Below are 72,089 nucleotides of genomic sequence, written 5' to 3'. Positions count from 1 at the left end.
AACCAAGGGTGACTTTGCATGACCATAGTCAAATTAAGCCGGGACATTCTGTTCCACTAATTAGTCTAAAGCTCTCTCACTGGTAATTAATGGTGCTCCGCTGATGTCTATTTAAAGGAATCATCTGAAGTGTATATCCAGTGAGATCAGTTCTACTTGCATAAGGATAGTGTTACTCATCCCAGTATATGGACAGAAAGATTCTAGTACCAGTTCCACACCCAACTAACTAAGTTGCTTTGAGCAAGTTGCTCCAGTCTTTTCGTCTGTAAAATGGAGTAAGATGGCATCTAAATTCAATGATCCTAAGAAGCAGCCAGATCTGATTTTATCCTCATTATGTAACTTGAAATGTATGGGCATGGTATAAAAGACTTAGAGGTCACATATCAAAGTAAGATATATACGCAAGGTATAGTATCTCCTCAGACACTTTACTAATTGAAGAAATCTATATATTCTCAGTTTCAGAGTATGCATAGTTTCTGGGATCATAGTTACAGCCTTTCCGTTTGTATTTTTCTTAAAAAAAAAACCACAAAACATTTAGCTAGACTTTTATTCCTCTTGTCCCCTGAGATTTGGATGCTATAGAAAACACCTGCCACACTGCAGACCAGTCTTCTCACTGCCTTGGGAACTCCATACTCCGAGGGTATTCTTTCCAGGCAATGTATGCTGAGGTTACTGCCTTTGATGGTGCTCATCAAATCCAGTTTGGATGAAAAAAAAAAAGAAAGGAAAAGTGAAGGGAAAGGAGAGAAAAGAAAGAGAAAAAGAGAAAGGGAAAAATGAAAGAAAGAAAGAAAGAAAGAAAGAAAGAAAGAAAGAAAGAAAGAAAGAAAGAAAGAAAGAAAGGAAGGAAGAAAGAAAAAAAGGAAAGAAAGAAAAAAGGAAAGAATGCTAGAAAGATGGGGGCAAAGAAAGGGAAAAATACTTACCTCTGGGACTTTGGGGTGTATGAGTTAACAATTTATACAAACAAATTACAGCAAGATTATCTCTTTCCATCTTATAAATAGAATAAAATGATTTTTGACACTCTCTAAATTTCTTCCTCTATTTCTCACCATTGCCCCAATTTCCTGTTAGTTATGATTATTACTAAGTAGGAGAGAGATTTCAGATTCATTGTGATCTACCAAATAGTCCTTAGAAATGACTAAGTCTGTCCCTGCAATGGACATATTAGAGTAGGTAGCTAGATAGACATGAGCCCAAATACTAGTATATTGAAGTACATGCCCTTATGGTAGCAGTCATCTCAGGTAGAAACTGTAGTTTTACTCTAACCCTGCTGTTTGGCTTAACAATAGAAAAGTTATTTTGATTTTCTGAATTATATAAATCATCCCATTCAATTGAATGCCTTATTGATTGTAAAGTGAATATCCCATTGATTGTGATCTTACTGGTTTTAAAAAGCAAATTCCTCTGTACCTGGGAACCAGGACAGCACAATTATTCCAAGGCCTGAGGGTTCCAGATAATGTTTCCCTATCAACTCAGTGATCCAAAGACCCCAAACTTGTAGATAACTAATCGACTCAATCTCGCTTCTGTAACTGCTTTGTGCAAACCAGGGACCTCATTCCAAACCCTGGGATGTAATCAATACCTTTGTGATTTCTGCCTATATAAATCTGGTGTTTCGGCCATCTTATCACTGTGAGATTTGGGAGAGCGAAATGCCCCCTCGTAGTCCCAGATTGCAATAACTGTGACTCTTTAATTCGACTTCTTGAGGCATCCTTCTGTGATTCGCGGGGTACATTACAACAGTATGGCTAAGATCAAGGGGAAGATTTGGGAGACATGACAAACAAGAATTAACCAAGAATTAGTAGACTCAGGAGTGAGGAAGGGGGAGACTTGAAACCTCCTCCAGAATGTGGTCTAACACATAGCTTAACATCAGGAAGGGGCAGCCTTGAAACCTGAGGAGGAATTTTTTTTTTTTTTTGTACAACACAATTCTGGGGTAAAAAATTTCAATTGCCCAAATGAGCTGGGCACTTGGTTTAGCTTCAGTCTGCTAAGCTGCCCAATTGGACTATATCTGCATGTAAATAAACTCTTGCCTGATTTGCTGCTATTTGATATATCCCTTGTTTGAATTCATTCCTCTGAGAAAACAACTCTAAGAAACAGATGAGGAAATGGAAGTAGTTGGTATCTGGCAGAGTCAGGACTCATATGCTCTCCCCAACCCACATCCATTACCCTTAGCCCACACCATTGAACCATCTTCCCATTTTCAAATGCTTTCTGTTTCCAATAAAATTCAAGGAAAAGTCAAGTCATAGGAGATGTTCAGAAATTAAGAATTGTGTTCAGGTGAAAGGAAGCAATCAATCCTATATTAACATGGAATCAGAAGAAAAGAATGAGAATCATTAAAAAGTTGAAGCAGAGGCAAAAGAATGGACAAAGGATAGACAGACTTTAAACCTACAGGAAGTAAATATTGAGATTTTTACTTAAATTTACAACAAACACAATGCTTTTAAGGTTAGCTGACTATAGAAACTGTGTATTAAATGTAGAGATTTTTGGATGAAGCTGTCCTGTCTCTAGAAAATTCCATTTCTGCTTTGAAATGTGTGTGTGTGTGTGTGTGTGTGTGTGTGTGTGTACGTGTGTGCATGCCTGGCACTTCTCTCTCAGTCTCTTTCTCCCTCTCCGTCATATTTCAGAGAGAACAATTACCCCAACTACTCTGGTTTTATTAAAATCATGACAATGAAGGGCAAATCCTCATACTGTTAACTTTAAAATGTTACAAACATTGGTTTCTTGTTTTCCTCTGCATTTCTGTTTGATTAACCCCCTCCCAGAGATAAGTATTATGAATAAATACAGATTTAATCTGTGGAATTCACCGCCAAGGGAGCATGTGAAGCTCGGTGAATGGAAGAAAAGAACGACATAAGAAGAAAGACCTCTCTGCCGATCAAACCTTTCATTTCCAAGCAGAAATAATTACAGTGATGGTCAGTGGGGAGATTTGAGCAATTTACAGAAGTATAACTGGTTCCTATCAACACGGTTTTATATTCAGGGCCAGGCATAGAACTGCAGGTCCTGAAGCATTGCCTATAATCTTTATTTCATTTTTAGATGTTATGCTGTAATAAAATGTAAAAAGGGAATACATAAAAAGTTATAGAGGTGGAAAAAAACATGGTTTGAAGTTGTATGGCATTTCTTGACAGGGCATGTTCCTAAGGATATGCAGAGAATAACAAATGCCATTTGAAATAAGTACACTAGAGATCTGAAACTAGATTGAAAACCCAAGTCAATTTTCCTGAGTGTCATTTGATTAGCTTTCTTATATAGAATGGAGGTTTAAACAATGCTGGGATTCTGAGTGCAGAGGTGCTTGGGAACACAGTGAGAAATGGGTTCCTCCCACCAATTTCATTGTGAAGGCTTTACAACATTATCTTTTCACATTCTTCCTGTGTTTTTCAATAATCCATAAATGAAGCAATGTCAGAGAAAATGTGATTGATTGTGGGGAAGCATGCATGCACACTCACGTGCAGTAAGTTATTTTTCTATTCCCTTTCCAATTTGTCCCAGAGTTGCTTGAGGCAAATACCTGTAGCCTATTGCAGGTATTTGGTAGGAAGATAGAAACAAAGTTCTCATGCTTGAGGGGGAATCTGTGCACAGGTAACACACAACTCAATTGTGCCTAGTGGCTATTTTCATCTAGGGAAAAATTTCTGCTGTTTTGCCATGATGTTTATTCTGGTTTCTTTCTTTTTTTTCTTTCTTTTTTTTTTAGGCAATTTATTTTCTATTTTTATTTTTTTTAAATAAATCTTTATTATTCAGATTATTACAGATGTTCCTCTTTTTCCCCCCATAGCTACCCTCCACCTGGTTCCCACCCCACCCCATGCCCTTACCCCCCGCCACTGTCCTCATCCATAGTTGTAAGATTTTTGTCCAATCTCTTCCTGCACCCCCCACACCTGCTTCCCCCTGAGAATTGTCAGTCCACTCCCTTTCTATGCCTGTGCTTCTATTATATTCTCCAGTTTATTCTGACTTATTTTTTAGAGTCACTTGTTGAAAGATATTTGTTGTCACTTTGTTGTTCATAATTTTTATCTTTACATTTTTCTTCTTCTTCCTCTTCTTAAAGAATATCCTTCAGCATTTCATATAATCCTGGTTTGGTGATGATGAACTCCTTTAGCTTTTTCTTGTCTGTGAAGCTCTTTATTTGACCTTCAATTCTACATGATAGCTTTGCTGGGTAGAGTAATCTTGGTTGTAGGTTCTTGCTATTCATCACTTTGAATATTTGTTATCACATCCTTCTGGCCTGCATGGTTTCTGTTGAGAAATCAGCTGACAGTCATATGGGTAATTCCTTGTAGGTAACTAACTGTTTTTCTCTTGCTGCTTTTAAGATTCTCTCAGTGTCTTTAGCAATTGGCATTTTATTTATTTATTTTTTTAATTGTCATATATTATCTTTATTTGTGAATTTTCATAATACATCAAAAGAAGTTTTAGAAATTGAACACCAGTAATAGACCTCTAGGAAAAAGCACATATCTTTTAACAAGAGATGTGTAATGCTGTTTTATCTAAATTGATTCTATGTGATGTTTTAGAAACTGAATTGAGAATTCATATATTCACAATGGACTTTGTTTTATGGTTATTTTGTGAAGAAAATTGTTTTTTTTTTTTTCCATTGCATTCAAGTATTTATTTATTTTAATTAAATCTTTATTGTTCAGATTATTACATTAGTTAATCTTTTTTCCCACCATAACTCCCCTCCACCCAGTTCCCACCCCACCCTACGCCCTCACTCCCCACCCACTGTCCTCATCCATAGGTGCATGATTATTGTCCAATCTCTTCCCTCACCCCCCCCCCTCAAGAGTAGTCCATTCCCTTTCTATGTCCCTCATTCTATTACAATCGCCAGTTCATACTGTTCATCAGATTATTTATTCCCTTGATTTTTAGATTCACTTGTTAATAGATATGTATTTGTTGTTCATAATTTGTATCTTTACCTTTTTCTTCTTCTTCCTCTTCTTAAAGGATACCTTTCAGCATTTCATATAATACTGGTTTGGTGGTGATGAACTCCTTTAGCTTTTTCTTATCTGTGAAGCTCTTTATCTGGCCTTCACTTCTGAATGATAGTTTTGCTGGATAAAGTAGTCTTGGTTGTAGGTTCTTGGTATTCATCACTTTGAATATTTCTTGCCACTCCCTTCTGGCCTGCAAAGTTTCTGTTGAGAAATCAGCTGACAGTCGTATGGGTACTCCCTTGTAGGTAACTGATTTTCTTTCTCTTGCTGCTTTTAGGATTCTCTCTTTGTCTTTTGCTCTTGGCATCTTAATTATGATGTGTCTTGGTGTGGTCCTCTTTGGATTCCTTTTGTTTGGGGTTCTCTGCGCTTCCTGGACTTGTAAGTCTATTTCTTTGACCAGGTAGGGGAAGTTTTCTGACATTATTTCTTCAAATAGGTTTTCAATATCTTGCTCTCTCTCTTCTTCTGGCACCCCTATAATTCGGATGTTGGAACGCTTGAAGCTGTCCCAGAGGCTCCTTACACTATCTTCGTATTTTTGGATTCTTTTTTCATTTTGCTTTTACGGTTGGGTGTTTTTTGTTTCTTCGTATTTCAAATCTTTGACTTGATTCTTGCGATCCTCTGGTCTGTTGTTGGGAGTCTGTATAATGTTCTTTATTTCAGTCAGTGTATGCTTAATTTCTAGTTGGTCCTTTATCACAACATCGAGGGTCTCATTAGATTTCTTGAGGATCTCACTACATTTATCGACGGTCTCACCAGTCTTTTCGAGGGCCTTATTAAGTTTACCGGCGGCTTCTAGACAGTTCTTTAAAGACCTTAAAAGTGTGCTTTTGAACTCTATATTCAGCAGTTTGCTTTCCTCCCATTCTGTCGTTTGTGTCCTGTTTCTTTGTCTTGGCATTTTTTATGCTTCGCTGTGTCGATAGAGTTCCTTTCTGTGCTAAGTGTCCCAATTACCTGAGGTAGACACTCTTGGTGCACCACCTTGTGGGCTTTGTGCACAGTCTTGTTGTAATTAAGCCTTGATTGTTGTAGCTATCACTGTGAGGAATTGACCTCCAGGTCAATTGGCAGTGAGAATCAGCTGTGTCTGCAGTAGGAGAACTTCTGTGCTGGAGACACCCCTCTGGGGCTAGACTTGCTTCAATGGGGCTTTGGTGCTCACTGAGTCTTCCCCCTGAGTGTGTCTTTTACGGTTCCACAGAGCTGCAAACTGGATGGTCCCACTCTGACCTCTGGGCTTCCTGGCTCCTGGATCTCTAGGGAGGTGCTAATCTAGCCTTTGCCTGAGGCTATCCAGCAAAAGTCTCCCTGCAGGGCTTGGGCGGGGCAGGTCCCACGGGATCAACATGGCGGGGTTAGCAATCATGGCTGCTCTCAGTCTTGCCCTCAGAGGCTCTGCTTCTCAGTGTCCCCGTAATTGCTGCAACCCCCACGGAGAGAAAGCTGCCCTAGGGTTCTGAGCGATGCCAGACAGTCCCGCTTCTCCCGTATGAGTCTGGGTCCCTAGAGACTCGCCCGGAGCTGGAGCTCAGAGTCTGAGACTCCCTCCCGATTGAAAACGACAACCGCACCCTCAGCCACCAGCCCGCTCCGCATGCACCTCCGCACCTTAGTATTTTACTACCACACTGCGCCTCCTCTGAGTCTCGGTATGTTTTACTCTTTTCTCCTAGTTGTAGAACTTCCACTCAGCCAGCCTTCCTGTGGTTCTGGATGATGTCCGTTCCGTCTTTTAGTTGTATTTTTGAAGTGGTTGTTCGAGGCAGCAAACTCCAGTGTTTACCTATGTCGCCATCTTGGTTTCTCCAACCCCTTGGCATTTTAATTATAATGTGTCTTGGTGTGGTCCTCTTTGGATTCCTCTTACTTGGAGTTCTCTTTGCTTCCTGGACTTGTAAGTCTATTTCTTTCACCAGGAAGAGGAAGTTTTCTGTCATTATTTCTTCAAATAGGTTTTCAATATCTTGCTCTTTCTCTTCTTCTGGCACCCCTATAATTTGGATGTTGGTACACTTGAAGTTGTCCCAGAGGCTCCTTACACTATCTTCCTATTTTTGGATTCTTTTTTCTTTTTTCTTTTCAGGATGGGTGTTTTTGTTTTCTCGTATTTCAAATCTTTGACTTGATTCTTGGGGTCCTCTAGAATGCTGTTGGATCTCTGTATATTATTCTTAATTTCAGTCAGTGTAGGTTTAATTTCTGACTGGTCCTTTTCCACTTTTTGGCATTCACATTAAGATCTTTGAAGGTCTCACTACGTTCCTCGGAGGTTTGTAGAAGATTCTTGAGTAACCTTATAACTGTGGTTTTGAACTCTAGGTCCAGTAGTTTGCTTTCCTCCATTTCTATCATTTGTGACATGTTTCTTTGTCTCCGCATTTTGGCTGACTGCAAGGACCCGCTGTGTCTATAGTGGAAGAACTGCTGTGCTGGAGACACCCTTATGGGGTAGGACTTGCTTCAGTGGCTTTTTGGTTCTGAGTCTGCCTCTTAAGTGTGTCCCTTATGGATGTGAGGAGTTGAAATCTTGTATCTGACCACTGGGTACCCTGGCTCTTGGATCTCCAAGTCAACCACTGTGTGAGTCCACCCAGCAGAAGCTACAGCGATATCAGCAGATTTCTCCTCTTTATTTGGGGTTTGGAAGTTTTGGAGCTCTATGACCCAGCTGCAGTTTGTTAGGTTAGGCTGCAAAAGGGCAGGTGGTTCCTTTGCCCTGCTTGGGTGGGGATGTAAATTGAGTGGGGCGGGGTCTCAGAGAATCACCAGGGCAGAGCAAACAGCAATGGCTGTCGTCAACCATCTCTGCTACTCTTCGCAACTCTGCGTCTCCATGTCCCTGAGTCCCCAAGTCCCACGCCCCCACAGTAATCGTGATCCTTGTGAGCAGCTCTGCGAGAAAGCCACCCTCCCTTTCCAACCCATTGCAAGACAGTCCAGTTTCTCCCCGTAGGAGTCTGGGTCCCCAGAGTCTTGCTGTAAATGAGTTCAGTGTATTCAAGAGCTTGTATCTCCTTCCGATTGAAAAAAACTGCACACCCAGTTGCAGCGTGCCTCGCGCGCATTTTGTACCTCTGCTCTTGGTGCCTCTGCACTTCCTACCTAGTCTCAATGTGCTTTTTTCTTTACTTCTAGTTATAGAACTTCCACTTGGCCAGCTTTCCCATGGTTCTGGATAATAGCTGTTTTGTCTTTTAGTTGTAGTTTTAATGTGGTTGTGGGGGGCAGCATGTACAGGTTTATACCTTATGCCTCCATCTTCATTGTCTATTCTGGTTTCTTGAGACAGATTAGAAAGGAGGCTTAGATAGTATGGAACAATTAAGTTTAGGATAGAAATCCTATATCATTCCCTAACCCTTTTGGTCCCATTTGTTTTGTCTACAAACAGAACAGAAAATTTGTACATTATAATGACCACACTAGCCCCTAATCCAGGTGTAAAATGTTGATGTTATCATTAATTTAATAGGTTCTAACGTTGATAATATATACTCAGAAAATATCATTCCCATTACTTTTGTTTCTTCCATACATAAGAAAAATCTATCTCTATTTACATGTAACCTCCTGCACCCTACAACAATATGTGAATCCCTGTCTTGAAACAATTACATTTCTTTTTTTTTTTTTTAATGTATTTTATTGATTTTTTACAGAGAGGAAGGGAGAGGGATATAGAGTTAGAAACATCGATGAGAGAGAAACATCGATCAGCTGCCTCCTGCACACCCCCTACTGGGGATGTGCCTGCAACGAAGGTACATGCCTTTGACTGGAATCATACCTGATACCCTTCAGTCCTCAGGTTGATGCTCTATCCACTGAGCAAAACCAGTCAGGGACATTTCTTTTTTTGTTAATTGATTTCAGAGAGGAAGGGGGAGAGGGAGAGGGAGAGAGAGGGAGAGAGAGAGAGAGAGAGAGATAGAGAGAGAGAGAGAGAGAGATATCAATGATGAGAGAATCATTGATTAGCTGCCTCCTGCAAGCCACCAGGGGGAATCAAGACTGCAACCAGGGTATGTGCCCTGATCTGAATGGGACAATGACCTCCTGGTTCATAGGTCAAATGCCCAACTAGTGATCCACACTGCCCATTCCTCTCCTGCCTTCAAAAGCTCCTGTACCTTTTGTAAATTTTGTCAGTTTGATTAATTTGTTTCTGTCCCTAGTAATTCATTTGAAGGGACTGCCTTCAGTTTCTTAATCTCACAGAATGCAAACACTTGATGGGTTGTGTCCAAATCTCAATACTTGAGTTCTGACAGTCTAGGGATATGAAATGAAGATCAACTTTAACTCTTTTAATGACCAACAGTCTATTTTCTGTCTTAATCTTCTATAAAGCATTTCAACTGCCCACAATTGTGAGGACATAGTCTTTAATGGACAAGATATTTTCTGAAGCATCTAGTTTTAATCCAATGAATGGCTGGATTTGTTTTCCAGGCTAAGGGACATGCATCTAATAAGGGTTGAATATGGTGCATATGTATTTAGAACATCCAAGTTTATCTTAGAACTAGAGGACCGGTGCATGAAATTCTTGCACTGGGGGGGGGTGTCCCTCAGCCCAGCCTGCACCCTCTCCAATCTGGGACCCCTCGGGGGATGTCTGACTGTCGGTTTGGGACATCCCTCTTACAATCCGGGACTGCTGGCTCCCAACTGCTTGCCTGCCTGCCTGCCTCATTGTCCCTAACTACTTCTGCCTGCCAGCCTGATCACTCCCTAATGAATCCCCTGGCAGCATGATCGACACCTAACTGCTCCCCTGCCAGCCTGATTGCCCCCAACTGCCCCCCACCCCCCCGCACTGGCCTGGTCACCCCCACCTTCCCTGCAGGCCTGGTCCCCCACAACTGCCCTCCCTCCCCTGCAGGCCCAGTTGCTCCCAACTTCCCTCCCCTGCCAGCCATCTTTTGGTGGCCAACTTTGTCCACATGGGGGTGGTCATTTGTGTGAGGGTGTGATGGTCAATTTGCATATTATGTCTTTATTATATAGGATATGTCAGATCTTAGGCACTCCCTAGCCTTTCCTCCCCCTTTCGCACTAGGTATGGAAGATGCTCTTGAACTCTGACTAGTAATAGTACTCTTGACCAAAATGCTATTACTTCCCTAGCACTGAATAAAAATTTCAAAGGTATGAGAGATGGCGACTTTAGTCCAAAATATGAAGGGGAAACCAATGATATAATATTAAATTAGATGGGTCTATTTGAAAATGATTTGAATTGTGAGCTCAAATGCAGTCTTTGAAGGGAGGGTAGATTTCTAATGTGGCAAGTTGAAGTAACTGAATAATAGAGTATTTGGATTCTCCTGGAGAAAAACATACAAAGCAAAATAATTTATTTGACAAGTTTGACTACTGAATAGATTCCAAAATATTTTTTTAATTTTCCATTTTATTTTGATTATGTACAAAACCAAACTGTAATGAGCGGGCATTTTCTAGCTATCCAATAGAGTTGCCATAACTATTCTTCATAAGAGTACAACTGACCTTATTCATGCAGACCATGTCATAATTCCCAATCAAATACTAAAGATACAGAAGTCAAGTGTCTACACTACTTGCTTAGGGATGCTTAAGTCTATTGACATTTTCTTTCAAATGCAGTGTCTGCATTTCCTTGTTTTATTTCCTAGATTAATTTCTCTATTACCATCATCAGATTATACTTTATGACTCCCTGGAGGAAAAATGAACACATGTATACACACACATACATACAGTGCTCCAAGATTTAAACAGGTAGGATTTTTAAATTGAAAATCAGTCTCTGGCTGGTCTCCCTAATCTACCCTTCAGCTAATACCTCTGGTCCAATATAGATTGTAAGACTCTGGGGAAGTGAGTGTTGCTGATTCAGCGGATTTCTGGAGTTTGGTTAAGCTACAGATAAACTCTTCATAGATTATCTCTGGCCCATAGAAAATCATTTTTGCTTTGTTGCTTTGTTTATAATAATATGATACCATCTCCTTTACTCTCACCCCAACAAGCAAAAACAAAAAAAAATGTTTTTAAGGATTTCCTCACTAATCATTTTGTTGTTGAGCAACAATTCTGAATTTTCTAAAATGCTGATCCACTGGGCTGGCCCCTGCCCCATTGCCTGAGTGTGTGCAATAAAACTAGAATCAGAGATGGTGTTAGATGGCAGCTTGGAAGGGGAAATGACACCTCTAATAACCAACAAGAATGGCTAGTGATTAGCTGAAATAAGAATAATTAACAGAAATGACAAGTCTAATAAATTTTCACTTAAGTGTTGTCATATGGCACTTTGGGTTTTTAGCTTTCCATTTTAAATATTAATCTCAATGGGGTTTACTTTAGATGAAAAGTCATATCCAGTATGGAGATGGAAATAATTCTACACACACACACACAATCAAATTCTGTTTTATCAGTGTCACTTATGCTCTGATCAAGAGAAAATGGATTAGGACCTCATATTATTCCCCTAAAATATATATTCTTTTTGTGTATACCTCAGTTATTCAGCTCAAAACCATTCAGCCACAGAGATCAAAGGGAAAGTGGTTGTTTTTAATTTACTTTGATATCTTCAAAGATAAGAAGGTCTCATCCCTCCCCTCTTTCCCCTTCTTCAGCAACAGACAAAGAAGGTTAAATCCTATTAGCATGTCCTATATAGCTAGTCGTAACCTAAGTGACCTGTCATGGCACTAAATGCCTACTAGAACTTTGTCTGTACTTGCAAGATGGAAATTTTATGCATCAATGCTTTTATGCATGCATCTGATTTGGGAAGTTCACTGCTTTATGGATATGAACATTGTGATCATGTAAATTGATCTACATAATGGGATTTTGTGTGTGTGCGTGCATATATCTATATGGATATGGATGTATGCAAGTGTATTCTAAAAGGAAATATAATACATGAAATGTTAACTTTAATGATATGAAATGCATTAAATTCAAACTACCTTGCATGTGTATATAGATGCGTTATGTCTCTATCATTGTGCTCTGCAGGGATTTAAGGAAGAAAAAAAAATTCATCATATACTCTGATGTGCCATGCTAAATGAAAGTGCAACATGGCACTATCTAGGCAATAAATAAGGTCCAAGGAAACCAAGACTTATGAAGCTTTTAAGGACAGCCCTTAGGAAAACTGCAATAAAAATGAAATTTTATTCAGGGGCCTATAGCTTCTCCTTTCAGCCCCTTTTGTCTCAAAACTATCATCTAGTGAAAACCAAGAGTTCTAAATGGCAGAGTTCTGCCATTCTTCTTGCCAAAATTCTTTCACCATTGAGTCTCTTTGCTTCGAAGTCTAGTAGACTTAGATAAACTAAATGAGCTAAAGCATTAATTCTTTAAAGGATTATTTTTATGAGACAATATAATGTCTTACCCCAGGTCCAAATTGAAATTATTTTTTATGAAACCTGTGTTGATAACCCTAATCCTTGCAATTAGTTTCAGGTCTGAAATATTCTGAGAGAGTTGTATTCTGTGTATTTACCATCTTCAGAACCGTGTTTTGTATGCTTCTAAATGGCTTAATGGAAACTGGTTGTTCATTCTTCAAAACTGGATTCAAATTGCCCACCTTCCTCTTTGTCATCATTGACACTTAGTAGATGCTCAATTCATATTTAATAATGATGCTGATGCAGAGATATTGATAATCTCCAAATAAGGCTCTATAGATTCATTTGTATTCTATTTCTACTTCCTGCATAAAGAAAAAAATAATATAACTTATAAGATAAAAAAATTAATGAAGAAATGAGCAAGCTTGAGTTCCTGTTCCAGACCTTCTATTGCTCAGATAGCAGCAGAATTATACAAGTTATTCTGTGGATTCATCCTAGAAATCATTGTCTTTTGATCAAAAATAATTTTATGGCCCTAGCTAGTTTTGCTCATTGGATAGAACAACAGCCTGCGGACCAAAAGGTCCCGGGTTCAATTTCGGTCAAGGGCACATACCTTGGTTGCAGGCTCCTCCCTGGGCTGGTCCCTGGTCAGGGTTCAGCTCGTGCAGGAGGCAACCAATCAATGTGAGATGTTTTTCTCTGTCTTTCCCTCTCTCTTCCACTCGCTCTAAAAATCAATGGAAAAATAATCCTTGAGTGAGTATTAACAACAAAAAGAATAATTTTATATATTTAATCAGTTTGTTCATTTGGAAAATATTTATTTCAAATGTTTTAACTATGGAGAAGCCAATGAATCAAAATTAGTCTTTGTCTTTAATTTTCCTTTCTACACTATAGAAAGTATCAGTAATAAAAAAGAACAAACACTAAATTCAATGGCATAGTTGCCTTTCATTTATGATATTGGCCCAATAATAATATAGACCATATTTGAATTCAAAACTATATTTAGGGCAGTGATGGCACAGTGAAGCCCCCTCCCCAAAATTCATGTCCACCTACAACCTCAAAATATGCTTGGCCCTAAATCCAATGGTTAGTATCCCTATAAAACGTCATGTAAATATACACAAAATAGAAGATCGTGTGAAGATGCAGGTAGAGATTGGAGATATGTAGCTAAAGTTAAGAAACACCAAGACAACCAAAGTTAGGAAGAGGCAATGGAGGATTCTACCCTAGAGGCTTCAAAGGAAGCATGGCCCTGCTGACACCTGAATTTTAAAATTCTAGCGCAGTTACTGGTTGCTATTTATGGAATCCCTAGGAAATTAATACCATTTAAATGTTTGATTGTTTTTGATAAATGAATATTACATTCCCTTGTCCATCAAATATCTGGCCCAACGACTTAAAATAGGCATGGCTTAAGTCTAATTTTTGATAAACTTAGTAAACATATTTATCAAGAAATATGTACATATACAATGAAAAATTATATATATATATATATATATTTATATATATATTTCTGTTTGGAGTTGTTTAGATTTTGATCATGTCTATTAGTCAGCAGAGGCTAGGTTATACAGCAGTAACAAAAATCAGTGTTTTGAAAAAAATAGTATTTCTTGCTCATAATTCATATCCATTCTGTTAGTACAGGATACTCTTCTCAGCTTTATCCTTATTCTGGAACCCAATCTAAAAGTGAAAGAGGTCTGGAGAGTTTAGGATAGGCACTCAAATATCTTACTTTCACTGACAACCTGTTAAAGAGAGCTAAACATATTATTCTATTCAATTTACAAGAGGCCAAGAAGAGCCATCCCACCATGAGCCTAAGGCTAAGAACAAGAATAACATGACGAACAGCACTCATGACCACAGTCTCATGCCTAGCGAACTCTCAGATTCTGAGACATTCTCTTTTACTTCGTCACGCTTCTATATTGTAGGACAGTGTGGTACTCAAATTGTCGGTTAATGCATTGGTGGATAGTGTTTGTAAAGCTGTTTGTCAAACTAATCAAGAAGCATATTTTAAATCTCTGGATGAGATACGTTTCTATTTTGCATTTGCTCTTGTAATTCTAGCTGCCTTAAAGCTGAATTACACTTGGTAATATAGTGCCATTATGGGAAATATCAAAAGAAATTTAGGGTTGCATAAAGAAACATTATATACAATGTAATAAACCCATTTCCTCCCATTTTCTAAATTTATTACTTTACATTTAGAATTTTTGCAATTGTAGTTACTTAAAGATAAAAAAAAATAGATGCATTTCTAAAAATAGAAACAATCATATATGGAGCTACATGAGAAAATGAAATACAGTTCCTATAGCCAAGAAATAACAAAAAGATGATTCAATGACCTTCTTTAACTTATGACTGTCTGTGAACAAAGTTTTTCTGAAGAAGATACTGTACAGTAGGGGTTTTTAAAAGGTTTTGTTTTAACTATAATACAGCATGGAGAAATGTATTTAAATGAATACTCCCTAATTGCCTCAAGGTTACCATTCGGGTGAAGTTTCTGTTAAGAAAGTTGCAGCAACATCACAGCTGGAGCACACCAGAGACCGGGCAACTTGGCTGGTAGAAATTTCACCCATCTCTTGGCAGGAATTCTATACCTCCACTTACTGGCTTTCCTACCAGAACTTAGACTTGCTAGTGTCCCTTCACTGAGACATGTCCATTTTTTCCTACCCCCAAGTCCTACCCCATTACAGGAGCTAACTGATTATGATCCAAGCTTCAACTGAATAGACATCTTTGCTTAAATTTATGTACAATTCTGGTTTATGCTTGACCAATGTATTTCCAGTCAAGGTGATAACTATTAAGTAAAAGTAATACTTTTAAGTTTAAAGTATGACACCTTTCAGAAAAAAAAAAAGTTACATTGAAGCTTGAAGACTTCAAAGGAATAAATGGGTAATATGAGAATGATAAACAGAGAGGGGCAGGTTTTCATGTGCATTTCCCTCTCACATCACATCGTGGGGCTGTCATCTTTCATACATCTAGGTAAAATCTGGCCTTTCATTCTCCTTATGGAATATGCTTTGAGGACCTCACAGACTTACCACATATTGAGATAAAGTTGAAAATGCTTTTTAATCTTGATTTTTGCTGTTTAGCAATGAATTTCCAGAACAGTTGATAGCTGAAAACATCTTTGACAATGCAAATTGTATACTGACCCTTTTAGCTGTGGTTCTAACTAAAGGAATAAAATATTATAAGCATTTTTACTTCTTCTTTCCTTCTCTCCATCTGTTCTCCCTTCCTTTCCTTTTTTTTTTTTTTGTTTCCTTTTTAATAAGGGATCTGGACAAGGAAACTTTTTAGTATTTCCAAGGCCCAAGAAGCAAAACACTGGGTCTAGTAGGGCACACCAACAATGTAGCTTTGTAGGCTTCTATGCATACTTCTATAGAACAGATACATTTCACCAATACCTGTGTTTCTGAGGTATTGACACATCTCTCTATTTGAGCAACAAGCAATATCATTACAAATATAAATAAGAAGCATTGCTATTGTTTTGTCACCATCAAAATAGCATATGCATTTATGACAGCCTCAGGGGAAAGTGGAATAGTGAGTCAAGGTTTAGAGGACAGGTCCCTGGGAACCACTCTTGTCTATGTAATTTACTGCTAACATGACCTTTGTCAAGTGATTACAGTTCCCTAGGGTCCACTTTCCACCTTTTGCAATGGCTTGGTGTAATGAAACTGCTGTTAAAATAACTTAACTAAATACCACTTATAGGACATTTTATCCTCTTCACTCATTCCTGTATCAGGGAGTAGAGAACAGGGACAATATATTCAATATATTTAGAATTATATTTAGGAAATATACTAGACCCAAATGTTTCACGGTTTTTTTTTTTTTTTTTTTTTTTTTAATCTGAACTCATTTATTTATATGCTTATGTAGAGTAGCCTGTACAACTCCTTTGTGACTTCTTACTCTTCACTTCAGGTGGGTGAAAATTTCATTGTTTCCATTAGATTTTATTATCAATATGGTAAAGGCATCTGTTTCTAGAGGTATAAATTTCTATCAGCATCCTATCCGTAGAGCACAGTAGTCTAATTTAGGGAGAAGAAGGAGAAGGAGGAGGAGGATTGATAGAGGAAAGAGTAGGGGAAGGAGGAGGGAAAGGAGAAGGGAGAGGAGAAGGAAATGAGTTGGTAAGCAACAAAAGAAAAAAAAAAAAACAATGTATGTGACATCTCATGAACACTCAAAAGCCTAATGCAAAAGCTCAACTATAAAAAGTCTTTTTAATGCGTAGAAGAAAATTTCACAAACTCTGCGTACCCCATTTAACTTAACACAAAGTCTACAAATTTTGCTTATCTGTTTTTTTTTGCTCAGAAAAAAATTAAAATCATAAAATTCTAAAAAGTTTTTAGAAATATTAAATAAGACATGACTAACCTCAATCCAGGGAAAACAATACATGAGTGCATGAGTGGAAACAGGGTGACTAAAATTTTTTGTAAATGTGGCAAGAGAGGACTGTGTATTTCAATAAAATATAAATTTGGTTTTGTAAATCTATTATTAAAAAAGGATTTTCCACTACATCCAAATCATATGCAAATTGCCAATCATTTTGAGAAAATACGCATAGTGATAAGACATGATTCATTTACTCTAAGGAATTCAATTGGGAAATAAACCTGGACACAATTCCAGTGCAATCACCCATTTGGGGATATGCTGAGTATAGACTCACACTCAGGATTACTTAATTCAAAACACAGGTTTTAAGCTCTGGGCCAATTTTATAATCAGGGTCAACTGTGGGTCTTACCTGAGTGTGGCGGTAGGAAAGTCAATGATATGTAGGGAATAGGATATAGAGTATCAGAGTCTCATTGGTCTTAGTGACAAGGACTACTCAAACATGACATGTAGGATCAACAGGAGCAGAGCAAGGACAGAAGGCAATCATGTTTTTAGTAGGCGTGCTGCACAAGATCTCTTAAATTGCTACTTACTATTTTGGACAAATCAATTATGGGGAGGTCATGGGATGCTAGTTTGATGTAGTTCCTTAAGTGGAGTGACTCCAAGGGCTCAACTCTGCACATCAGTAAGCAGAGGTATTGTTTGTAGAGCTCCTGGCTCCTGAATGTGACAAATCCATGTGTAATGGGCATGGGGAAGGAAGGTATAGAATTGTAACAGTTAGCTATGCAAGTACTTTTCACCCAGTTAACCAAGTAAGGATTTTAGAAGCAAAACGTCTCCTGCAGTGTCATTTGACAATCAGATTGAATACCGTGGAAACAATAGTTAAACCTTATATTCATGAGTATGTGACGAAGACTTTTTCAAAATAGAAAAGGAAGGTTCATCTATAAAGAGGCTTATTTTGATGCAAGTAACTACTTACTTGGCACTGTTAGGGGAACAAAGGTTATGGCATAAAAGAGTGCTTAAAAGATAAGAAATAACTCAAGGAAACATTGGGTCAATTTATCCTCAGTGCTCCAGGCTTCCATTGGTGCAAAGACCATGAACAGTTACAATAAAAAGTCAGTGAATGAATGATTGGTAATTAGAAATAAGGTGCCATCACTGAATGGGAGCCCACAAAAAAAGTGTGAATTCAGTATTTAGAGAGGGTCCTTCAGTAGACAGAATATAGGATTTACATTTATTAAAAACAAGAAAGAAATAAGAAAATAACATCTGTCTCAATAAAACTGTTCCCAACTTCTTCTAGATTTCATAATATTGTTTCTAAAATAGGGAGTATAGCTAAGATCCTTTAGAGTCCATGCTCAGTAAGTGTCTCAAAATGCCAAGAGCCAGTAGCAATAAAGGATAAGTGTGTGAGAAAAAACACACATCTAATTTAGGATGAAGAGAAGATTAGTGGCTGTCATGGCTGTGAATCAATGCATAGCTTAGGATGTGGTTTCAATACAAAGAAGATGTTTCATTTGTTTCCTTGCTTTTTGTTTGTGTTCATGAAAACAAATATATATACAGGCAAATTTATGGCATAAAATTTCAGATGATTCTACCCTTGTTTAGAATGTTCGCCCATGAGCTAGTCCCAAACCAGTCTTAGGTCCTATGATGATGTGTCCTAGACATCATGAGACCAATAAAATCTAACTTCTAGCTAGTCACACAAATCCTTCTCTTCTTGCATTGTCTTAGAACTCTAAAATCATCACAGTATACTAGTAGATAAGGGTGACAGAGGTAATATAAAATTGCTTAATTAAATATAACTAACAAATCCTCTATTATTGGGCTTACTTAGAATTTTTCATAATCTCACTTAAGTCTGAGACATAAATGCCTATTTCTTTCTGTTCAGCCAATTTCCCACAATGAAGAGGAGCAAAGCACCCTTTTGTTTTGCTTTTGTTTGCTTTTGCTTTTTATTTTCTTGTTTACATTTCAAGAGTCAGTGTGTGTGTAAGCCCAAATAAAGTAAAACCATATTGTCTAAAAGGTACGGGAGCTGAGTAACAGACTGGCCTCCTTCACCAACTGCATCACTCACTCCAAGCACAGGTGATTCAATTTTTTGCCTCAGCAAAACTGTAGATTACTACATGCTATAGACCAGTGGGTTTCAACCCTGGCTGCAAATTAGAATTCCATAGGAAGGTACTTTAAAATACCAATGCTCAGGCCTCCACCTGCGACAGGAAACCAGATTCTTTCTTTGGCCCTGGTATGTGTGTGTGTGTGTGTGTGTGTGTGTGTGTGTGTGTGTGTGTGTGTGAACATGTTTGTATGCATGTGTATATGTGGTCACCTGTGCATCATGTGTGTATATGTGCATGAGATACGTGTTTCTGTGTTTGGAGTGCTTGGCATCCCTGGTGATTTGAATATGCATGAGGGAATCAGGGTTGAGAACCTAAGTCAAAGGTGCATTCATTTTCATAGGTACTTACCAAAAGTAAAATATGAGACTATCACATTATGAATAAGGAGTAAATAAATAAGAAATGAAAAAATGTGGAGCTACTATTCTGTAAGAAAATAATGTTCATAATAAATATTCTTTAATGAATAAATGGCATCTTTATTTTTATACAGAGATAGATCAAGTGGGAATGTGAAGCCAGGCTAATCTATGTTCTAAAATAGATACTCACCTATGTCCCCTCTAACACATGAAGAAATAAATAATTAGCATCCTCAAGTTCAATAGCAGATACATGCCACAAATAATTTTATCCTATTTTTAAATTGGAATTTTAAATCATCTACTTTAGCCTGAGGAATATTTCAGTAATATATCCCCATTCACACACATTCAAAACAGTTTTTCACAGAACACTTGCACTTTACTACATATTTACCTTTTACTTATATTTAAACCCACAACCTGTGACAGGTATAAAACCTCTGATAGAGTTTTGTTTTGCTTACTCACGAAGGACCTGTGAGAAAAATCTTTGGCCACATGGCAATAACAGGGAATCTTCCCTGGGTGGATCTGGATAACTTGTATTAGACTCTTCTAAGTTTTCCTGTGTCTTACCCATGCTCCATGAAAGTTTTCCTTGGGCAGCTAGCACCTTGCTTCAAGATCATTATCACCTCTGGTGAGCTACTGTCAGTCTCAGCTTCCCAGGTTGCATTATGCACCTCAAACTGGTTCCTTAATTTGTTTATCTAAGTACAGATTTTCTCTAACCTCAGAGTCCTTGTGTGGCTGTTCTTTGTCATGTTTGATATCCTCTGCTATTACAATAGCCACAAGGAGAATTATATTTGCTGGAGAGAGTCCTCCCTCCATTCCACATCAGCTGAACATGGATCCCTGCATGAAACACACCCTATCACTGACTCTGCATACACTATCTTATATTCCTCTGGGAGCTGAGGTTTTCCACTTGCCCACAGTGGAGACTGCAAAGGCTATAGTTTCACTTGGACGTCAAATAACATATTTTAAGATTATCAAGTGATCAACCGATTGTTTTAATATTTAGAAGCGTTATTTCCACATCACTTGGTAAATGAGGAGCAGCAGGTCACTCAACAATAAATATTTTGCAAATGACTCCTTTGCTTACTTTGCCTTAGACACAAATGACCTTGTACGTGCATACTTCATTTAGTAGGAAAGTCACCTCTAACTCTATCACCATCCCTCCAAAAGAGCAAATCTGAGACCAAGCATGGGCTGCCAGACGGTCACTTCCATTACTGTCTCCTCGGGCCACAGGCACAATATATCTATGTAACCAGTTCATGTGTTTATATAAACACTTTAAAACACTCGATCAATCACTTCTTCCTAGCCAGCACTTTTGTTAGGGCAGTATATGCCCCTGACCTACTAGAGACTCAATGTAACTCCTTCCTTTCATGAGCTCAGGGTTTAATGGGCCAAACACAACAATAGCACAGATGAGCAATTTCAAGAAGTTCTCATGATGACCAGGATCTGTGTTACAGAGATTCAGAGGACATGTGTCAGAACACACTTCCTGCCTTTAACAACATTTAAAAACATATATATTATACTATTAACCATTAAAAACAAGGAAGTACCCAAGGCTGACAGCTTTCTCTAAAGCAGTGGCTCTCAACCTTCCTAATGCCGATCCTTTAATACGGTTCCTCATGTTGTGGTGATCCCCAATTTCATTGTTACAAATTGAACATAATTAAAGCATAGTGATTGATCACAAAAACAATATGTAATTATATGTGCGTTTTCCGATGGTCTTAGGCGACCCCTGTCAAAGGGTCGTTCGACCCCCAAAGGGGTCGCGACCCACAGGTTGAGAACCGCTGCTCTAAAGGTTAAAAGAGGTTATCAGTCTCCTTCTAACTCTAAAATGCTGTGTGGGAAGAAATTTACCAGTTTTTAGTTTCCAGAAAGTTAACTTCAGTTATAACATGTTCCATTAAAATCTGTGCAATAAGCTACATTGCCGTCTATGGTCTGAAAGAGTAAGATCAGAGACTTTCCAGGCATACACATCATTCTAACTAAATTGATAACCAAGTAATATTTTATAAGACCTCGTGCCTCTTACAGGCTTTTCATTTCTCCATTGTTCCCTGTACATATGCCACCTCTGCCCCCTCCTTTTCTTATTCCTTGCAGATTTATTTAGAATCAGTTTCATACTGAAAAGCATGATTGAGAGCTGGGATTCTTGATGTGTGCTTTAAGACCAAGAAGCTCCATCAGGAAATACAATCTGACCTCCATAGACACAATATCTTTGGAAATTAAACAAGAAATTCTTTTCCGAATCAACACAAAGCACAGCATAGCCTGCATGGGGGAAGCTGACACACATTACCACAAAGGCCGAGGAGCATAAAACCACTGATCCTGCAGTTGCAGGGTCATAAAAGGCTGTTTTCTATATGCAAGATATTTAATAGTGGACATTTTGAATGCCTCATCTCAGAGAAAGCCTGGGTACAAGGGACTCAATAATTAGATCTTTCAAAATATGGGGAGTCATCATGTCAGAGAAACAGATGATCTCCCTACCACTCCGATACCCCAAATCCAAACAAGCTCAGTGCATTTTGACAATTTGACAGTTGATACAGAGAAAGGCATTTCACTCTTCATTTTAATAAGAAACAAGGACCTTCAGATGAATACAGGGCTCTCCCAGGAGCCAAAGTGTACATTCCCATCAGCTGATCTCCACTGGGGTTAGGCTGCTGGGACCAGACTGGATGCCCAGAGGGTGCCATTTCCACTGGTACTAAATAGAGCTGAAGTATTCTAAGTTGATCACAGAGCTCAGGCTCATTAGAGGCAGTATTTCAATGTTGTATGAGAGTGGTTGGAGAGTAATATTTAGAATGAATTCATTGGTGCACAAGAAAAGGTGCCCTAACATTTTATTAAAATTACCACCTGGAATATGCATCAAATCAAAGATGTGATTTTTTAAAAAATATATTTTATTGATTTTTTTTACAGGGAGGAAGGGAGAGAGATAGAGAGTTAGAAGCATCGATGAGAAAGAAACACCAATCAGCTGCCTCCTGCACATCTCCTACTGGGGATGTGCCTGCAACCAAGGTACATGCCCTTGACTGGAATCAAACCTGGGACCTTTCAGTCTGCAGGCCAATGCTCTATTCACTGAGCCAAACCAGTTTTGGCAAGATGTGATTCTTTATTTTAGTTACACACACAATGATAATATATTTGATATCATTATAAATTATACACAAGTTTTTAGATTGTTAAAACTTCTCCCTTTGACAATGAGTCTCCTTCTTAGAGATATTTTTTTTTCAACAATCAAGTAAAGGTTTAGAGAATGTAGAATAAAGTCTAGCGCTAGCCCCATGTGGGGAAAACACTGGAAATTGATGGTGCTATACTGGAAAGAACAAGGGATGAGGAAACATGAGGCTTGATGTGTCCTTTTAGATTTGCCACTTAGATTTAAACATAGGCGCCTCCATTTCCTAATACAGAAAGGGAAAACTCACATCTCTGCTGCCTACAGATATTGAAATAATGAATATAAAATGAGAAAATAAGTTTTTAGCAAAAGCACAAAATTGCTGTTCCATGTCAATCTCATGGATGTATCTTATTCTTAATACCTAATGCATTTCCCTAACAACTACTTATTTATTAAGTTAATTGATAAATGTATGAAGAATAGAAACACTATCATTAATTTTTATTAGATTTAGCAAATGATTGTTCAACACTTCATTTGAATCTGCCCTCAGAGCTATCCACAACCTTATTGATGCTATCCTTCTCCACCTCTATTGATTTGTCTGCATATTCTTGGTTTCTATCCAGAGTTTCTCTGATATTGCCACTGTATCTTCATTTCTATCTGTACTGCAGAGATTGGTGAAAATGAATATTTTAAAACCCAACTAAAGTGAGTTTTACATGACTTTAAACTAGATATCTTTGAAGTCAAAAGTTTTTAAATAAAACAGAGCATTGAGCTCCTAACATCTTCTACATCTTAATTTGAACATCTCCTACAGTGCATTCTGAAGTGCTCTTCCCAGGACAATTTAAATGGTTAAGTCAATCATTACCTTGAATAAAAATCTTAGATTTTATGATTTCTTCATACCTATCCTTATTTGGCTTTTTAATTTTTACTTATAATGAAACAGTTTGTTTTTCTAATTTAAAAAACAATTCCAAATTTTAGAAAATGAGGTCATAGAGACTGCTGACCCTAGACATATCTGTGCAGAAGGAAACATGGGCAGTGCTCAACTACCTGACATCTGATTCCTATGACATTCAGTTGACACTCTGGACCCAGGAACCAATATAACCCCTGACATAGTTAGGGTTCCTTGTTTCTCCACCATGATCTCAAATTTGTCTGCTTTGTTTGCAATTCCCTTGGCGGTTTTACTGGGTTAATTTGACTGTTAATGGTCAAAGTCCAAACCCTATTACTTAGAAATTCCCAGAGGACAAATTCATAGGAGAATGTGATTCTCCCATAGTTCATAACTTGTCAAGGAAAGAAGCAAGGATGGAATGGGGCTCCTCACACCCAACCCAAGGCTCTTTCTATTGTAAAACGTATGTATATTGAGTTAGTCAAGCATTTGAGAAGTAATCTACTGTACTTACTATCTAACTAAATTGCAAAAGAATATGAAAGGATTTGAACCATTTCAGTATGGATGCCCCAATTGCACTAAATAGTAAATCAATTTTGGCAATGCACATATATAAGCAAACCAAGACCCAGAAATTGGAAAAAAAATTCAAGTATAAAACTCTTTGTAGCCAAACTGGTGTTGCTCAGAGGACGAGTGTCGACCTATGAACCACAGGTCACTGTTTGATTCCCAGTCAGGGCACAGGCCCAAGTTGGTGGTGGGGGGGGTGGGGGTAGGGGGGGGGAGCATAGGATGCAGCCAATCAGTGATTCTCTCATCATTGATGTTTCTATTTCTCTCTCCCTCTCCCTTCTTTCTGAAATCAATGCAAATATATATCAATTTTATAGACAGTACAACTAGATAATGTCAGAAAAATCAGACAAAATGTAAAAATAAAATAAATCATTTACCTCATTCAAGTTTTTTTGTGTGTGTGTGTTTTGTTTTTTTATTTTTGTTTTTGTTGTTGTTTTGTTCTGTTGTGTTTGGGGTTTGATTTCACTTCAAATGCTCAATTCCCCTGACCTCACTTGGTCTTCAGAGAAGCCATCATAATGCAGCAGCAGGCTTCTCCCCCTGCCTCCCTTGGAGCTGCATTCCTGCGAAGGTAATCATTCCCCAACTGACAGAGCAATTTCTCCTCCCAGAAACAGTAGTAGAGCACATTTCTCTGAAGTTTTGTAGAAGTGGTCAGCTGCTGTCACTAAGGATTAACTGGTCTCCAAATAACCAGGAGCATAAATCAAAATGGGAGCAGGAAAGACAGACCCTCCCCACCAAGTCTAGGAAGGAAAAGGAAGTGGGTCCTATGCCTTCTTTCATCTTCTCAGCCACACCCACATGTGGAGAGCAGCTTCATTAGCACAGTCATCTTCAAAGGCAAAGGACAGCAAAGCAAGAGGGGGAAAAAGAGAGAAAACAAACCCTAATGAATAATTGGCAAACCATCTGTCTATATGTGTTATCTCCCTATGTTACCTTCACAATTTCCCTTTTTAAGTTCTCATTGATCTAAGCCCAAAGACATTAAAGCATGTAATATATTCTGGTCCAATCATGAACAAAGTCATCCCAGTGTATCTGGGTTGGGCAAGCCCTTAGACCAAGCCCCTGGCTTATCTAGAAAGGAAACTGAGACCCAACATTTTAGGTACCTTGGCTAGGATCCTGGAGCTACTTATAAAGAGAGCCACGGCTAGACGTCCCATATTCCAACTACTTCTTCCTTCAGCATCCTTGCTAGGATAATATCTTATTAAAAATTATCTTCCCTTCACAGTATGCTCTTTTGGGCCTTTTATAGCTGCTTTCCATAATGTTAGAGCAGAAGCCTGAGTTTTTATCCTCTTCTATCAAAACTTGCAATTGGAAAATGTTTTACATCTGTCTTTCACCACTTAAGATGAATGAGGATCCTCGCACCACCTTCCCCGAGGGTGTTCATGTTCAGCCATATATTCTGAATCATGGAATGGAAGATTTTTGTCCCTGTCAGAGGATGTGGCATCAGTGCAGACTGTAGGAAGGGGTGGCGTGTTTTTGACACTGGTTCCTCAGCTACGGATATCTACTATTAGGATTACAAAATGCACATGTCACTTTACCTTCCAGAAAACTACATCGGGAATTGGTTAATAATTATTAAGATGGGGAAGCTTGGTTTCATAAGGTATAACCTCCTGGAAAATCCTTCAGTTCAGAACAGCAGTCACCAGAGTTATGTAGAGTCACTCTACTTTTCCAGAGGAGAAAGTAAACAGTTTCTCTCTCTTTTCTTAAATCTAAATAAATGCATCTTCAGTGTCTTTGCTGTTGTCTCCATTTCAGGGTCTCTCTGCTCTGCCTCCGACCTCCTGGGGACTCAGAAGAGGGAACATCTGTTTGTCTGTTTTGCTCCCTTTTGCAGAACCTGCTAAATAGGGAAGAAGCTAAATTTTTAATGTTCCCGAAGCCCTGTGTGTGAAACGATGATATTGGGTTGCAATTGAAGAAGAGTTTTAAGACAGGCAATTTTATACCAACTTACATAATGCATGCCAAAGTGTGAGGCTGCTATGGAATCGCATCTGCAATTGGGAGCTGCATAATACAGCCATAGTATTTGAATATTATCAGATTGTAAATGGCGCAAATGTGGTATTAAGTGTTTGTGAGGGATGAATTATGCCCTATTATATGGCTGAGACCCTGGGAGCAGTGGGAGCAGCCGGTGAATGGCGGGTTTCTCTGATTTATTAACATGGTAAGTTGACTGGGATTATGCTTATTTTTATGTGTGGCACCATTACCAGTTCTGAGGCACTCCTCTAAAGAGGACGCACACAGGGAGGAGGGATGATGGTCACGTGCCTCCGCTCCCACATGCCAACAGCACCTGGAACATTCCACATTGTTTGGCTTTCTTTGGGAGGAATAAGAAACTGAGAGAAATAGACAGAGAATGAAAACAAATCTCCATAAACTAACAAGAGAGTTTGGGAAAGTGGGAGGTATGGAAAAGGAAGGCTCAGGAGGGACATGAGCACAGTCTGTAAGTACCTTCGAGGTAACTCTACAAATGAAGGGTAGAGCTTATTCCATCTCAGATCATGGCAGAAGTGGATGAAATGCCTGGAGCTAAGAAAGAAGATGCTTGAACAGATAATAAGAAAAGTTTATAGCAGTAAGAATGACAAGGGAGTGGCATGGTTTCCCAAGAGGCAGAGCAGACATTCAAGGAAGAGGTTAGGTAAAATGCCAGCAGGGCCGATGCAGTGAGGAGAGCAAAATGGATAAAACAAGTAGTTTGGTGTGCCTGTTTCTGGAGATATTGATGAAATAATAAGTGCTAACAGTTTACTCACTGAATGCAGTTTGCCTATGTTCATTACAAAATCTTTTCTCTCCAGTGACAATATCATCTTTAAGAGGCAAAGCCTCCAATTAGATTGCCAGCTGGCAGGACACAATCAACAAGCATTAACAAACTTATTTCCCCTACAAGCATCCCATCTCTGGACTTTGAAACCCTGAGGGAGAGGCTGTATAAGGTAATATAGGCTATGGGTTAGGTAGAACTTATTGAAGGAGATGAGCTCTGAAGAATAGGGGATTTAGCCTGGCCAGTGTTGCTCAGTGGTTGAGCATCGACCCATTAACTAGGAGGCTATCGTTCAATTCCTGGTCAGGGTACATGCCTGGGTTGTGGGCTCGATCCCCAGTAGGGGAAGGGGAGGTGCAGGAGGCAGCTGATCAATGATTCTCTCTCATCATTGATGTTTCTATCTCTCTCTCCATCTCCCTTCCTCTCTCTGAAATCAATAAAAACAAGCAAACAAAGAAAAAAAGATTGGGGGATTTAGAGCATAGTTTCATTATTTATTCATTATTTATTACATGATTATTCAAAAAAGGATTTGTGTCAGTAGTTGAGGATTTAAACAAGGAGAGAAGGAAGGGAGATTGTTGTTCTAACTAGGCATGCCTCATGGATTATTCAATTGTCTCCCAATAAACAACATTTGTAGCCAAGCAGCCCTCTCAGGTTGCAGGGATGAAGCATCAAGTTCTCAAGGGTCAATGGTTATTCTTAGTGGATAAGCAGATGGAATCATTATACTAACAAGTGATGTAAACTGAACATTTCAGAGGTGTCTCCATATCAGTAAATAGAGTGTTGCATCTAACCCCTCTACAAATTCAAGAGGGCAGATGACACACACAACACACTCTCTTGAATCCATTGGAAGGGCAAATCCACTGGGTGAAGAATCACGAATAATATCTAATATATGTAAAGCAACCTGAGCCAGACTGCAGACTGATACAAAAAAAAAAAAAAAAAAAAAAAAAAAAAAAAGTGGCTCTAGAACTGTGGTGTCAGGAGCAGGGTGGGATTCAAACCATTGCAGAGGAAATCCTTTAGATGGCATCTCTCCTCACCCTCAAATCTTTGTCCAAGCAATGAACAACGGTGATGCCCAGACAATCATAATGAGTGTTAGCACACAAGGTGGAAAGCAAGGGCATATGACATGAACGGCTGCTAAACCTCAGGTGAATGGGGTAACTCTACCCTAAGACATTGCCACCTCTCCTTCACTGCAACCCAGACAAAATATAAATAGTAGCAGTGTGATTGGTCCATAGCCCACAGAGCCTGTGCAAACAGATACAGCATTTTCAGAAAGGTAACAGTCGGCCCTACAGCAAAGATAAACACACAACCGCACATGGCCAAATATTAGGGGGAGGCACACATCATGAAGGAAAGGCAGAAAGTGCAGCAAATGGAAGTACATATGGTGAATAGAACAAGAGCAATATTAAAGTAAATATTAAACATATCTTGTGGGAAACACAAGAGATTGTTATAATTTTTTAGAAGGTTCAGTTTGAAAACTTGGAAACTGAAAATTTAATTCTTATAGATAAAAGTTAACAAAAAGCTGACTAGTGTTCTATTCAAAATACTAGAGAATATTTTTTTTTTCAGCAAGGTAGAATTGAGGAGACCATTCCCCACCTCCCATGGAATATAGAAGGACAAAGATATGAAAGCATGGCTGCAGAAATTTGTACATATGCCAAATAATGTTCTAGAAAGAGATCATAGGGGCATGGAGGGGGAATTAGACAAAGACAAATTTTAAATTTCCCAGGACTAAAAAAAGATATGAATTTCTAGATTGAAAGAACCCACCAAATACTGTGTAACTTAAAGGAAGGAAGGGAGGAAGGGAGGAAGAAAGGAAGGAAGGAAGGAAGGAAGGAAGGAAGGAAGGAAGGAAGGAAGGAAGAAAGAAAGAGAGGGAAGGAAGGAGGGAGGGGGGGGGAGAGGGAGGAAGGAACACTACACATAGAAATAGCACAGTGAAAGTTTAAAACAAATATAGAGAGTCCCCTAAATGTGTCTTAAGAGAAAGAGTGTAAATGGGCTTTCAAACAAAGCATCCTCTCTTGATCTCTGATTCCCATCAGTAACACTTCATGCAAGAAGGCAACTTTCCTCAAGATTCTTAGAGAAATTTGTGTTGAACACTATTATTAACTTTTAGGTCAAAATAAAGACATTTTACGATTTTTTTAGGGCATGGGTATTTTACCATCCATAATTCAACTCTGAAAGAATTACTAGACCGTACATTACAGCAAGTAAAATAAATGAATCCTATGGAAGGAAATGGAGTTTAAGAAGCAGCAGTGAGAAAAGAAATCAATAAAATGTATTGCTAAGTCTAAATGAGCATTGATTACAAAATATCAACCTGAAACTAAAATCACATATGAAATTGATGTGAGAGAACATCACTAAACATACAGCAGAGAGTGACTTACGAAGGAACAGTTATTCAGCACTTTATTATTTTTTTCATCTTTTTCTTCATTCATGGCCTTAAATATGGTCTCATCTTTCTTGTTCTGGCATAAAATGGCAAGGAAATCCTTACTTCTCTGAAATCCTATGGTAGGCATTATCCCATTTTTTTTAGATGTTTTATTTACTCCCCATTATGTGCATTGTAGCACAAGATAGATTATAATCTCCAGGGAAATGAGTTTATCTATTTGTAAATTTAATAGGTGCTGGTTAGATTAAGGATATAGTATAGTTTTCTGTGGTGGCTGGTACCATGGATTCAATTAGGAAGGAGCAATGATTATACAGAGCCAAAAATCATGCAAAAAAAAGTCATGCTTCAATAAAATAATTTGTCAACATGGTGATGAGAAAAAGATAACCTTTATAACACACACACACACTCAGACACACACACACACACACACACACACACACAACAAACAAAACCAAACAAACATACAAAACAGAGCTGCCTATCTCAATTAGCTTAGATAATTGTCTATCAGAGACTCACACAAAACCTAGACTTTGTAAAAAATCCCAATACTACCAAAAAAGGCTCTGAACCTTCAGTTGCTGCAAGAGCCCCCTGAAAATAGCTGAGATAAGACAAATTCACCTTCTTTAGTAAAGATACTAAAAGAAACCAGCACAAGATCAACAGATATTATGAGGCAAATAGAAAAAGAACTATTAACAACAACAAAAAAAAAGGGTTGCTAGGTATAAACAGAAATTTCATAAGTTAGCTAAAAGAGTGGAAAAATAGAGATTTCCCAAGTATGTATAGAAGAACAAATCTGGTTATTTATCGACATAACAACAAGGGACCACTGAGAAGTACCTGGTAGTGAGAAAGGAGAGGGCACCTGGACAGGACAAGGCCACATATAATTAAACTAAGGGCCCAGTGCATGAAATTCATGCATGGGTATGGTCCCTAGGCCTGGCCAGCAATCAGGGCCAATCTGTGGGGTGACAAGCGGGGCAATCAGGGGCCCCTGCTGGCACTGCATTGGCTGGCCTTGTGCCGCCCATTTGCTGGCCCCACCCCTTCCACCACCAGAATGATCGGGGCGAGGCAACCAGCGGGACAATCGTGGGGGGCAGCGGGACAATTGGGGGGGGCCCACTGGCACCCACCTTGGCTGGCCTGGGGCCTGCCAGTTGGGGGCAGCTCCTGCATTGAGAGTGAACCCCCTGGTCATCAGTGCACATCATAGCGACCAGTCATTCCACCAGTCTTTCTGTTGTTTGGTTGATTTGCATAATAGGCTATTATTATATAGTACTAGAGGGCCGGTGCACAAAAATTTGCGCACTCGGCGGGGAGGGGGTCCCTCAGCCCGGCCTGTGCCCTCTCCCAGTCTGGAACCCCTTGGGAGATAATGACCTGCTGGCTTAGGCCTGCTCGTGGGTGGCAGAGGGCAGGCCCAATCCCTAGGTGCAGCCCCTGGTCGGGATCAGAGCAGGGCCGACTGGGGAGTTGGGGTGCTGCCCTCTGTCATGCACAGAGCAGGGCGGATCAGGAGGTTGAGATGCCACACTCAGTCACGCTCAGGGTAGGGCCGATTGGGGGGTTGGGGCACCGCCCCCTGTCACACTCAAGGCAGGGTCGATGGAGAGGTTGCAGCGCCACCCCCTGTCATACACAGAGCAGGGCCAATTAGGGGGTTGGAGCTCTGTACCCTGTCACGCACAGAGCAGGGCCCATCAGGGGGTTGGGGCGCTGCCCACTATCACCCACAGAGCAGGGCCGATCAGGGGGTTGGGGTGCCAACACTCTCACACTCAGGGCAGGGCCGATGGGGAGGTTATGGCTCTACCCCGTCACACACAGAGCAGGGCCCGTGGCGGGGGGGTTGGGGCGCCGCACCCTGTCACACACAGAGCAGGGCCGATCAGGGGGTTTGGGCACTGCCCCCTGTAATGCTGATCCCGGTGCTGGGAGGCTTCACGGCTCCGCTGATCCCGGTGCTGGGAGGCATATTACCCTTTTACTATATAGGGTAGAGGCCTGGTGCATGGGTGGGTGCCGGCTGGTTTGCCCTGAAGTGTGTCCTGGATGAGGGTGGGGGTCCCCACTGGGGTACCTGGCCAGCCTGGGTGAGGGGATGATGGCTGTTTGCAGCTGGTCACACATCCTTCAGGGTGGGGGTCCCCACTGGGGTGCCTGGCCAGTCTGGGTGAGGGGATGATGGCTGTTTGCAGCTGGTCACACACCCTTCAGGGTGGGGGTCCCAACTGGGGTGCCTGGCCAGTCTGGGTGAGGAGCTGAGGGCTGTTTTCAGGCTAGGGGTGACTGAAGTTCCCAACCGCTCCTTTTTTTCTTTTTTTTTTTTTTTTTTTTTTTTTTTTATTCTGGGCCAGCTTTAGCTTTGAGGCTTGGCTCCAGCTCTTAGGCCTCTGCTGCTGAAAGTAGGTTTCTGGCCTTTGCTTAAAATGTTGCGATCCTGCTAGCTGAAGCCTGGCAGGTTTCTGGGGTTTTGTTTAGCTTCTATGTTTGTTACATAGTTGCTTGCAGCTCAGAGGCCTGCAGCAGCAGGCGGGGAACGTTGGAGTCCTCCGTCACTGAAGCAAGCAAGCCTCATGTTAGTTTCAAGCTGCCTGGCTGCCGGCCGCCTTCTTGGCTGACAGTTCATTTGCATATTGCCCTGATTAGCCAATGGGAAGGGTAGCGGTTGTATGCCAATTACCATGTTTCTCTTTTATTAGATAGGGTCATCCTATATAATAAAGAGGTAATATGCAAATTAACCCTCACACCCTCACAAGATGGCTGCCTATGACCAGACCAGCAGGGGGGGTTAGTGAGGGACAACCAAATGACTGAACAGCAGGCTGCGTGGGGCGACCATGCCAGTGGGGTGCCATGAGGGGTGACCAGGCCAGCAGGGGGGGCAGTTGGGGGTGACCAGACTGGCAGGGGGAAGTTAGGGGTGACCAGGCCAGCAGAGGGGGGCATTTGGGGGCATCCAGGCCAGCGGGGAGGGGGGGCAGTAAGGGGTGACCAGGCCAGCAGACCAGGTTTGGGCCTAAACCTGGCAATAGGACATACCCCAAAGGGTCCCGTATTGGGAAGGGTGCAGGCTGGGTTGAGGAGAACCCCCATGCACAAATTTCATGTACCAGGCCTCTAGTCTATAATAATAAAAGCATAATATGCTAATTAGACCAGATGTCTTTCCAGACAACCTTCTGGATGAAGTTGGGGCTATGAGGAAAGCCCAGGTCCCAGTTGCCTTCTGATGGCCAGAGGGAAGCCAGTGCCGGCAGCCAGGGAAGGAAGGCCTACTCATTCATGAATTTCATGCATTGGGCCTCTAGTAGAATAATGAAACTACAAAGAACCTAAGGGAACTTATTGTTCAACATTTCAATTTATCATTTGAGAAAACAGAGTTTTCCTATTTGCTCAAAGGTTGAGCCAAACAAGATAGCTTTAACTAATGCTAATGTTCCTTCGTCTATACCATATGGTTCATTCAGAAGGTCATGTGTTCATATTTTTCCCTTCACCCATATTTGTTTACCCAAATTATATTTGAAAAATATAATGTGATATACAACACATATACAATAAAATCATGTTAATATTTTGCCAATTAATTAATGCATGGCTATTTCCAAAATCCTTATTATATATTTCCATTGTCAGATTTTTCTCAACTATTTCTCGCAATTTTCTGCCCCCCAATAACATTTTTCTTCATAAGAAAATATTGACTCTCTATTGAAATAATAAGATCTAAATTTATGGAACGCCTGTTATATGTTAGGTTTAACAACTTAGTGAGTATGCATCATGATATCTATTTTATAGCATAAATTAAAACTTATAGAGTTTATGTAACTTTACCAAGGTGCTGCAACTAGGCAGTAAATTTAAAAACTGGTTCTGCCTCATTCCAAAACATGTGGTTTTTTTTCCCCCTCTCCCCTATTATGCTACTTTATCTCTTAGACATATGTCTATGGGAAAATAATAAAAATTTTGCCATAGTTGTGTAAAATTTCCTGATAATATTTGTGCCTTTTGGCTTTTCATATCACATCCAAGCAAAATTAAAATATCAGTCATTTTCAAGGTCACCCATCACTGTAGATATTTATCATTGTCACGAACTATTTAACCTGGAGTAGGTCCACAACTGAACCTTAAAGTTATCTTTTAAAAGATAGATATACTGGGCTAAAATAAGGAAACTGGGGGCAAGGTGAGAGAACCCTTAAGGTAATGAAATATGGAGTCATTAGCACTATAGGAAAGTAACATAAGCAAACTGACAGCACAGAAGGAAAGAAAATTCTATTGTTCTTTGATACAGCAGGAAAGAAGATACCAGGGGCAATGCAGGAGGCTGGCAAATTTCAAACAAATTAAAGGCAATAACCTTAAATATAGTGATAATAGGTCTGTGGGATTCACTACTGTAGGATATCTTTAAATCAAATAATAATGCTGGAGTACAGAATGGATAATTTAATGACCAATAACCTTGCTGGTGTTTGGCTGAAGAAGATACACAACATCTCATGGGCCTGATCTGATCAGCCCAAGGGCAAGGAAAATTTAATTTTCCCATGAAGCAGATAAAGTATTCATCAGAGTAACTAGAGCTTGCTTTCTCATATTACTAAGACCTACTTGTGGACTGGATTCCCAGCTCAGGTATTAAATATTACTTTGCAACGGGACCCATAGGAAAGTGATAGAATGGTGTCAGCATAAAAGATAACTTTAATTTCTTTCTCCAGTAGTGGGGGTAAATTGCATCGTACCATTCTAATACCCTCTCCTATTTGACAAAGTTTACTAAATAACTGCCTCAGACGTAAGATTTCAGCTTTTGATCTTAGGAAGATGAAGAACATTAACCAATAGGTTGTTTTATGCTCTAAAAGCATATACATGTACAGACATCTATACATAAGACCTGTTCATCATTTTTCTTATTTATGTATCTTATGCATATTTCCATCTTAGCACATAGAAATTCACCTTTTTTAGTCTTAGTATTTCATTATGTAAATAAATGTTCATAATACTAAAAACAGATAACTATAGAGAACTTCTCAGTGAAAACATAGGATATTTCATTTTCTTCTTCCCATTGATAACTAACATTATTGCATATACATCTCTGAGCATATGTGCAAGTATCCTATATAATAAAACCATAATATGCAAATCGACCGAACAGCAGAATGACTGGTCGCTAAGACACGCACTGACCATCAGGGGGAAGACGCTCAACTCAGGAACTGCCCCCTGGTGGTCAGTGCGCTCCCACAGGGGGAGCACCACTCAGCCAGTAGGAACCTCTCCTGCCTCCAAGGCAGTGCTAAGGACCCCTCAGGGGATGTCCGACTGCCAACTTAGGCCCGGAGACATCCCCCGAGGGTTTCCAGGCTGCGAGAGGGCACAGGCTGGACTGAGGGAGCCCCCCCCCCAGTGCATGAATGTCATGCACCAGGCCTCTAGTATTTGAATAATGAAGTCCTTTGAGTGGAATTACTAGGTCAATCCCTATATAAGTATATACTCTCAATATTGGTAGATGTTACAAAATTGCCCAGAAAATTGGTCACATCATATTGTACTCCTACCAACAAAGATAGGATCACATTTCCCTACCTCCACACAAATGTTCTGATATTTATTTTTAATATTAAAAGTTAAAAATAATTATTTTTCTCTTTTACTGATGTGTAATAGTGTGAGGCTGCACACCATTCCATATGTTAAAATCACTTCTTTTTCTATTACTTCACCATTTAAGTTGTTTTAATTTTTTTTTCCTGTTTGGCAAAAGCCTTTCTTTTATGAATTTGTGTTTTTTAAAGTGTTTAGTATATTAGCCCTTGCCAGGCCTTTTTAGACATTCATTTTTAACTCAGTATCTCCAAGATCTCTTAACATGATTGTATTCAATCTATTAAACTAGTAATCCACTGAGATATTAAAGAGTTAAAAATAAACAATATTTGACTAATATGCATTTTTCTTTTTTCTTTTTTTCCTATTTGGTAAGATGAGATGCAAGGGTGCCAATGCCAGCCACCAGGGATTAGAAGAGTAAAATTAGCCATAGTGGGAGAGAGAAAATTATATATTTATTATTTATTTGGCCATCCACAGATTCATCCAAGAAACATTTCCTTACTGGGAATGTTTCCCAGTAAAACTTACTGGGTTTCAGTCTTTCACTAGGTCTAGGGACAAGATCATTTTTGCTTTAGCACATTTAATCTATTTCTAAGCAGATTTTAATCACAGAAAATATAATTGAAAAAAAAAGTTGTACATCTTCAAGGTTTCTATGCTTAATAAATGTTTCTTTTTCAATGTGTCCATTAGAAATGCATTGAGATGCTGGTAATAACTCCAAATAACAGTAGGGCTTAATTTTCACTAAGGGAGACTCCCCTATCAAGTCCACAGGTTGGCAGTGCAGTGCTGGTATGGCGGGTTTTGTATTATGGAGGACCCTTCTGTCTTTTTGTTTTGCTATTATCATACACGGCTTCCACTTTTAACTCTATTGGCATAAAATTGCTGCGGGATCTCCAGACATTATATCTGTGTCCCTACAGCAAGCAGGGGAAGCAGGTATGAAGAAAGGACCACCAGCTTTCAAAGCAGTCAACTCCTTTTGAAAAGTTTTCTTGACCGTCCCACCCAATGGTTACCGTTTAAATCTCACTGAGCATGTTAATGAACTTGATTGTGGTAATAGTTCCAACAATGTATAAGTATATCAAATTATCACAGTGTACTTCTTAAACATATACAATTTTTAAATTATACCTCCATAAACGTGAAAAAAAATGAACCTCACTGGCCTCTTTATTAGTAAGGAAGTTTAAGAAAATTGGTTGTTAATGTGGATGTAGTTTTTACTCTTTTTGCTTTTTCTTAACCCATACATGTTTATAGTTATCAAAAAAAAAAAGAGGGGGCGGGGTAAAACTTAGGCAACAACTCTGCCTCACCATAGATAGTTTAATTCTATAAGAGGAAAATTTCAAAATTTTATCTTCTTTAAAAGACAAAGAAGAATGAGGAGGTGTACCTGCCCCTAACGTTGATGCCTGTGCTGAGGCTGCTGTACAGAACACGCCCACCACCTGAGGTTCAGAGCAAAATAACCTCTGCTGGGTCAGAGCCAGGCCCTCAGGCCATCATATTCCATATTTTTTTCATATTTCACATCTTATCTCTCTCTATCCTTCCTCTCATTCCTCACACAAAATAAAAAACTGAGTTTCAAGCTATGTTTTCTTCCTTCTGAAAATCACCAAAGTTTAGATCCGTGTTAATTAATCTACTTTTCTGCCTTTTTTTTTTCTTTAGGCTTAAATTCCATTCTTCCTTGTGACTAAAGCCCGATCAGTCTTCTAAATCAGGGGTGGGGAGACTCTTCTCTGTCAAGGGCCAGTTGGATATTTATAACATCATTTGTGTAATATAATCCATTTAATATAAATTTATGTTGCTATGAAAAGAGCTCCTAGATTTATTAAATTTGAAATCTCATACATGTGGTTGTCTTGACAGGGCCAGACCAAATGATTCCATGGGCCTTATGTGGCCCTCAGGCCAGACCTTCCCAACCTCTGTTCTAAATCATCATATTAAGTCTCTTTCCCTTTAAAAAAAGTTCTCATTGAATTTACAAATTCTACTAAACATTAACAAACAAACCATAAGCATGACTCTGGCATATAAAACCATCTACAATCTAGTCCATCTGTTCTTGCCAATATGATTGTTTGAAAGTGCCGAGCTCATCCTCACTCTGCATCTCTCCTCATGCAGTTCCCCTCCCTGTCCTTGCCAAATACTCCAGAAGCTGGTTGAAGTTCCCCTTGGTGCACAAAGAAAGAATGATGGCGTGTTTTCCACGGTAAAAACGAGTCCTTCTGTCCCTGGACACTTCTCTGCAGAACATATTGACACATTCTGGTTTGCAGCCATCTTCTTAATGTTTGCATTCTTTGTTTGCATTGTTTACACCTTATCCAATATTTTGACTGCCTCCTCTGAATACGCTCTAGTCAGTCTTTGAACACATAGTAGGTGCTTAAACATATTTGTTGATTGAAACTAATTTATCTTCCCCGCCTATATAGTTCTTTTGTGGTCAAAAATCCCTTTTCTCAGTATGTCTGCTTCTCAATTTCTAACCAAAATTGTATCTGGGTCCAAACTCCCAATCTGCTGTTCTCAGAGCCAGAATGCATCTCCCATAGAGGTCAAGGCAGGCCACAATTGGCTGACGATTAGCATAAGGCCTGAGATGGAACTGAATTATTAGCTCCTTTTTAACTGGGTGATTTCCACTGGGTTTTATTTTCTGTTTGCTTGTTAATAGAAATGCCCACAGGCAGTGGCCCCAGATCCAAAGTATGGGCCTAATAGAATCTAAAAGTTCATGTTTAATTTGAAAATCAGACTCCCGTTGGATTCCCAGCATTGCCAAAATTCATCTGAAAAACAGAAAATGTCATTTTCCTTCCACCTTCAGAAGCAGCTGAACAAAATTTAAATACATCTGGTTATAACAAACAAGCTAGAAAGTGCACCACAATTGGGACCGGCTTGCACCCAGATCCAATTTTTGTGACTGAGTTAGAAAGCCCTTGAAAAATGGGGCTCGTGGTGCAATCCCTGCTGGGGCTTTAACTGGAACCTCTTTGGCAAGAAAGACTGAAGTAATAAGTATGAGTGACATTTTCCCAAAGCAGGTTAAATACCCCAATAGAAACCTAGAGGAAATTATACTTAAAGGTTCTCCCAGGCAGCTTGAGTCAAATTGACACCTCTTCTTTGCATGTGCATTTCCTGCCTGAAAAATTACATGATACAATTTGTGGGCTGAATTAGATGAGTGTTAATGCCACGGCTTTTGGAGCTAAATCAATGTGACAATAATCGCATCATTTTGCTCATTTCCTTGTTTGTTTGAAATTTTCCCTCTAAAATGTAAGTTGGGACTACTTAAAGTTTCTCATTGGCAATTTCATATAGGACTAGAAAACTTGTTAAAGGTAGACTGTAAACTTGAAACTCTACCTAATCAATATGGAGATTTGGTATGACGGTAATTAAGGCATGGATTTTTGAGCCAGTTTGTAGAAAATGCTAGCTCTACTACTAACTAGCTACATGAGCTTGGGCTAATGATTTAAACTGTGTGGTAGTTCCTTCATCTGGACTTGGAGTAAAGACTAGATCATGTCCTTTTCTTTCCCTATCACCCCCTCCTCACCTCCAAAAAACAAAACCAAAAAACCCTCTACTGCAGATTAATATGCTCTCAGACTCCCAAGCCTCCACATTTGGAATATACTTTCTTCGGAGTATAAGTCACTATTTATGTTGCTTCTTTTGTCAGGAATGTCTTCCTCTTGCCTCTCCCCTCTTATATGTAAATGTCTATGTTTTAGGATCTGGCCTATGAATTGACTTTCCCTGGTACTTTCCACTACATCTTTACAGTCTTCTTTCGAATGTCTCATTACTACCTCTGATCTCTTTACCCTTCAGCCACATATATATTATATTCATCTACTGCCATAAATATTTATCTAGCAATGCCCTTACAGCAAAGTATCTATTCCTCCCTTTATTTTATACCTTCTTTAGCACTTAGAAATATTAGTCTGTGCCTAAATCAAACTTTGCAAAAGAGTTTTCCATGGTCATTCATATATATTTAAGATGTAGTGCTGTTGCCTGCAACCATGAAGATATTATTTGGAAAAAATATCAGGAGACTTATTCTTTTGTTTTTGTTGTTAATCCTCACCCAATGATATTTTTTTATTGATTTTTTTTTGTTTTTTGTTTTTGTTTTTAGAGATTGTGGGAGGATGAGGAAGAGACACAGAGAGAGAAACATTGATTAGACACATCAATTGGTTGCCTCTCACACCTACCCTGACCAGGGCCAGGGATCAAGCCTGCAACAGAGAGATATGTGCCTTTGACCAGAATCAAACCCAGGACTCTTCAGTCTACAGTCCAATGCTATATACACTGAGCCAAATGGGCAAGGGTGAAACTTATTCTTATATATTCAGGAATATTAGAAATGGTATGAGAGCAAGGGACTTAAAATTACTTATTCAAATTTTATTCTAATTTATAAAAACAGCTAGGTTATCTACTGAGTACTGTTTTTGGGCTCTCTTCAGTACTTGAGCTTTTCTGTTTTCCCAACAAATGAACTGTCAGAATGGTTCCCTTATTTTCATTTCAATGCCTTATTCGAGGATATTGACCTGAAGCAGTCTTGTCAGTCCATTTATGAGAACAATCTATATTTTAATTTTTCCCTTTGCTTTGGATCAAACTCCCTTAGATGATCATGGCTCCATGATAATGCCATACTTGGCAGCTTTGCTCTACAGTGTTTTCTTTGACTAGACACTGTGTAAATCTATACTTATTCATTGCCCTTGATTAACATTTATTGACTTGTTACTGAGGATGATTCTTTTGCCCCTGATAATTGCTCTGTTTTTCTGAAATTCTTTCACCCGTTTCACTCAATGCCCATTGTTGTGTGGCCACCTCCACATGGCTAAGAGTTCTGTCCCTCTCCTATACGTAAAATTACTTAACATAGCTCCATGAATCTCTTGAACCCTCATTATATCATTGGTAAATAAGAAGATAAATGCAGCAGAATATCAGTTGCTAGACATTCTATTAACAGAAAATGTTTATTAAATGGCACTTTGCACTTCTCCAGAAAAATCTATAATAATAAAAACATAATATGCTAATTAGACTGGACAGCCAAATGACCTCCCGGACTTCATTCCAGATGTCCTTCTGGACCAAGCCACAGAGGCAGGGGCCGAGGCAGAGGCAGGGGCCGAGGTTAGGGGTGATCAGGCAGGCAGGCAAGTAGTTAGGGGCCCATTCAGGGCCCCCATCAGGGCAGGCCGGCTGACCCCCACCCATGCACCAGGCCTCTATCTATAATAATAAAAGCATAATATGCTAATTAGACCAGACAGCTAAACAACCTTATGGATGTCATTCTGAACGTCCTTCTGGATGAAGCTGCAGTGTTAGGGGCCAACGCAGAGGCAGTTAGGGGCGATCAGGCAGGCAGGTGAGCAGTGAGAAGTGATCAGGCAGGCAAGAAGAGTAGTTAGGGGCAGTCAGGCAAGCAGTCAGAGTGGTTAGGGTTGATCAGGCAGGGATCCCTGCAGGATGGGGGTTAAACCAGCAGTTGGGGGATCCCTGTGGGATCGGGCCTAAACTGGAAGTTGGACATCCCCCGAGGGGTCTCAGTTGCGAGATGGTGCAGGCTGGGCTGTGGGTCCCCCCTTCTGTGCATGAATTTTGTGCACTGGGCCTCTAGTTATATATAAAGTTTAGTGATAGTTGGTCACTGAAATAACAATATATACATTTGGAATCTATAATAATTTTAATTATAGTTGTTGTATACTAATACTCAGGGGATTACTATTCCATGTATGTATTGTATGACAAACATCTTAATCTGAATATTATAAAAACTAAAATTCTATGTAAACAAACTTTATGTAGAGTCATGTGGTATTAATTTGTAGCTTTCCTTGGATGCTTTGAGTCTCAAAAGTCTTTATGTTACATTAAAACACACATTTTTATAAAATAATATTGGCTGTAGGTCATGATGAGGCAAAGTTAAATCGTGGAGTTCATTGAAATTCTAAAAGACACCACACTCAATTTCACACAATATTTACCTTTATCATAAGCCTACATTAATATATCCTTAATGATTCCACATAGTGCAAAACTCCGGGAAAAATCTTAAAGGAAAACAGCAGACATGGTTAATTTAGTGAATACCATGATGCATATAGCTCCATTAGCTTGTTTTTGGTAACTTTGTCTGAGTTATATATTCTTGTTACCTTTTAGTATTCTATCTTCATTCTTCACATCCCTTTTTCATTTGTTTCCTCCTATCCTTTAATTTAAAAATATTTTTCCATTACAATAGACACTTAAAATACTAAAGAGAATGAAACTCAAGTGATGGCAAGATGTATCTAGAGTACATACATAAAGATAAGAGCTTTGGAATTCAACACAACAGTTATTTTTCAGGGGAAAAAATGTGAACAATTATAAGGACACTTGAGTAACAAATAGTAACAAGAAAACTAATAAAATCGAGTTCAATGATATGTGGTTTTTTTTAAAATGATAATAAGAAGAAATTTTTATCCTGATTATAAAAAGGGTTCATTTCTTTTTGAGAACTTAACACAGAAGCAAGGGGAAGGATGTCGGCATGTATTCAAACCAAGAAACAAAAAGAGGTAAGATTTTGGAGGAAAGTTCCCTATTTAAAAGTTCAACTGGCAGTGAGTCATCCTGCGCAGTCACAATGAGCCTTTGTACTTACCAAATGGCTTTTGTACAAAGATCTCACAAGGCGAAGAGCTGCAAAGAACATCTATTCTCATTTCAGATGGATGACAACTAAATCAGAAAGAAGGGGGCTGAATAGAGATAGGTTTGAATACTTCATTACGGCCTCTCAGTAACTTTTTTAAAATTAAAAAAAAAAGAAGTGTGTTTTACATATCATTAAGTGATCGGGTTTAAAGTGTACAATTCCATGAGTTTGGGGAAATGATCACATTTATGTAATTCTAACCCCTATCAAAATATACAACTTTATTTTCATCCCAGAAAGTTCTTTGACTGGTCAATCTACACTTCTCTTCCCAAGAGGCAACTACATTCCTCCTTTTAAGATTAATCTGTTTTACAATTTAAATTAAATTGTAAAATATGTGCATTAATGTTGCTGGCTTTTTTTATATATGTCATACTATTTTATAACCTTTTTTAGAACAGTATTAGGTTTAAAGAAAAATTAATAAAATTATGCAGAGAATTCCTATATACCTCACATCCAATTTCCTTTATAATTAATACTAGAGGCCTGGTGCACAAAACCTGTGCATGGGGTGGGGTCCCTTAGCCTGGCCTGCATCCTCTCCAATCTGGGACCCCTTAGGGGATGCCCGACTGCAGGTTTAGGCCCCATTCCTGTCCCTCTCACAATCCAGGACTGCTAACTCCTAACCACTCACCTGCCTGCCTGCCTGCCTGATCACCCCTAACTGCCTCTGCCTTGGTCCCCGCCATCATAGCTTTATTCAGAAGGATGTCTGGAAGACGTCTGGTCTATCCAGCTAATTAGCATATTACACTTTTATTAGTATAGATAAGTATGGTGAATTTATTACAATTAAAGAACCAACATTGATCCATTATGATTAAGTAAAGGCTGCTTTTTATTTGAATCCTTAGTTTTTCTGTAAGTCCTTTCACTGTTCTAGGATCCCATCCAGAACACCACATTAAATGTACCCATCATGTCTTCTTATGTTTCTTTGCTATGACAGTTTCTCAGAATTTCCTTGTTTTTATGACCTTGACGTTTTTAAAGATATTTGGTAAAGATATTTAAAGATATCCTGTAGAATGTTTCTCAATTATAGATTGTCTGAGGTTTTTCACATGATAAGACTAGACTTATAATTTTTGGTGAGGAAAACCACAGAGGTAAAGTGCCATTTTTGTTATAGCATTCAAGAGTACAAATTATCAAATGTACCTATCACTACTTACGTTGACTATAATCACCTATCTCAGGTGATGTTTATGAGGTTTCTCCACTGTAAAGCTAACACTTCCCTCCTTTATATCATAATAACTTGAAGTTTATTCATTTTGTTGCACATACTAGTAACTTGTTCCTTTGTATTACAGAGTAGTATCTCATCATATAATCTATAATAATCTATAATAATAAAAGCATAATATGCTAATTAGACCAGACAGCCGAAAGTCCTTCTTGACATCCTCCTGGACAAAGCAGCAGTGGCTGTGAGGGCCAAGGTCAGCCAGCTAAGGCAGCTGCAAGGGCTGAGAGCAGGCAGTCGTGGTGGCTGGCAGCGGCAGCTGTGGCAAGATGATGGGGGTGGCGCCTTCCCCTGATTGGCTCAGTTGCCTAAGCTGTCAGTAGGACATACCCTAAAGGATCCCAGACTGTGAGAGGGGGGCAGGCTGGGCTGAGGGACCCCCCCTCCTGTGCATGAATTTTCGGGCACTGGGCCTCTAGTTATACTATAATTTATTTAGCCACTTTATGGTCAATGAATACAGTAGGTGCCGGGGTCCAGCCCCAGCGGGTCCAGGGGTCCCCAAAGGTGTGGATGGAGTCGGCGAAGAAGGAATGACACAGAGACAGCATTCAGTTGATCAGCAGCCTAGCCAGGATCTCTAGCCAGGATCTCCAGCCAAGTTCTGGTCTGGATCTCCAGCGAAGTTCTGCTTAGGATCTCCAACCAGGTTCTGTGTCCATGTTCTCTTGCTAGGTTCTCCAGGTTCTCCAGCCAGGTTCAGTTACCAGGTTCTAGTCAGGTTCTCTTGCCAATTTCTGTAGTCAGGTTCAGTCCAGGATCTTTTGCCATGTTCTCTCGCTAGGTTCTGTCTCTAGGTTCTGAGGCCAGTTTCTGTCCAGGATCTTTTGCCATGTTCTCTCCAGAGAAGTTCTTCTGTCTCTAGAGAACGTTCTGTGTACGTTCTGTGCCTAGGTTCTGTCTCTCTCAGTTCTGTCTTCTTACATCTGTATTTATACCAGTTGATTCCAATCCTATCAATCTCTATTACAAAGGTTAGGGCGTTTCTTATCTCCATTCCAGGGAGTAAAGATTATGTAGCTTAAGCATGATTGTTCGTAGTTAAAGTGATTAATTACCCACCTGGCACTTAGTTAAGAGGTTTTATTCCCTCCCTAACTTCAGGGGAAAATCCCTACCTGGGGAAACAACCTTTCTCAGAGACCTTGGTTAAAACACATAGTGCCAAGAAGGTGAGCAAACATATTAAGAACAGTATGCCATATATGCCAGGTCCCTTGAAACAGCAAGCATGGACCGGCTCCCGGCAAGTAGGATCTTGGGTTACATTGGAGATTCATTTCTACAGCGCGACGTAATGCAATTTACTCCGTAAGTTGGAACCCAGCTACATAAGCACCTATGTCACTCACATGCGGGCACATACACAGCAGTAATGAAGTGAAACAGTAAAAAAAAAGAAAAAGAAAGATAACAATTCCTGACCTTTACTTGTGGTAAATAAATAAAAAACATAAAGCACATACGTACATATGTCTAAATGATGGGAACTTTTTTTTTTTTTTTTTTTTTTTAATAAATGGGAGATGGCGACATAGCCACAATATGATGTATGTCAAGCCTGGCATAACCCAAGGACTGCCTGTATTTGTGTTTTTCCAATTTGGAGTTGTTATGAACAAAGCTGCTATAAACAGTTGCACACCCATTTGTTTCCATGTACACATGCTTTCCTTTCTCTTGGGTAAATACTTGTAAGTATAATGGTTGGATCATAGATTTAATATATATATCTAACTTAATGAAATGCTTATACAATTTTACAATCCCATGAGCTAGATATGAAAGTTTCATAAAAATATCATAAATATATAGAATTTTTATTTGTCAATTACACCTCAATAAAGCTGAAACAAACCAATAAAAGTTTAAAAGAATTAATAATACATAAAACTTAGGTACTTTCTAAAGTGAACATTTTCCCCCCACAAATATTTATACTGTGTGGCAGTCATTCTATTGATATTCTCTCCCACAAAGTGAGAATTCTTTCTGGGTATTTTTTTACCAAAGATATTTTGAAATATTGAATCAATATCCACACAGAGATATTTAGATAAGTTAATAAATGCCAAATTTTCTGAAGTGAATTGTTATAAAAATATAAAGATTTCATTAACAATTTGAAGTTAGAATTTAAAGGTTTTACCATTTTTTCCTCTAGTGAGATCTGACAGATCCTTTTTTCTTTTAAAGTTTAAAGTATGCCATACTTATTTTTTGCTATCCTACAAAATACCATTCATAATTTTTATCACTGTACACCTAGTAAATACAATACTTATATAACCCAGAATTTTATAATTCTGTTTATATAATAATTAATGAGTCTATTTGCAAATTGATAATATTTAGAAGATGAGGATATCAAATGCTATCTTGTGTCTCAAATAATCCAGTCAATACTTCAAAATTTTATGAAATCTGTAATTGAGAGCCATCTAAACATGTCACCATCTCATAGTATTGTCACATGCTATGTTCCTTGTATTTTAAGAAGACTATCTTACTTTGAGTCAAGGACTTTTGTACAAGTAGTTCAATTAAGAGATGAAGGAATAAGGGATCAGTGACTATTAATTAGGAAAAGTGGAAAAGTGAATTTCAGTGAGCCTTTGAGATGACTACTATGGATCACACAGGCTGTGACCACATCTACAATATCACTCAAACTTTCACTCCCTAAAGGATGGGATGTAAGAGCTTTTATATACTCACTGGTTGAAGGCTACCCTTGGATAAATATCCTTGGAATTCCAAGCTGCTCTAGTGTACAGAATGAGTAAGCTCTTATATCATAAGTCAGACCTTGAGATGGAGAGCTCACTTGGGTCTAAGCATTTATAGCAGGAATCAAATTTAAGCTGTCAGAGGTACAATTGAAATCAGAAGTGCAATAGCATATCTAATTCTAAGTCAACATAAAGTTTTGATTCAAAGTCTTAGAAAAAGAAATTTACTATTAAAATAGTTTTAAAAAAAACAATATTAGATTATTGTAGCTGGGCCAGGGTGACTCAGTGGTTGAGCATCCACCTATGAACCAGGAGGTGATGGTTTAGCTCCTGGTCAGGGTACATGCTCAAGTTGCAGGCTAGATCCTCAGTGTGGTATGTGCAAGAGGCAGCCGATCAATGATTTTCTCTCATTGTTGATGTTTCTATCTCTCTCTCCCTCTCCCTTCTTTTCTGAAATCAATAAAATATATATTTAAAAAATATTAGATTATCCAAAAATAATACAATTAGAAAGATCACATAAGAACCTGATATTAGAATGAAGAAAGAAAACCTTCCTGGGAGAGTACTTGCTGCTTAATGAAAGATGTACCTCAGACTGTGAGGAAATTCCCTCTGCCCTAGGAACTTAGTAAATTTGAATATTGGAAAAGTAACAGGAGGCTCAGGAAGTGAGACTTTAGAATGGAATCAGTATGGACAGTCTAAAAGAAAATGACAAACATAAAAAAACAAAAACATACACAAGGTGAAGAAACTCAAGAATTCAGATGGAGTCAAGACCTTGACCATAGAGGTAGGTTTTGACATCTCTAAGAAAAAAGGAAACAATTTGGAAATATAATTAAAAGTCATTGAAAGAGAGAAAGGAGAATAAAAACAGGAGATAACTATGGTAGTCCAATCCAGAGTAAAGCTAAGTTGAAGTGTGTTGTTATATGCTGTATAAATTAAAATGTTGTGCTTTTTTTCTGCCTAAATGCCAGAGTGTGGTATATAGATTTCAATCAATCACTAATGACACTGACTTCATTATATAGATTTGAGACTTGACAAAGCATTTAGTTATATCATGGCATTTTTCATTGTGCACTGAGCACAAAAGTATGCTATATGTCTATCACATCTATAATATAAAAGGCTAATATGCAAAGTGTCCCCTCAGGAGTTCGACCAAGAGATCAGGAGTTTGATCGCTTAGTGTGACATGTGCTGACCACTGGGGGCAGCACAGGATGAAGGAAGGCCCTGGCCAGCAGCCAGAAGGCCCCCATCGGCCCTGATCGCTGGCCAGGTCTAGGGACCCTACCCATGCTAGAATTTCATGCACCAGACCTCTAGTAATTAATAAGATCCTTATGTTAGGGTATTTAAAATACACAATAAATTGAGTATATGTCATTATAAGTAACCAAAAGTATATATTCACACAAACATACTATATACAACCACAGACTTTGTGTTATACTAAATTTAAATTTTGTTTAGTTTAGAGATCAATAGGCTGAAATACCTTAAATTCTCTTTGGAACCGGACATTTCCTAAAACATATACACATAATTTAAAAAATAATGTTCATCATTGCACTAAGCTACTAACTAATGTTCTATATTGATGATAAAACATGCAAATTATAAATAAATGTGATTTTAATTTTTTGTGTGTGTGCCTGCAATTTGTAAATTAAACCTTCTACATTAGAAGTGGTCCTAATTTCTTGTTAGATTACCATTAAGCATTGACTGTATTTATCAGTCCTTTGACTGTAGTTGGATATTGACTAAAGATTGAGTATGGATCCTAACACTGCAACATGAACACACATACTTTGTTTCCTGTGGTTTGAGTCATAGCCACTTGTTCACATATATTTTAACTTTATGCATTCAGAATACATTCCCAGGTAAAAAATTTAACCAGAAAACATTCACATAATGACGTATACCTCTCTGACTATAAACATAAATAGTGGAAAAATAGTATCCTTGGGTAATTTAGCTGTTCTTTTGTCCTGGTTGCCAGTGAGTGGCAAAACTCAGAAAAATGAGCAGTTCTCAAATTAACCCTTATGGAGGGTAAAACCATTGTAACATTTCACTGCCCTCTACAGGATGCAAACATAAGTTGTTTGGGTGAAACTTTCCTTCTTAGTGCATGATTTGAAAATGAAACTCTCAATCAAGGATCCAGAATTAAAACAACAGTGGCACAGCAAGACGGGGGGGTAGGTAAGATGCAAATTGAGTTTTCTGTAAAATTAATGAATTTGTGAAGACATACAGTACCCAGCAAGATTTCCCCAAACTGAAACTAAATAGTAATAAAAATGCCACAGTATGATAAGGTGGCAATAACACGAGAGGTTTTATGAATCGTTCAAACGAGAAAAAAAGAGAGAAAAGAACAGGAGAAAGGGAGGGAAAATGTTCTTGAAAATGAGTGGGTGTTATTGTTTGATCTCATTTTTTTTCTCCCTCTTTGTTTGTTTAATTTCACTTGATTGCTAAAATGAAAAGTGTCTGCAAAAATGATGGATTAATTAGAAGCATATGCAACCTTGTGTTTTTTTTTCCTTACAAAGAAAAATAAAAGAGTGTGTTGTTTTTTTTCCTTCTAAGATCCCCTCTAAAGCCTTCACTCTGTACCATAGTGGGTTTTAAAAGTCATTTACATAATAGGTAACAAAAATCTACTCAGCAAAACACTGGGCTTTCTAAGCACAGGATATAATTATGTTGGAAGAATGATATTCCATTGCCATCTCCATTTTCAATATACATTTATTCTCCCCATACATAGCATGGAACAACCAAACACATATTAACATATATCTCATAGGTGTCCACCATTACAGTGACAAGGTAAAGGAGTTAGGGCTGATGGGGGCTAAGAGGAGAAAAATCAAGGAAAGAAAGAAATATTGCATTCTATTCGTGGCATATATGTACCACCTGAATGGTATTTTTCATTATCTTCTGCACTGGGAACATTCTATTATTCCACTGGGAAGTCATAGCAGAAGAGATATAATTATCGGCAGAGTAATGGGGATGCTCTTGCTAATGGCCAGCTATTCAAATATCTCAATATAATCGTCTTGCCCAATCTCTCCCCATTGCATACTCTTCTGGAGAAACTCATCATTTTTTCCACTTACTCCAGCATAATGAATTCATTTTGCATTTTCTTTGTGAGAAATTAAGAGGAATCGCAATATAATGTGTTGACATTTGAAATTCTGCACAGAAAAGTTTAGGCTGGCAATTTAGTTTAATCGCAAGCTAGCAGGGAGAGCCTGCTTATTAAATTAGTTTCCTGTGTATAGAATGCGCATTTTCTTTGTAAACCTTTGCCTTTACACCATTATGTTTGGATTTTTCCCTCTTCTTTATAAGTCCCAGTTTTCTCAAAAGAAAAAAAAATGAGTTTTTTTGTTTCCTTTTAGGGCAAAATTTTTGACACCAAAGATGAGCATTGAGTGAGAGATCTTTGGTAAAGTGAAAAAATAAAATCAGTGAGAAGTTGCCTTTAAGGAAGGCCAGCCACCAAAGTGTTTCTATTTCTCAGCTATTAAACCACTCATTTTGGCTACTCTCAGGAAATTTTCTTTCTCCTTGTTAGATTGAACCTTTTCTATTTTCTCAAATTTAAGTTACCATTTCCATATTTTTATTTTTATTTTTAGGCTTTAACACATGTTTTATAATAAGATTTATAAACTGCTAATAAAATAGCTATTCCACTTTCTCTAGGGAACTCCTGTTATCTGGGAAGGTGCTAATATAAATAAGTCATAAAAAACTGCTATTGAAATTAATTGAACTAGAAGACAGGTTAGCTTTTCTCTCATCCCATTTGAGAACCTTAGTTAAATTCTGTCATTTGTGGGGGAAGGCGAAGCTAGGTGTGAAACCTGTGTCATGAGTTGGTGGGGAGAAAGAAAATAAAAAATGCCTCCTTTTAATTACCTCCCTATTATGTCTCACAGTCTTGCTTTTATTTTCTTTCTCTAAAATATTTTCATATCCAAGCAAATACAGTGTTAATATAGCACCCTAATATTTTTGAAGAAGACACATATTTGGGAAAATTATTGAGAGAGAGAGTAGCCATTTCTCAAATTCTCTCCAGTCCTTTCTGAACAACACACAGATTAGAATTGCTGCATCTCTCCCTAGCTCATTGGCAGCTGCTGGGAGGGGTATAAGGGAAATATCACATGATGTCCACTTCAGCAAGGGCAAAAAAAGTCAAGCTGAGAATTTACCATGCAACCAGGAGAATTACTCTTGAGTCTGTGAGAGTGAAAGTCACGCTAAAGTCTCTGGATCCATCATTACCCAAGTCACCCCTGCTCCTTATCTTGTGGGAAGTAGCTAGACTCTCTCTACTTCATATGCTGCTCTTGACTGCTAAGGCTATGCCTAGCCGCTCCAAGCCCTTCTTCAAAGTTAGCCTAAAAATTTACCTTCTAATTTCAATTACACTTCAATTTCAATCTTTTTACTTTAATGTTCCATTGAATGCCACTATTCTTCTTTTCTTCTAACTCTGCATATTATCATCTATATAATAAAAGCCTAAGCAACTGTTAAAGTGGAATGATCAGAATGACCAGTCGCTATGATGCACACTGACCAGCAGGGGGCAGACACTCAATGCAGGAGCTGTCCCCTGGTGGTCAGCGCGCTCTCACAGGGGGAGCACTGCTCAGCCAGAAGCCAGGCTCACAGCTGGCCAGCACAGCAGTGGTAGTGGGAGCCTCTTCTGCCTCGCAACAGCACTAAGGAGCAGTGAGCAGGTAGGCAGTAAGAAATGAGGGGTCCCGGGCTGTCAGAGGGCATAGGCTGGGCTGAGGGACCCCCATCCCCTAGTGCATGAATGTTGTGCACTGGGCCTCTAGTCAATAATAGAATCTGCTGCTGTTACTTCAACTGTCAAAATAGTTCTACCATCATAACTATTATAATATGGGATCTGTCACTTTGTTTAGAATATGGTCCCTTGGCCTAAAATATAGGTCCCTTGGCCTTAAAGAAAGATGGTTTTATCTTTCATAATAAAGACCTTACATAAAAGAATAGGGATCTTAATTTATATTTGTATATCTCCCATAAGCTTAAGGGAACTAAAAAGGAAGTAAAGGGAAAGAAGCCCACAAAACTTCCAAGGTGTGACAGCGAAATTGCTCTGTATCTGTGTTATTAATAACTGATTGTCGTGCATTGGGTTTTCAAATTTCAATCCATAATTTATTTTTTATTACTCACAGAGAAGCAAAAGGAAGCAGGAGACATATGAGTAACTGCTTGAGGTATATGTTTGAGAGCATGCTCATCAAAAGGAAGCCCTGGTTTACAGTCTGAAAGGCAGTATGTTATTATAGCAAGAACACTTAATCACAAGTCAGAAGCCTGTGTACCAGTCTTACTAACTAGCTTTGTGACCTTGGGGCTATAAATTATAAGGTTTCCAATTCATCCATAAAATGAGGAAAGGTAGGTTAGGTTTTGTGCAATACTACTTCCAATTTGAAATAACTCTAATTACATTATTTGGATTTAAAGTCTCTCTAAAAACAAGGCTAGCAATGGACAGTAGACATAAATTATTATCCTTAGTAGTTTAATTTCAAATGATTCATTTTAAAGAAGTTTCTGATAGCAAGTAAAAAAGAGGTAATTACTTAGAAGATTCAATGAAGAAATATAGCAAAATGGAACCAAGCAATTCATCATTAGGGATTTATTGAATGTCTACTCTCTTAAATATTATGAAAGATCAAAAACATTTTAAAATACTGGAAATGATATTTTGCTTTCATTGTCTCCTCTCTGTGTGTATGTGAGGATGAAGTTAACCCTTTATAAAAATATGAAGTGGCAAACAGTATAGTTCTATAGAATAGTACAATAGAATTTTAAATGACTTAAATAAAGGAGTCTTATGAGAACAAGATAAAAATGTTAGAAAGATTGGTGGTACTAAAATTAATATATGACGAGGAATTCTCATTTCAGGAGGGAAGAGAAACAGGGCGTTCTGTTCTAGACTTGACTGAGAGGTGATAGGCAGATTCTCTAATGCAGTGTTCAGGAACCATGTACATAAAGAATAAGCCCTAGACACAACTGAGAACCTTAAATGGTCCCAACATGTTTTGGAAGAATTGATGATAATGGATATCAAAATGCCTTAAATAGATAGTTCACAAAAATAGAGGATCTATCAAGACATCCAAACCATTAGACTTTCTTTTCCTAAACACTACTATGGAGCTCTCTTTAGCATGACATAGAATACATGTCCGTTAATTTATAAATATAGGGTCCTGCCCAGAGCAATTACAGAGAGGGCAATTAACATGCAGTTCCTAATAACTTCTGAGGTCACAGTTGCACTATAATAATTTCATTATATATTCAATTTTCCCAGCATTTTTTTTTTCATGTAATGAAAATATGGATTGATGGTATTTCAAATAGGTGCAGGTGAGGAAAATAAGTCTTTCTATCCAAATCTCCCAAATTTTATTAAATAAAAAAATTAAACAGGTGCATAAACTATGTTTGGTTCTATAGAAGAAAGCAGGGGGCAGTTTCCAAAGAATTCCCTATGCTCCTTTTAGGATACCTGATAAGTAATTTATGGCAGTTGTTCTCAAACTTTTTGCTCAGATACTACTACGAAACTTTTGACAAACTATTTACTCTCCCAAATACTGAAGATGACATTAAAAGTTTTCATCATAAGCTTATACTTATGATACAGGGTACAAAAGAAGTGCATTATAAATGTTGACATTTCAATATAAAGTTGTTAAATTTATTAACTCTCTCTCATGGAATCAAAATATTGTTATTTGAAAGCTGCCATTATTATAAAAACAGATGAAATACAATTTTTTAACAGTGCTAAAATTTTCAGTGTTTTTTATTCTCTATGAAGTTATATTTCCATTATACATCCCCAGATAATTTTATCATTTAATATATTTTTATGCTTGGAAGTATTTTATTGATTATCCTATCACCTTTCTCTGCAACACAATTATGTATATAAAATGCACTTTAATATTTTATTTCTCTGACTATGAAACACTAAGAAGAAATTAAAACTTCTTTCCAATTGAGTTATTATTATAATTATCACTAATATACAATTGATCAAAATAATACAAAAAGATCATTATGATAAATAACATTAAATAGAAAATGCAAAAGTTCATTGGAACTACATATTTTAATAAAATGGATGGATCTGGACATTTTTCCATTAGTTTATGATGTCATGGGTGAATATTACTCATTGCTACCATGAAACAGTGCTTTTCATCAACTTCCCTCATTGTCATTTTTTAAAAAATGTGTGAGTACCATTTAACCTAATGAGCACTGCAGGACTTATATATATATATATATATATATATATAGAACAATGAATGTCAAAATAATCAGCCCAATTACAACCATCTTCCTGTGAGAAAAAAACAACTTTATCTTTAAATTTAAATAAAAGTGTTAATATATCTCAACCTTACAATATCTTACTCTGACTTTTCATTGAGGTAGATATATAGATAGTGAGATAGGTAATTAGGGGAATAGAAGATAAAGTCACAAAATCTTGACGTGAGTTTTTGGTCTGAATACAATAAAGCACCTCTGGATTCAATTCTTTAATTATCTTTGCTTTGCTTTCTTAGGACCCTCCTTTAGCAGCAATGCACTCTTTTAGAGTACTCTGGGGATGGAAGAGTCAAGGTCATTAAATAAAAATTTTCATCACACCCTCTATGTTACAACATCTAGAAGTTTTTAAATTCTGTGTAATGAACCATAGAGAGTTATAGTTTTTTGTCGGGTGAAAAACAGCTCACAAACAGGAGAATTGACCTCAAATACTTTCTTGGGTTGTTCAACTTTAGAATAAAAAAATTATGTATAAATTTGAGAATCTGAAAATGTATCCTCTGAAATTATTGTCACCCAATGATCCCTAGAAAAGACCATGTATTTTTCGACACCAGCATTCTCCAGGATAAAATCTGCTCTAATAAAGAAGATCCGACCCCTAAACCCCAAAAACAAATTCTACTTTTTGTATAACAGCATTGTTTCCTCATCTTAGCATAGGTGAATCTTTCATTATAGACCCCCAACAATATGCTACGTGCGAGAAATCTATTGTATAATTTAATTCTTTCAATTCTTCCAAATCTGTGAATTATTTACAATTTATAGCAATGTAAACTGATGTTCAAGGAGTTTTATAAAGTTTTTCCTTATTTCATTAAAGAGAAAAAGGCCAGTGTGGAATGCAACTGATAGGATTGACTCAAGTCCTCTGCCACTATAATCTGTGTTATAATTTTTGCGGAATCTGTAGCTCTAACACTTTAAAACCCTAAAATAGCAGTTTGGACAGAGCTCTAAGTGATGCCTGAAGATAAATAAGATTGACAAACCTTTAACCAGATTCATCAAGAAAAAAAAAAAAAAAAGACCCAAATAAATAGCTTCAGAAATGAAAGAAATGAAAGAGAAGTTACAACAGATATTCCAGAAATATACCCCAGGATTGTAATAAAATATTACAAAAAACTCTATGCCAACAAGTTGGCCAATCTAGACAAAATGGATAAATTCCTAGAAATACAATCTTCCAAAAGTGAATCTGAATAGACTGATTACAACTAATGAAACTTATACAGTAATAAGAAAACTCCTAGCAAACAGAAGTCCTTACATAAAAAGAGGAACTAGCACCTCTCTTCTCAAAACATTACAAATAATTAAAGGGGAGGGAAGTCTCCCAAAGCCATTTTATGAGGCCAGCAGTATCCTAATTCCAAAATCAAATAAAGACACGACAAAGAAACAAAATCATGAACCAATATTGCTGATGAACAATGGGAAAAACCTAAAAGTATTTCCCTTAATATTGGGAACAAGACTGGAATATCCATTTTACATAGCAAAAGGAAAAAAAAAAATTGTTAGTTCATCTTTCTCATGCTTCTTACTCAAGTTGGCCATCAAATTTTGAGTACCATTGACATTTTTTTACTTTAAGGAGTTCAGAAATCATCACAAGATGCAGGCCTGGTACCCTGCAGTTATGCTAGTTAATGCAAATGTTTTCAAGTGGAATTTTAGGATTTATTACAATATAATTCCCTTGGCCATTGATTTCTTAGAATTGTAAGAAATTTGCTGCTGGAAAACTCTCCCAATTGTATATGGATGGGTATGAGTATGTGTGTTGATGGAACTTGGGAAGTGAGGTGGGAAAGACAACATTTGTTTAATTTTTGTCTTCTCATCTAAAAAAACAACATATTTTGCCTCAAGAGGTTCTTATAATGTGGCAGTAAGTTCTGTGCTCTGCTCTTTCAGAAAGAATGACACACTAATTGTCACTTCGAAGTCTTACAGTTTGTAAACTTGTCTTACACCATTAATTTTGGAGCCATCTTCCAGTGTCTTTCAGGGAGAAATTAACAGTCAACTATGTTTGGTTGATGAAAATTAGAAAATGCTTCTAAAAATTAGAAAATTAAAAGAAAATTGGAGCATTAAGTGGTTAAAAATCAAAATGCTCAATTCTGGTGTATTACTTGTCAATAAAAAGTAAAAGGACAATACTAGGTAGTGCCTAGCTTGGTGTAAAACAGGAAAAACAATACCATAGAATTAAAAAAAAATAATTTTATTTTTAGACAAGCACTATCAGCATACAGTTGGCACATAAAGAGTGGAATTTTGCCTTAACTGGTTTGGCTCAGTGGATAGAGCGTCAGCCTGCAGACTGAAAGGTCCCAGGTTTGATTCCGGTCAAGGGCATGTACCTTGGTTGCGGGCACATCCCCACTGGGGGGCGTGCAGGAGGCAGCTGATCGATGTTTCTATCTCATTGATGTTTCTAACTCTCTATCCCTCTCCCTTCTTCTCTGTAAAAAATCAATAAAATATATTAAGAAAAAGTGAAAGTGTTCCAAATACAACACACACACACACACACACACACACACACACACACACACACACACACACTATGGATGCCTACTCTCTAGTTACAGAATTGAAGACAACCTGAACTTTTAATCTATATTTTTAACAAATTCATTTTAAAGTTTTGGCAGAGTTATACACTTAATTACTATATGTCATTTCCTAAATATAAATGTAAACACATTAAAGAAATGGTGAATAGTCCTAGCCGGTTTGGCCCAGCATTGGCCCGTGGACTGAAGGGTCCCAGGTTTGATTCTGATCAAGGACATGTACCTCAGTTGCAAGCTGGATCCTTGGCCCTGGTCGGGATGCATGTGGAGGCAACCAATCCATGTGTCTCTCTCACATGGATGTTTCTCTGAAAACATCTTTCTGCTTTCTTCTGACATTCTTCACAATTTCCTCTTCATGTTATCCTGAACAAGTTGCTCCCCAGATGAAACCAGTATTGAGATTCTGGGGCAGGTAGGAAATTCTTGGGTATTCAAATCATACCCACCCACAAATAATGCTCTTTCTTTTCCACTGCCTTTTCTGATCTTTGAGTCCAAAGAGCACTCTCCCTCTCTCTTAATACTTTGACTGGCCCCTCCTATGTGTTGTGGCTTGACACTTGTTATATATATATATGGAATATGTTGTGCAAAACTCAAACAAGTCCTATGAAGTAGACACTAGTAAGAAATTTGCTAGAGACATAAAGTAAGTTATACATGGTCATAGCATTTACACATTTTGGAGGCAGGATTTAACTCCATAAATTTCAGACTACAAAGTTTGTTCTCCATCTGTTGTGTGGCACTGCTTATCAGAGGCTTCCAAATTGATGGTTAGGGAACCTTAAGACGACAAAATCAGGGGCTTGAAAACGTTAATTCTAGTCCCAGCTCTGTTACTACATTTGGTCTTAGTAAAATTAAATGATGAGCCTCAAGATCCTTAGTTAAAAACAGTCCTCTTCCAATTCTTGCTATTGTTTTTACCACAACTAATGGAGTAGTAACCATTTACTTGCATTGGCTGAAAGTGAGGAAATATGTACACTGAATTGCAAACACATGATATTTACCTCTTGTAACATTACTTTGAGGAATTATTGAGTTTAGAGATGAGGAATCTGGCATGTTACTTTTTATGTGGCATAATTGAAGAATCAGAACTGGAATGCAAAGTGAGGCATGTCTGACCAGAGTATACATACAGTTATTCATAACTTCCGGCTGCCCTGATGTAGGATTCCTCAAGAAACAGGCATTCAGAACATGAAAAAGGAATGAATATCCTGGAAGGTTCATAGTGGAATAGGAATAGAATAGTGCCTCAATGATGTCATCTCTTTAGCAAGGATGAGAAGCAGGGGAAAACCAAATTGAATAATGGCTTATTCTCAGGAAAAGGCCTGACATTTATGAGAGAAAATTTAAAGAGTAGACAATATGGAAAAGAAACACATAAACCAATATAATCTTAAAATATTTAATACTATAGGCCCGGTGCACAAAAATTTGTGCACTTGGGGGTGGGGGGTATCCCTCATCCCTCAGCCTGGCCTGTACCCTCTTGCAGTCTGGGACCCCACGGGGGATGTCTACCTGCTGGCTTAGGCCTACTCCCCGGGGGATCAGGCCTAAGCTGGCAGTCAGACATCCCTCTGGCAGCCCAGAAGCCCTCAGGGGATGTCCACTTGCCAGCGAGGAGCAGGACTAAGCTGTAGTCAGACTAAGGAGGCAGGAGAGTCTCCCTCCACCACCACTGTGCTGGCAGCCGTCATCCTGGCTTGTGTCTGAGCAGAGCTCCCCATGTGGGAGCGCACCGACCACCAGGGGGCAACCCTGCATTGAGCATCTGCCCCCTGGTGGTCAGTATGTGTCATAGTGACAAGTCATTCCCAGTCATTCTGCTATTAGGGTCAATTTGCATATTACCCTGTTATTATATAGTATAGAGGCCTGGTGCATGGGTGGGGGCCGGCTGGTTTGTCCTGAAGTGTGTCCTCGATCAGGGTGGGAGTCCTGCTGGGGTGCCTGGCCAGCCTGGGTGAGGGGCCAATGGCTGTTTGTAGGCTGGCCAAGCCCCACAGTGGGGATCCTTACCCCATGGGGGTGTAGCCAGCCTGGGTGAAAGGGCTGAAGGCTGGTTTCAGGCTGCCCACAGCCCCTTCACAGTGTGGGGGGGTCCCCCTGGGGTGCCTGGCCAGCCTGGGTGAGGGGCTGATGGCTGTTTTCAGGCTGGCCATGGCTGTGGGCTGGAAGCAGGTATCTGGGATGTATTTATCTTCTATAATTGAAACATTGTAGCCTTGAGCAGAGAGAAGGGCCAGCCAGGGCAGGCAGGAAGCTTGGCTTCCTCCATCGCCAGGGGCAACCCAAGCCTCCTGCTCACTCCAGCTCCGTGGCTGCCACCATCTTAGTTGGATTAATTTGCATATTTGCTCCTGATTGGCTGGTAGGTGTGGCTGGTGGGTGTAGCAGAGGTATGGTCAATTTGCATGTTTCTCTTTTATTAGTATAGATGATATCCTGCTCCTACTTTTTGTTTCTTTTCCTCTTGCCTTCCCTAGTTCAGTGAACCTGCAACAAAGAATTACACATGATCCTTCTCCACACCTATGATTACATGTACAGTTGACCTTAAACAAAGTGGGGCTTAGGGGCACTCACATCCCACCCAGTAGAAAATCTACTTATAACTTTTGACTTCCAAAAACCTTAGCCACTAATATCCTACTGTTGACTGCCATCATTACCAATGGCATAAACAATTATAAAGAAAATCATAAGGAAGAGGAAATACATGTACAGTACTGTATTGAAAAAAAAAATGTACGTATAGTGGACACATGCACTTCAAACCCATGTTGTTCAAAAGTCAACTGTACATTAGAACTTATAGCAAAAGTCTGTGCAATATTTAAAAAACCAAGAGATGACACTGAAATCTGGAGAAAGTGAAATACAGCTAAAGAAAATGTTGAACAGGAAGCAAATCTTGGGAGTAAGTCTAATCTTCCTCAGAGAATGTTATCTTCATGATCTGCAAGGTTTCATCAGAAAGAGAAAGCTAAAAATAGAAAGTCTGGGTTAAGTGAGTGGGATATATGACTTTTTAAAAAAAAAGAAAGAAAGCTACTGACAGCTTAAATGTTTAGAAAACTCTCTGGCACAAGGTCTGAAAGAATAAATTACATCAAGAGCTGTTTTTGTGTTTTCTTTATTTTGGAGGAGTGCAGTGTGGATTGATTTGGAGTGACCTGTATTTAAAAGCCTCAGCATTCGTGGAAATTGAAGAGTTCTACTGCACTATCCTCCTCTTCCTCCTCACCACAGAACAAAGCAGTAACTTTTATACAATCTGACTTCTCAACTCCTGTCTTCTTATTTTTCTCAATAGAGCAGGACAGCAATCCATTCTGTTCTTGCTCTCTATGACCTTCCTGCCATCCCTGGATTTCCTGTTTGTTTGTGTGTTTTTGTTTTTTTTCATTTTTTTTCAGGCTTCTCTCTACTCTACTGAGAGTATATATATATATATATATATATATATATATGGGGGCTGGGCTGGGGATGCGGATGTCAAGGTTGAGAAGCTGTTAAATCCTGCAGCACCGTTAATTGTTCACTATGCATTTTTAGTTCATGCCAATAACATTATCTGGTAGAAAGACAGCTACCATGACTACAAAGTACACATTGCAGTGTTTGGTTAAACACACACACACACACACACACACACACACACACACACACATGCACACCCAAAAAGCTACCAGTGATAGAATAAAACATTTGTTCAAGAGCATCGGTCTGTGGACCAAAAGGTCCTGGTTTTTATTCTGTTCCGGGGCATGTACCTTAGTTGCAGGCTCCTCCTCTGCCCGGAGCCTGGTCAGGGCATGTGCAGGAGGCAACCAATTGATGTGTTTCTCACATCAATGTTTCTCTGTCTTTCCCTCTCTCTTACACTCTCCCTAAAAGATCAATGGGAAAATATCCTCGGGTGAGGATTATAACAAAACACATTTGTTCAATTCAAATTGAAGCAACATTCCATTGGATTGTGGAAGGCTGCTATCGAAGCCTAAGAACAAAGCTAATAATCCAGAAAGGGGGGCATAAAAAGGATGGAGGGAATGGTTGCATGTATACTTAGATGCCCACTTAACATTTCAGGCAGAGGGCTACACAGGGGAGTTCTGATAGTGAACTGGTGTCATTATCAAGTACCGTGTATTAAGAATTATTTCACAGAGCTTCAGTAGGCAACATTCTAAAAAATTATCTGCAAACATGTAACTGAATCCTCATACCACTCAGTTGATTTTGCCACACAATTCATGAAGAAAATTTTTCTAATTTACATTTGGTCTTCCCATGAACAAATCTATTCTACGAGCATCTGCATCCCAGAGGAGGGTGGGGTTAAGGTGGAGAGATCAACCAAAGCACTTGTATACATGCATATAAGCCTAATCAATGGACATAGACACCAGGGGGGTGAGGGCATGAGTGGAGGGGATGGGGGGCAAAGAGGGGAATATAGAAACACATGTAATAACTTAATCAATAAAGAAAAAAAATAAATAAAATTGTTTTTAAAAAAACATCTTTCTATTACATTTGTGGAAGTGCCAATTTTCCCACCTCTTACGTCCCAGAACCTAACCTTACACTTATTGTATTTTTGTACCTTTAAAAGATAAAATATTTTCAGATGAAATTTTTATTTTTCATATGTTTCCTCTCTCTACCAAATCATTCATACACAACATTCTGTCCATTTAATGTCCACAAAACCAGGAGTTACATGTGCTTATTGAGCACTTGAAATGTGGTTGGTATGAACTGAAGGATACTGAAGAAATACAGAGCAGATTTCAAAGATTTAGTACCAAACACACTAAATAATGCCATATATATCATTAATGATTGTTTTATAATGGTTACATTTTAAAATAAAGGTATTTTGAAAATAATAGGTAAAATATAATATTAAAATAAATTTATTATTGTGTTTAAAATTATGCTTCTGCCTCTTTTTTGGGGGGGCTTACATTTTGGTCAGTTATTTTTTGCTTTTGTTGTAGAATATCCTCTGATAGTTTCCTGAGAAAACTTTCAGGACATGCTTTAGGAGTCCCTTTCTGTCTAGCCATGTACTTATGTGTTGGATATTTATCATAATCTCTATTTTTCTCCCTAACTAAAAAATTTCTCCAAGAGATAGCCTCTGTTCCCTTGGCTTTCAAAAGAGGCTACATGATAACGACTTCTGAAGTTCAATCTTTAGACCATAACTCTTCACAAAATTTGCAACTACTCTATCCAGCTTCTTATTGGACATATTCATTACTTGAAAGATATTTTACAGACATCTTAATTATAGCTATAATCCTTGACACACATGAGCCAACTTATATAAACACACATACTTGTTTGCCTTGAGTCTTCTCACTCCTAGCAAATTATACCACCCAATACCTAGTTTCTCAAGTAGAAAGAACATAAGTCATCCTTGATTCTTTTCTACTGACCATCTAACTGCAAATCCTGAATTTTCTGCCTCTACAATGTTTTTAAAATCTGATCATTCATCTCCATTTCTAGTGGAATCAATTTTGTCTGAGTTTCCATAGTTGTGTTCCAGGACTATTTCTTAACTGGACTTTTTGTTTGCACTCTATTCCAATCCAACCCATTCCCTGCAACCAGAAAATCATTTAAAGCATAATCTTATTCTAAATATGCTTAAACTGTGCTTAAAATTAAGTACATACTCATGCACATGAGTTATATGAGTCTTCACAGTATGATATCATTTAGTCTCTCTAATCTTTTCTCATACCACTACTGCCTTGCACACTCTGATCTAGCTCCTCCTAAAAATCAGCCTCTTCTCAAAATTACCAAGCACTTTCCTGCCCCTAGGTTTTTGCTCTTTGAATGACTGGCTATTTTACATTCAGGACTATTTTGTATTAAGAATTATTCTAAATATGTTTAGAATAGTTGCTCAATAAATATGAAATGAATCAGTAAGTAAACACTGTGTGCTCCCGGGAGCTTATTTCAGCACATAAATTCAGGCTTTATGACTATTGTCAATATATGTCAGGTATCATCATATTTTAAAGCTTTTCTTAAATAAAAAATACGGAGAATAATAAATTGGCATTTGTCATCAGTATATACAGAGAAGTAGAGAAAGTCTGGGCAGAGGGATAAGTGTATAAGTCTAGACAATAAAAATAATGTTTTTATTGTGAAAATTTAGATTTTTAAAAAATAGAGCCACAAATTGAGTACCCCTGGCAAATATTTATACTTTAGGTCATTAAATGAAAGATGTGGAAGAGAAGATGGGCATCCATTTTCCCTATATCACTATAGAAACCTCTCATACCATAATTGTCCATCATTTATTTCTGCACTTCTTGCCTCACCATCAAAAACAAAACAAAAACAAAACAAATAAAAAAAAACACTCAAAGAAACAATAAAAAAGAATGAAAGAGAATCAAATGTTTGTTATTCAAGTACTCCTTAGAGATTTCATTTTGAGAAATAAATAACAACTTGAAAAATTTGGCTAGATAAGAGAAAAAGAGAAGAAAGAGAGAATCTTGGATGGCATATCAAAACTGTGATAGCTTCAGCTCATTTCAATGACAAGAAAACAACTGATCAAGAACAAGTTATGGAAATAAAATGGATGTGTGCTCAACTTGTATAAATGTCAGTTTTGCTTGATGGCCCTGTCCATTAAGAAATAGAAATTGGGAATTTGAAATACTATATACTAAATTCTGTGAAATAGCTCTATTGTTATGTAACAATTTCAACCTGCTAGTTTTATTCAGAAGTTGAACTTTTCTGTAGCTAATTTAAAAGAATCACTGATCTCAATGAATTGCTAAAGCATTAGTACAGCTATTATTAAAATGGGTAAAATATCTCAAACCACAGAACTCGCTGTTTGAGCCTAATTCTAAACTCTTTCAAAATGTTCTTTCTTCCCTCTAAGTTGAAAATTGAATGGAGGTGGGTGGAGAATGACATGCCAGGAAATAAGATTCTGATTTTGCAAACTTCTTTAAGAATTCTGATTTGTTCTTCAGAAAAAAAAAAAAAAAAAAAAAAAAAAAAAAAAAAAAAAAAGCACAAACTAGGTAATTTATTTTTTTTTTAATATATTTTATTGATTTTTTACAGAGAGGAAGGGAGAGAGATAGAGAGCTAGAAACATCGATGAGAGAGAAACATCGATCAGCTGCCTCCTGCACATCTCCCACTGGGGATGTGCCCGCAACCAAGGTACATGCCCTTGACCGGAATCGAACCCGGGACCTTTCAGTCCGCAGGCCGATGCTCTATCCACTGAGCCAAACCGGTTTTGGCAAGGTAATTTATTTAAAATAAGAGTTATATAGCTGTAATTTGCATTCCATTAATCTGGTCTTTAAAAGTTTCCTTCTCCCCCTATTTCCAAACCGTCATATCACACTATCATGTTAAAAAATGTTATTTCTTGCTACATACTACAGAACTTTAGAATTAGAAGGGAAATTAGAGCCACTTGAGTCAAACAGTCTCATTTACCAACTATGAATCTAGAGGCCAGAGAGTTTACATGTCCTGCAAGGACTACTCACATAATGGCAGTGCCAATTCTAATCGTGGATTAATCAAGAAGTGACTTCAGGTGCCCTAAAGGTATCATTACTGAGTCCAGTGGGAAAGGTGTGAGAGATCAGGGAGTGTTGGAACCAGGGGAGGGCAAACTTTTTGACTCGAGGGCCACAATGGATTCTTAAACTGGACCGGAGGGCCAGAACAAAAGCATGGATGGAGTGTTTGTGTGAACTAATATAAATTCAAAGTAAACATCATTACATAAAAGGGTACGGTCTTTTTTTTTTTTAGTTTTATTCATTTCAAACGGGCCGGATCCGGACCGCGGGCCGTAGTTTGCCCACGGCTGGTTGGAACCAACAGAAAGTGCATGCTCACATGTAGGAGTTGACCAGTGAGCAAATATATTACATAGGTAAGAAGTTGGGTACTCAACTTCAAGACTTGTGATCATGATATACCATATTGACTCTATTTTAGTTCCTTTGGCATTTTTGCTGAGAATCATTTAGAGCATGTTCTGAATTAAACCACTGTCAACTTGCTTATTTATATATCCTTTAATGCCAACTTACTTTGGTTCAGAGAAAAATATAGATTGATAGGTTGGACTAAAATAAGAAGCAAACGACATCAGTGAACTGACATTTTCCTTTGCTTTAGGAACTTGTTTATTTTTAGCAAGATTTAAAAAAAATATTATGTATTTTATTATTATTTAAAGGTAAATGGTCATTGCCATAGCTGGTTTGGCTCAATGGATAGATAGAGTGTCGGCCTGTGGACTGAAGGGTCCCAGGTTCAATTCCAGTCAAGAGTTTGATTCCGGTCAAGGGCACATACCTCGCTTGCAAGCTTGATCCCTACCCCTGGCCAGGGCTCATGCAGGAGGCAACCAATCAACGTGTCTCTCTCACATCAATGCTTGTCTCTCTGTCACTGCTCTTCCCTTCCACTCTCTCTAAAAATCAATGGAAAATATCCTCGGGTGAGGATTACAAAATAAAATAAAATAAAATAAAATAAATAAAACAAATACATAAATAATAAAATAAAATACTAAAGGTAAATGGACATTGAAATTGCATTAGTTCTGTATGCGACTCTATAGCAGAGTATTTTTTAAAATATTATTTTTCAAAATATTCCCAAGTGTAAAGTGTTTTTCTTTTCTACTCTGAGACTTCCTTGCCTATCATTTCAAACCACCCATTATTATGGCTCTATCTAAGAAGACTATGTTTATTGCTTCCCGTTAACTAATGTCTGCTTCAGTCTGATCAATCTCGTTATTGCACCACCCTCCCATAGGGTTTTTTCAAACCTGAGCCATACTTTGCACCATTCCAATGGCTTAGAGCAGCCATTTTCAACCCGGTGTGTTGCAAGAATTTTTAAAACATGAAATACCTGACTATTTAGTCAGGGGCACTGATCTCTTTTCCATTAGATTGTCAAATAAAAAAATGACAACAGCCAACACAACAATAATGTCTGGTATGAATGAATCATAATTATACCTATTTTTTACCAGATCAGCAAAAAAAATAAACTATTTGTGGTGGTGCAGAATTGTAGTAATTAGTGTACATGTGTCATGAGATGAAAAAGGTGGAAAATAGCTGACTTAGAGAACTACCTTGACTGTCTCCTCAAAGCCCATTTCTTTAGAAGGCTAATCTCTTCACCGATTCCTAGGGAAAACTATGGTTCTCTCTGGGTGACTGCATCTCCGTGCCAGTTTCTCCTGACTGGCCTTCATATCGACAGCATTTAGCACTCTTTTATTTTTCCCAAAGAATTCTTGAGGTCAAGAAACATGCCTTATACTCTATTTATTTTCCATAGTTTCTAGTCCACTTTTAGGCACCTGGTCAAAGGTTAATAGTAGAAACTACTTAATTTTAAACTCAAAGTCTTAGGTCTCAAAGAGATTCAGAGGAGGAATACCCACAATCTCACTCTTTTTATACTTGGAAAGCAGTGAAGGCCTGACAGGTGGGCTAACTGGCTCAAGCAGATGCTGTGCATGCACACTTGGGACTATAATCATATCTCTTGAGTTCCAGGGCAATATTTATTTCACTCTCCACAACCTCAATCACAATACTCAGAGGGCATTAAGAACAGAAGAAAGAGTAAGGGTGCCTTAAAGAATGGACACATATTCTTGTCTGGATGCATGCCATCCAGGCCAGGCATCCAGAGTGTCAACTCTTAGTTCCTTCAAAAGAATACCACCTGAAATAAAGCAACAAGCAGTGAGGACAGCTGTCAAGTCCCAATTTGTAGTTTCTAGTAAAGATCACAGCAAAAAAATAGACTCCAGATTCAACTTGTCTTTATTTCAACTCCTCAAGGGCTCAGCACTAGCTAACTGCTGGAATTCAATGCAAGCATGTGGACCAGCTTTAGGCTCCTTCTCCTCCTGCCTGGTTACCCAATTAGTTCCTTGTTAACCACACACCTGCAGTGCCTTTCCCCTCAGGCTCTGCTCCCCTCTGTGCAGCTTTTAACCCCTTCTGTACACATTGTTTAAAACACTATTAAGGTGTCCCCGTGGATGCCTGACAGAATCATTGGTGCCCCTTGGTTGCCAAAGTAATTAGCTTACAGGGACATCTCATCTAATATAACTGCAAAATCAGGAATAGATCAAACTCCCCTGCCTGTGAAAGCTGCTGGGTACTGGGAATGTAAATGTTATTCGTCCAGGTAATCAGGTAGCACAGCAACAAAGAGAATGTCAGAAGCAAGATACCCAGAGATTTCTGTCAAAGGAAAGATAGGAAAACCCCGGTCTTATCAAACCTGAATCCCAGAAAGAAAATCCCTGGGAGGCAAGGAGAATGGCAAGTCAAGGGAAGACACCTTGGCATTGTGCTGGTGACTTTTCACAGCAGCTCCGGCCTTAGATCTCCCAAGCCTGGGATTGTAGGAGGGAAGTGGAGATTGTGCTCTGAGGAAGGGAAGAGAACTAAATGTAGGAACAGTAGGCACTTCTAGGGGTGCTGATTGGTCATAAAATCATAGGTCTGCTCACAGGCAGAACCTGGAAATTAAACATGGAAATTGATTAATTTTGTGTTGGCCACCTTTTTGTAGATCTTCCCAAAAATACAATGAGATTGGGTAACCTTCCTTAGTGCTACTTTCTACAATCTGAAAATCTTCACCTGCAAGAAGTGCACCTCTTCTCATATTAATTACTGAAGAAGAAAAACCGAGATTGAAACTCCAAAGGGCCAAATAAGCAGGTTTCAAAAAACAACAACATTCCAGCCTATTGAAGACCAAGAAATTGTATGAAGAAGCCTGGTTATTTTAAATAACAGAAATGTGTAGATAATATGTTCAGAGTCATGTAGTGATCATAATTGGGAGAAGGGAAACAGAGAAGTCACAGAAAAAAAAAAATGCAAAAGTCCCATTAGTTCAGCCCAGCCAGTGTGACCTTCAAACTATGAACCAGGAGGTCAAGGTTCAATTCCCAGTTAAGGCATGTGCCCAGGTTGCAGGCTCAATCCCCAGTAGGGAGTGTGCAGAAGGCAGCCAATCAATGATTCTCTCTCATCATTGACGTTTCTATCTCTCTCATCTTCTCCCTTCCTTTCTTTGAAATCAATGAAAACACATATTTTTTAAAAGGTATAGCTCAAGAGCTTGGCATTAACTAAAATTATTTATTAAATAATTAATTTGTCCATATTCAACAAATAAAGTGATAAATGGAAACAGTAAAAAAACAACTTGGGCTAAATTATTTTTCCTTTTAGGTTTTTTGTTTTGTTTTGTTTTGTTTTGTTTTTTATCTTGTTACAAGACTGGAAAAATCAGAAGTTTCAATAACAATAATGCTGAATTTCAGTCAAGTTCTTTTCTTTTTAAAAAGATGGGGGGGGGAAGTATTAAACATTTGAATAAGATCAGTGCTGGTTGAAACTTGCTTCTTAAAGAATAAATGTCAGTTCAGGGAGAGAGCTTAGGTCTGTGTTGCTTTTACCCACACATGGGCACTACATGCCTGCTCCACAGAATTTGAAGAAACAGCAGTGAGCAAGATCCCAATTGGCAAAGACAGACTCTTCCTGGCCTTCATGGAGATTATATAAATTTGACTTATTTCATTAAAAAGTAGGTGGAGAAATAGAATTATGATTAAATACTTAGATTTTACAAAATCAGATGAATAAGTTATCGCATCAGAGGCTTCAGATTAAAAAGGTTAGACTAGAATGATGAATGTAGCAGAGATAAATGTAAATTTGAAAATTTATTTAAAACCAAACTCAGTATGTCCCTTGTGATTTTGATGTTTTGGTTGACTCCAAGATTAGAGGAGGTTTGAATGTGTGTAACTCTCAAAATAGCTAATCAAATCCTAAATTGTATAAATGAAGGTCAAGTTCAGTATCCAAAACTAGAAGATAAATTTGGAAGTTTTCATGTTGTGTGGGTACCACTGTTAAAAGTAATATGTTTAAAACAATTTAGGGGAGGCAAAGCATGACATTAAAATGTTTGTGCATCCTGTTATATGAGAACCTAATAATTTGGAACATTTAGGTAAGAAATTGAAAAGAGTGGAACATGTTCACTAAGAGAATGATGTAATTGTTTAACTAGGTCCTTAAGACATAATGAGGGTCAAGGGTTGAAAATTCACAAAGATATAAATGTTGGTGCTAATAAAGAAAATCATACATCTTTACTAATCACATAAAATAAGAGAGGGCTGATGTTTACTATGGTGAATGCTAAAAATGACCAAGTTCATGCTGAATGGCAAGCTGTCAGGAATATTATAGGAAGGATTTCTCAATTAAAAAGGATTTGGGCCTAAGTGACCTCTAAGATTCCTTGTAATTTTCTAATTCCAAATACATCAGACTATGCAATAAAATATTTCTTCTGCCCATTTGACTTCAAATGAATGCTTCCTCTTGAATTACTATTCTATAACCACAAGAGATGAACAGTTATTAAGTAGGAATGGTTTCTCCAATTTCTCTTGCCTTGATCTATGGATGTTATCATCTCAGAGTTCAAATCCAATAACAAGTGAGTCTAGCATCTCAATCAGCCCATATTTTACCTCATTTATTGTACTTTTAATATTTTCAAACAAAATATTATTTCTCCTTGATGAATCCTGACGTTGCTTTTATCTCCTGTTTGTTTTTTATTTTGTTTTGTTTTGTTTTGTTTTTCCTAAAAACAATTCAAATCACTTTATTCTAGTCACATTTTAGATTTTTGGTCAACTTAGCCTGCAGTTTCTTTTCATCTTTAATTTATGCTTTATAGGGGTGGGCAACAATAGGTTTATAGTTGTGAGTATGCAAAACATAAAGTGTATTCTTGTGTTATTATTAATTGTTTATATTATTTACTTGTATTACAACTGCAAACCTACTTTTGCTCACCCCTATACTCAGGACCATTCCAACGTTGCCATGGTTTATGATATATTAGGGTAATTTCAGTGGTGTCAGGGCACTAATTCTCACCTTCACTGGTATTTAAATTCCAGAGTGTCTCTGCAGTCATTTTGTTATCAGAGAAAAACATGGGTGGTCTTTTTCCATTGTGAGTAGGAGCTGGGTTCTTAGGGAACTGCTGGAATAAGCATTTCCGGAGGCCCCCACAGGAAGATGAGATGGTAGAAAGTTTTATTTCCATGGAATTACATTCCTTCAGTAAAGCTAAAATCAGAGACAGTGTCCAGAGTTTCCTTTCCATGTTGGTGCCAGGTCCAATTCAGTATCAGGCTAGTTAGAATCTTAGTCCATTGTGTGTGGTGGCCATGGAAGCAAATGCAAGAGAGTGAGAGATGGGCAGCAAGAGTACCAAGGGTCCCAAAAGCACTGGAGCACAAGAGCACTAAGAGGAGCCAAGAAAGTGAACTCCTTTGTTCAGAGGAGTAAATATCCCAAATTGTGCACCCTTGCAGTGGCCATGCCAATTTGGGGCAATGACCTGTGGTCTCTGGTGTAACTGACAGCAAGCACCTTCATTAGGTTACCTCAAATTTACTGGCCATGCATCTATTCTCCTCCCTGACCAATCCCTGCCCCAGTGATCTGTAGGAATAGACTGGTGGTTCCTTGGGGAGTGTTAAGCTTTAGCTTCCTGGTGAAGCCGTCTAACTGACATGCCTATAATATTTGGCCTTCTCCCCTTGGCTTCTTTTCTGTTATTAATAACTAGGCTAATTACAAAGGTAGCAGCTTCTCTAGAGACTGACTTCCTGTCTTCTGCTGCAGAACTGTGGAACCTCTCTGTTCTGTTGGGTGAAGGGATCCTTCTAGACAGGGGTGGGCAAACTTTTTGACTTGAGGGCCACAATGGGTTCTTAAACTGGACCGGAGGGCCGGAACAAAAGCATGGATGGAGTGTTTGTGTGAACTAATATAAATTCAAAATAAACATCATTACATAAAAGGGTACGGTCTTTTTTTTTTTTAGTTTTATTCATTTCAAACGGGCCGGATCCGGACCGCGGGCCGTAGTTTGCCCACGGCTGTTAGCATCGCTCCACCCCCACCTTTAGACATACTTGTCATCTCCAATCCCTGTATTTTTCCAGACTTGTGAGGTACAAGTATGTTTGCTTTTTCCTAAATTATTCCCTCAGCAGAATTGCAAGGGTTTTTTGTTTTGTTTTGTTTTGTTTTCTTCTGTTCCTTGTTCTACTTAGTCAATTACCACTGGTTCATCTGTTTCTCATTTTTCAACATTTTTTTGACATCATTTGTCTGGAGTCATTTTCTATCTTTTTCTTGTTGTCCTCATGGATTTATAATTTTTATTTTAATGTGGTGTGATTTTTAGGAAAAAAACAGATGTGAACATTTGATCTGACAGGCTAAATCATAAGTCTCTTCTTTTTTTTTTTCATTTTGAAAGCTTTTGAATTTTTGTTGTTGTTGTGGTTCATTTAATCACATATTGTCTCTTATTATTTAAAAAATTGTCATGTTAAAATCAAGAAAATGGCCCTAGGTTTTTTGGCTCAGTGGAGAGCATCGACCTGCAGACTGAAGGGTCCTGGATTTGATTCTGGTCAAGGGCACATGCATGGGTTGCAGGCTCGATCCCCAGTAGGGGGCATGCAGGAGGCAGCCGACCAATGATACTTTCTCATCATTGATGTTTCTCTCTCTCTCTTTCTCTCTCTCTCTCTCCCTTCTTCTCTGAAATCAATAAAAATATATTTTAAAAATCAAGAAATTGACAGGCAAATGAATCCAAATTTCAATAGTGTATGTTTCTATTCAGGGGAAATTATATATGGTAATAGTTCTTTTTTTCTATTTTGTAGTGTTTTCTAGATATTGCTGTAATAGGCAGTTAAGTAGGCATGAACAGAGTAGGAACAATAGGACTGGTACCTAGCAATGGGTAAAACTGGTCTGGGACCTTGACCTTAGGATATAACCTTTCCTCCCCTAGCATATTGCTGGTCATGCAGTTTAGACACCTGATCTTTCATATCTCTAGTCACGTTTTAGAACCCGTTACTGGAGGAACAAGGGGACCGGAGAATAGCATGATACGACTCCCACCCAAGCCCTTGCATGACCACTCCCTTAAGCATTAAGCCCTCAAAATAACATCTAGGCCTCAGTTGTGTTTCAACTTCAGGCCCATAAAAGCAGCATGGTCACATGGGGCAAAGCCATGTCTGACATCAGGACCAGCTGAGATGACTCATGACCCCCTGCCTGGGTGCTGACCAATTGGTGGAGTCCACAACCCTGAAAGGACACACCTGGAAAGCTGATTAATATTCTATTGAGATCTTTGCCTGAGACATCCAGATAAAACACTCAAGACAAAGGACCCAGTGCATGCTCTTTCTCTTGAGCTTGCCTGTGTGTTTCCCCTCGCTTTCCTCAGGCCCTTTCTCCCTGCCTTTCTTTTTCTAAGCTCCAAGGGTCCTTCTTTTGCTTCTGTAACTTGTTTTCTGAGCCCACACAGCCCAGCTGGCTCACTTCTTCTACCTCTGTGACTTTCTAAATAAAATTTTGCTTGTATTTGAGTGTTGGCTCTGAATTCTTCCTTAGCCAGAATTCAAGTACTGAGTTTGCTGAACTGAGGTCCAATCGCCAGTAGCAGCTCAGTGCTATTTTGCTGTTAAAGTTAGATTTACAATTTTCATAATAAGAAAATCTAATTCAAATCACCAAATATTTTTATTCCATCTTCTTTTTCTTCCCACATTAAAAAAATAACTTAAAGAAAATACTGTACTCAAAATAATTAACTACCTTAGTTTTCATATTATTTTGATAGTGTGGTTTAAAATTATTGAGAAGAATGATTATAACATGTACACAGACAATAGTGTGGTGAGGGCCTTGGGGTGTGGGGACAAAGTGGAGGGGGTCATTGGGGAAAAGAGAGAGATATATACTACTTTCAACAATAAAGATAAATTAGAAGAAAAAAGAATGGTTATAAAATAAAGCAAGGTACTATGGATTGAAAGTATATTGAGA

This window comes from Myotis myotis, unplaced genomic scaffold (assembly GCF_014108235.1).
Source record: "Myotis myotis isolate mMyoMyo1 unplaced genomic scaffold, mMyoMyo1.p scaffold_m19_p_9, whole genome shotgun sequence".
NCBI lineage: Eukaryota > Metazoa > Chordata > Mammalia > Chiroptera > Vespertilionidae > Myotis > Myotis myotis.
The sequence above is the reverse complement of the archived record's forward strand: the minus strand, read 5'-3'. Positions refer to the sequence as shown.